Raw genomic sequence first — 72,089 nt, 5'->3', positions numbered from 1 at the left:
AAATCAATAAGAATTTGCAAAAGCAGCATGACTTTTTGTTGTGGAATTGAGAAGGGTGTGGGCCTCAAATAATTAAATCATTGAGTCAAAAAGTTCCTGTTACTTGGAGGAAATTTCAAAACCAGCTAAGACTAAGAAATATAACCAAACTCTTTTAACTATAGTTTACTTAATTATGATTCATAGCTATATGTTAGAAGTAAGGAAGGTGCAAGCAAAATTTGAGAAAAAGAGAGAAGATCGGTAGATACAATTGATTTGTATATATGATCGATAATTCTATCACAAATATAATTTATTTGTATATATAAGAAAAAACTAACCACTAGATGAATGAGAGATAACAACTAAATTGGAAGAGGAATAAGTAAGGCGAGCAAGGCCTAGAAGAGAGAAGTACAATTCATTTGTATATCTGGTTAATAATTGTACAATTGCTACAATTGATTTGTATTGATAAATACAGTTGTATCAAAGACTATTATATTCAATTTGTGATTCAAATAAATACATCAAGTATTTTAACGAATACAATTTGTATCAATAAATACAATTATATTGCTATTGTAATTCGTAACAAATTGTATTTGTATATAGGTGCGTTTGTGGAAAAAATGGGTGTGCGAGTTTGGGGTGGGGCAGTGTGGGGGTGGGGTGGGGTGGGGGGGTTGAATCAAGGGCAGAGTTACACCTTAATGTGGTCAGATGAACAATTTTTTTTTTTGAAACTTTTTACAAGTATATATGTTAAATATTATTTTCGGATATTACTAATTGTTGAACATCTTTGATATAGTAAAGAAAGATAGTCTAGTGGTTAAACCTGTTCAAATTCACCAAGAAGCCTAGGTTCAAGGCTAGGCTTTAGGCATTCTATTTTTTTAAAAAAATAATTCCGTTCGTTAAGTTAAAAAAAAAAAACTAGGTTAAATTCTTTAATCTGTCAATTTATTAATTAAATGAGTTTTTCTGATCTACGCAAAAATACATGAAAAATAAATATGGAGTGGATAAACTATATATAAAAAATAGTTTTTAAATGTTCAAAATAACGAAATATATTGAGAAACATGATAGATTTTCCATTAATTTCTTTGACCAACCTTAGTCCCTTCATTTTTCTAGATCCATTATGGAGCAGTTTTTTGGTAGGGATGTTTAAGGTTTGGATAAAGTCAATTTTAAATTGAATATTAAAATTAAATTGATTTTGATTTTATTTAAATTTTAGTTTGGTTTGATTTTACATATTTTAAAATTGATAATATTTAATTTGATTTTGGTTTTGTTAAAAGAAAAGTAAAAGAAATAAGAGAACCGAATTAACAAATTATATATATATTTTATAACTATATATACATATTATATTTATTTTGGAGCAGTTTTTAATATTGATGCTTACGGTTTGGATAAAAATTAATCAAATTAAAAAATATAATTAAATCGATTTTATTCAGATTTAGTTTGATTTGGTTAGATTTTAAAAAAACAATAACAATCAGTTTGATTTTGATTTTGTTACAAAAAAAAATAGAAGAAATAACATAACCGAATCGACAAATTATATACATATATTTTATAACTATACTACATAATATATTGTTTTTATGAACAATTTTAAATATCCTCTATATTTTTTCACTCAAATTTAGTTATACTTTATTTATGAAAGCAAAAATGCTCGAGACGAGCAATTATCTTATTGGTTTCATGTATAGAATGACAATTCTTGATGGAACTATAAAATGTCAGTGAGTCTTAATTGATTAGGCCAAAATGGTGAATTTCGAAGTTTTATTTACAGTAAATTCAGTGGTCGAAAGTTCTATAACGTTAATTATTTTAACTATTTTACTTTTTGAATGAATTGTTGTCTTTTTTTCCTTTGAATTGTTAAAGAATGATAAAAGTTCCACATCGGTGGTTAATGAGACGGGTGGACTCGTTATAAGGTTTGGGCAATCCTCCTCCCTTTGAGCTAGCTTTTGGGGTGTAAGTGTTAGGACCGGAAAATAAGCAGGTGTAAATGCGAAAGCTAGCAAAGCAAAGACCACGAGTAAGAAGACAACGAGAAATATACCAAAAGACACAAAGGTTTAACGTGGTTCGGTCAATCGACCTACGTCCACAAAGGAGATGAGCAATCCACTATAAATATGAGAGTACAAAATACAGAGAGAAACAACCTCAACCAATTCACTCAGAATACATGGGAGGTTCACACAAGTGATAACACATCAAGCTTGTGACCCACAGATTCTCCCTCTAACCAAAACTCTCAAAGCCTTTAAGACTACATTGTGAATGCTGATTAAGCTAGAAGGAACATGCCTCTATTTATAGAGTCCTGAACCTTTTCCTACAAGAAAAGGATTAGTCAATCCAAAACCTTTTCCTACAAGAAAAACCTATTTATGGTAAGAAATTTAGGGAAAATAAAACCCAACAAATCTTCCCCTTGGCCTGAATTTCTGACAAAATAAATTTGTCCACCTTCTTGACTTAATCTTCAACAACTTGCTTCTCCTCTTCATAATCTCCTCTGCAAAATTTATGTCTCAACACAAAGAATCTCTCTGAAACAATTTCTCCAACAAAATCTTCATTACTGTCAAAAAGGTTGCAGCTAGAAATACACCCACCAAGATGAACACCTCTATCTAACCTGGTTAAATCATCGATTATCGAACCACTAAACCTGACTCCATCATTGAATCTGGCTCTGATACCACTTGTTAGGACCGGAAAATAAGCAGGTGTAAATGCGAAAGCTAGCAAAGCAAAGACCACGAGTAAGAAGACAACGAGAAATATACCAAAAGACACAAAAGTTTAACGTGGTTCGGTCAATCGACCTACGTCCACAAAGGAGATGAGCAATCTACTATAAATATGAGAGTACAAAATACAGAGAGAAACAACTTCAACTAATTCACTCAGAATACATGGGAGGTTCACACAAGTGATAACATATCAAGCTTGTGACCCACATATTCTCCCTCTAACCAAAACTCTCAAAGCCTTTAAGACTACATTGTGAATGCTGATTAAGCTAGAAGGAACATGCCTCTATTTATAGAGTCCTGAACCTTTTCCTACAAGAAAAGGATTAGTCAATCCAAAACTTTTTCCTACAAGGAAGACCTATTTATGGTAAGAAATTTAGGGCAAATAAAACCCAACAGTAAGTTAGGCCTAAGACCTATTTCACATGGTATTAGAGCAGGGTCTATCTCACCCGATGTTGGGACTCCCGAAATCAAAATTGCCCACGCACCAGATGATAAGCATTGGGCGTGAGGTGGGGTGTTAAAGAATGACAAAAGTTCCACATCGGTGGTTAATGAGATGGGTGGACTCGTTATAAGGTTTGGGCAATCCTCCTCCCTTTGAGTTAGCTTTTGGGGTGTGAGTTAGGCCTAAGACCTATTTCACATGAATGAATGACTTTTATTTTTGTATATGATTAACAATAGAATAGAGCTGAACTGAAAGCAATAACACTCACACCGCTTAATGTATATTTAGTTTGGTTTAATTTTACTAATTTAAAAACTGATTAAATTAATTTGTACGATCTAAACCGATCCATGAATACCCTTAATTTTTAATAATGTCGTATTATATTTTTTAATCAACCCACTCCACGACGAAAATTTTGTTTATATTAACCAATTGAACTGGCCAGCGGAGATAAACGCATTATAAGGGAATGGAATCTTTCAAACACATGAGATATAAGGTACTATACAGAATATTCTGTATATCCTAAAAGTATCGATGACTTTAATTAATTAAAATATATAATTAAGTACTGTTTAAAGTTGAATTAAATTGAATAATTAGGAAATTAACAAGTAAAAGGACAATTACAGGAAGACCAAATTGCTCTAATATAAAATTCCTCAATGTGTGGAATGACAAGTCAAAACCCTAGATGGTTTCTCAAAGAATAAGGTGAACACTGTACCAGTTTGTATAATTTTTTTAATATTTAAGCCTGACATTATAATTATATTAGTTAAGATATTAATCTTATATTAATTAATTGATTAATCAATAGTGCTTTGTCGCTAATCTCATTGAGAAACATAAGTATGTCTTTTCTTTTGATCTGGCATGATTTATAAACGAATCTTTAAGCTATAATTGATTAATAGTTCCGACAACCTTGGATAACTTGAATACTCATCAAACTTATTAAATAAATAAGGTTAAACATGTCATTTTCTTATTGTCAACCCATAATTTGTTAACGCGTAATTAAATATTTTTTGAGATATAGCCAAATGTTGAAAGATGAAAAAGCCAACTACGTTAATGAAATATGTGTAGAGTATAATATAGGTAGCCTGACGAAAAAGAACAAATAGAAATAAGAGGGAAAAAAGTCTCAAAAATATTTTAACTTTGATCAAAATTGTTGTTACGATATTAAATTTTATGGAGGACCTTTCTAGCCTTGTACTGTTTAATAGTGTATTTTGAAGGTATATATGTGTCACATGGACATATTACTATTTATAATAATAATAATGTAATATTTATGATGTACACGTGTAGTGCACGAGTAAAAGGTACTTTTCAAAGTTTTGTATTATTACAACAATTTTGATCAAAATTTGAATATATCTCAGATTTTATCTCAAATAAGTATCAGGTCTAAATGATTGGTCAATCCCCAAAGCTAGTTTATGAGAAGATGTCTAATACACACCAAAATGATAAATGCGCTTTCCGCCACACCCTCACCCCTTATATTAGATTTGTCGAACAACGTAATATGAAAGTCTAACATCAAATAAATTAACATTAAGAATTAAGATATGTCTAACTTTAATAACGATAAAAAACATAAATTTTATATTCAACTCAACCTCAAACACTATGCTCATACCATGAGTATATACTTTGTTATATATTTTGATTTTTCCTACAAAATATTGAAGCACAAAATTACCTATTATTAATTTATTTATTTTAATTTTTCCTACAAAATATTGAAGCACAAAATTACCTACTATTAATTTATTTATTTTTTATGTATGATTAGACTCTGACGTCTTATGTAAAAAGAGGTAAAAAATTGTTGTCCAATGGAGAGCAACTATATACTATATTAAAACTTGAAGGTGGATTTAATTAATCAGTTATTTGTCTTCAAATGTTAGTAGTTAGTAGCCTCCAAGATAGAAGAATTTTGTCCAACGCTAGGTGAAGTAACTAGGAAAATTTAGTACAATTAGAAACCACATATTGATTTGAGAAAATTGTTATGATGAATAAGAATTTTTCCCAAGACATTTGACTGAACTCACCCGAAAAAAAAAAGTAGAGGAAAACAACAGCAACAAGTTTCATAGTGCTACTCAATTAAAGTACAATGTTTGTTGAAAGTTGACAAGATGTTCAAACTCTATACCTCTCAGAAAGTGAGTCAAAGGCAACATAATTTTAATTTATAATACTCACAAAGAAACAAATAAAATTTTAGTTATGTCATTTCATGTATTGCTATGGAGGAGTCCTATTTTATTTATAGGTTGAGTACATACATAGCACTCTAAAATTTATCGCATATTTTATTTAGACACTTGAATTAAGTTATATTTTAATTAATTACCTTAATTCCTAATAAAGTATTTTAATTTCAATTCAATTTTTTTCTTTTGTGTAATCTCATTCGCCTATTAGGTGGTTAAGTTACTCCATAAAATTTGTTATCTCTTTTATCATACAGCGGCTTCAATAAATCAGAAAAAAATCATACATTTCCTATTTGAGATTAATACATGTAATTAAAGTTAGATGTCATATATATTTTGTGTTGTAACACATAGATTCAAACATGCACAAAAGTTCTTCTGAAATTTGAACTGAAAGTGTATGATATTAAACCACTTTATTAGAAATTGATATATTCAATTTGAATATCTAATTCAAATTTAAAACTATATATTAAACCTATTTTATATATACTTACAATTCTTGGAATAGCTTGGAGGAATTTTCTTGCATCCTCTCTCAAGTTCTGAATTTTGAAATGTCAAAACAACATAAACCTTTGTCAGCATCTAAAATATATTAAGGGCATCCAAATATTGTTTCATATTTGGATGAAGAGGATTTTTTAAAAAAAATTTTTTTGAAAAATAAATAAATTGCTATTGGAATTTTTTATTTTTCATTTATGATATTAAATTTAAAATATGTAAAATCATTTTATTTAATATTATTATTTTAATATGTCTGGTGAAATATTTTTAAATAAATAAATAAATATATATATATATATATATATATATATATATATATATATATATATATATATAATAAATTAAGAAAATAAGTTAACTTAAAGAAAGTAATTTGTAAAATGAATAGGCGACCAAACGCCTAAGTAATGTACGCTTTTGTAGCTATTGATGAATGGATCTGGCAGAAAGGCAACAAGAGGACCCCACCATTACGAGTCGGCATTTTCAGATGTCACAATAATATTCTACAAAGACACCATGTGGTTGCTTCGTATATACATTTACTTCATTTTCATTACGTTTATACAAATTCAAATTATATTTAAATTATATATTATAAAATTTGTTTCTTTTTTATTAATTTATATTAAAATTCAAATTAAATTTAAATTATGTATTGTACAATATATTTGGACTGATATTCTCAATAAGGCCAAATACATACGCAGGTTCCTAAAGTTGTTCGCGTTTTTCCCCCCAAGTACCTTAACTAACCAAGATTCCTATTAAATCCTTTAACCCCCTATAATTTGATCCTTTTAAATATTCTTGGCTGATGTGGAGCCAAACGTGATCTCGCGTCCTTTAAGCGCGTGCAGACTCTTTAAAAGCGCAGATGTGGATCTTGAACCACCCACTAACGATCTTCTTCCCCCTTTTAACCCTAATTTCTCCCATTCTTCCATTATTTCTCCTCTTTTGTTTCTCTTCATCATTATTTATCTTCTTTACCTCATTATATTATATCTCTTTTTCATTAATTTTTTCTTAATCATCAAGTTTCAATGTCGAATTTATCTTCTTCATCGATTTCTTCTTCTTCAACTGCGAAGGTACTATGTCAACTCGAAAATCGCGAATGAACTCCAAAATCGTCTGCAATCTTCGATGATTCCTTCAACAAAACACTCAAAATCACTTTAAAATCTAAGAATTTCAGTTGTAAAAGTCATTGAAAGGGAGAGATTTTTAGGATTTTCTCGTTTAGACACGGGTTAAAAGTGATTTGGGGGGAAATTGATTTTTAGGTTTGATGACTTAATATGTGGCACTGACGTGTAAATGGGTTGGAGTGTATTGGTCAAAATTTCCACGTGGGGAAGGTTCATCTCACGCGCCTAATTACCAAAAATAATTTATTGAAATTTGGCTCCACAACAGCCAAGAATATTTAAAAGGATCAAATTGTAGGGGGTTAAAGGATTTAATAGGAATCTTGATTAGTTGAGGTACCTAGGGGAAAAGCACGAACAACTTTAGGGACCTGCATATGTATTTGTCCCTCTCAATAATTTTTTTTTATATTTATAATTTGAACTTGAAATTTATAATTACGAGTAAAATTGTGAAATAATAGGATCAGTACACCACAAATCTATTTTACTTCACTTCCATGAAATATATCACTATTTGTATGTATTTTGCACATAATATAATTTACATTTGAGCTCTGATTTAGAGTGTCTTCGTGAATTCGACACTTCAACTAAAATATGAATATTGATATTTAAGTTTTAATTATTGTTAAATATGTATTTTTAGCGGTAATTGTCACTTTTTATGTATGTGCCTAAAGTCTTTAGCGATATTGATTTTAATAACACTTATCTAAAGTTGATAAAGATTTTAATGTTCTTTATTAATGTCAGTATTTAATGTCATTAAAAGTTATTTTTATTATAGCGTGAGTGTCTATTATACATGAGGGCTAATTAAAAGGTTACATATCTTTGAAACCAATATTTTAAAATCATCAGGAGATATATGATACTATCACGTCAATTACTTTTTGTTTATTTTGTTTAAATTTATGTCCAATGCTTATATAGAATTTGCAGGTAAATTATATATATCCATGTACTCAACTTTATTAATAATGTTAATATTGTGTAATAAAAGTTGAACTTTATTAATAATGTTAATATTGTGTAACAAAAGTTTGTATTGGGTGCGATAATTAAAGTTGCTTTTGTAACACTTTGAAAATTTCTAAGTTAAGATCTGAACCATTCTTTATTGGTGTATAAGGTCGTATCAAGTGATTTTTTAATTGTTCTTAGGTGTTAAGGTCAATTCTTCAATGTGAGAATGAATTTTGATATAAATTAAGGTCACAAGCGTCCCTAGCACAAACTTAAGTTGAAAGCTCCCATATTGATTAAGTTTTGATATAAAATTTCACTTAGGTCAACTTTAAACGATCATATCTTTCAACACATATAATGAATTATGTTTCCCATGACCTATCAAATTAATTGTCTATAAATCATCTTTCCGATGTCAACAAGCTTGCCCTGGTTCAAGTTTGAAGTAAAAACAGTACAAGAAAAAGGGTGCATTACCTAGGGATTTTCCTAGAGATTAGTATGAAAATTTGCAGGAAGATAATTTTCCTGGGGATTTTCCTAAAGATTAGTATGAAAATTTGCAGGAAGATAATTTTCCTAGGGATTTTCATACTAAACCACACGAAAATTCCCATGTAATTCACATTTTTCTTGTAGTGATATAAAATAATACCCACTTTCGTGAAATCATGTCAGAAAGTCGAAATTCTACAGATGACAACTACATACAGTGGAATGTTCCACGAACCCTAGAGCTATCCGTGAAGAATTGTTGCAATTTTTTTCAGCAACTTCCTGATTTTTAACTTTATTTTAAGTCATTTTTAATGTTTAATTAACTGAGTATATCATTCAACTAACTAGTTTTTCTTTCAAAATCATTAATCTAAACATTCAAGTATCTAGAATTCTCTCAAACTCACCTAGGGTTCAAGAACCCTAAAACTTTCATATTAAAAATTTAATACAAAGGGAAGTTTTCCATCCAAGACTTTCTTAAGTTCCTTCACTCTAAGACATCATAAAAGAGTTTCTTCTCGATTTCAGATCAAGCCCAAGATTTCAAGTTTAAAGATTTCCTCCGAGAAAGCTAATGTTCTGCTTGTCTCCACCAAAGTTTCTAGTCTACAAGCTTCATAATCAGGTATGTAAGGCTATTCATAATGTTAGACCAGATTTTTCTCACGACCTACAACTCAATTTGGTAAATAGCAAACTGAATCTAGGATTTTGCCCTTAATTTTACTATGAGATTGTGATACTTTATGCATTGAATTGTTGAATTGTTATTCATGATTGTAGTTCCACATTAACCCTATACATTGAGTTTTATTACAAGTATTTTGAGCCAGTAATCTTTTTTACATAGATTTTGAAAACTAAAGCGAGTTTAAGAGAAAAGTTTAAAGCATTATTTTCAAAAAAAGAGTTTAAGGCAACTTAAATGGTTTCAAATGTATCATATTTACATTGAAAAAGAAAGCACCATTTTTATAGAAGTATAAAGAGTTTTCAAATAGATAGTACAACTTCAATTACCTCTTAAAGAGGCCTTTCTAGAAATTATCTCAATCCAGAGAATACTTTTAAATGAGCACACATTTATATTTTAGGATTAGTATTGATTTCCGATTTAAGTAAGGGTTAAGATAACTCGAACTTCATAACCTACGCTGCCAACATAGATAGGATCGCACTGCAAGACGAGCGACTCCTTGCCTCAAGAAGGTTTTTTAGTAGATACATTAGTTTAGTTGCGTTCTATATTCTGGCAAGGTATAGGGAGGCATTGGCAAGTGGGTAAGACATTGTATCAACACGAGACTCATAGCTAGTGATGGTTGTCGGTTAGAGAAATAGCGCACACACACATGCACACACACTTTTCAATTTAGTTTTTGCTATATTGCATCCTTACAGTAAGAGCTTAAATGATTTTTCGTCATGACATATAATATATTTTTAGTTAAGTTACCTTTAGACTTTTAGTTAAGTTATTTATTATTCAGTTATATTACATACTCAATCATTCAATGTACTGATATCATTCGATCTTATTTTTTTATGATGCACATTCAGGTACTTAGGATCTTTAACATAGTTCTGTTGAGATCACTTCATCCGCTCATCACCTTTTAGTAAGGCCTCCTTGCGTCTGGAGGACTCCAGTTTTTATGAGTTGTTGGTAGTAGCATTTTGAGGTATCGTGGGTCTTTTCCCAACACTCATCTTACATAGTAGATGTTTTATAGATAAACAATTTCGGAGAATCTTTCGGTTTCAAAGGTTTTATTTGAAACCTATGTTTCATACTTAGTATATTCAGAGAGTTTTGAGATTCAGTAAATTATCGTTAAACGTTTCTTTCGGTTTGATACGTGTGTATGCTTGAGTTAGTCTTCCAGTTGTAGTTATCTAGGATGATTGTTCGCTTTGGGACCAGCAATGATTTTTAAGTGCCGAGCACGTCTAGGATGTAGGCTCGATAAAGATACCCTTCACAATTATGATGAGAAAAATATTAAAAAGATTTTGAGGGGCAATGATCTTTAACCATGCTCATGCATGCATTAAAACCCTCACATCACTAATACTAGAAATCCATCGTATTAGCAATACACACCTTAATACACAATAGAGTATATAACTAATAATAACATGAAAAAATGTACCAAACAAAGTATTACTGATAACAGAGTTAATACATTCATTATTTTTACTAATACACTCTACCAAACGATCCCTAAGTCTTTGTTTTATATAAATTTAATTGCTAAACTGAATATAACGAGTTAAACTAAGACACATGTATTTGACCTCATACAAATTCAACTGTATTATTTTCTAGATAGTCGAGTTAAATGTATATCCTGAATCCGACTCAATCAAATCAATTGATTAGTTAAAGCAACACCATTATTGAACACAAGCTATTTGAAAGCGATGGGAAAATATTTTAAACTAAAATGAGAAAGTCCAATTGGCCACCTTATTACAAACAATAGTTGGAAAACCAAGTTTGACTAGAATATATATATATATATATATATATATATATATATTTTACAGACGTCTCTCTACCATTTGACAACACAGTAGATACAAAATTAATAATGTCTCAACAAAACATAGGTGGTGCAAGCTCTTCAAACGATGAAGGAGCAGCAGGTAGCAGTAGGGAACAAGACCGTTTGTTGCCTATAGCTAACGTTGGTCGCATAATGAAAAATATTCTTCCACCAAATGCAAAAATATCAAAAGAAGCAAAAGAAACAATGCAAGAATGTGTGTCTGAGTTTATTGGATTTGTGACTGGTGAAGCATCGGATAAGTGTAGAAAAGAGCGTCGGAAGACGGTCAACGGCGACGACATTTGTTGGGCTTTAGGAACATTAGGGTTTGATGATTATAGCGGAGCTTTGAAGAGATATTTACATAGATATAGAGAGAGTGAAGGTGAAAAAGTTAATCAAGAACAAGCAGGAGGAGGAGCATCAGGATCTAATCAACCAAGAAATTTGCTTGATTAATTATATATATTAGGGTTTTTATTTTCAATTATCCATTTTTACTATTCAATACAATAATCCATCATTTTCAAAGTTAATTTGATTTCTCTTTTCTTCATTTTTCTAACAAGTTTAATTTCTTTTTGTAAGATCAATTTTTCTTTTTTGGGTATGGGTTCGATTGATATTATCTAGCTCTTTACAAAAAAAAAACTTGGTTTTATGATTTTTTATAAGAGATCTTTGTATTTAAATAAAAGAGATCTGGAAAAGTTATTTTCTTCTATTCAAATTGTAAGAGCGCAAGAGATCTGAATTCCTCCTCAAGTATGCCAGGTTAGTAGATTGAACTGTGTATTTGGTATGTGGAAAATACTTTTTAGGAAATTACTTTTAATTTTTCTGGTGGTCAAATATCCAAAAATATTTTACATTAAAAGGAGAAAAATGATTTTCTTCCCTTATATTCCCCCCAATTAATAATCTATATAAATGTTTTCTAAGTTTACAAAGTGTTTGATAACGAAAATATTTTCCTTCCTATCAAACACATCTATATTACTGGTTTTATTTTGTCTCGAGTTAATTCTTTTAATTTCCATGAAAATTTTCTACTCTTATATGTTATTACAATTGTTGATGAGAACTAATTTGGTCCTTGATTTAAGCTAACTTTCCCTTTCTCTTCCTTCTTGTACTGTTTGGTTTGTAGTAGGAATTAGGAAAGTGAAAGAATACAAGAGAAAAAGATTAAATCTAGTGTTTTGATATATTCACATTTCTTTTCATTTCTATCAAAATTAATCAGCATGTTATTTTCAATATTATAATGAGTCCACATATATATATCTAGATTTAATTCAATCACATAAATTATTTATCTAGGAACTTGAAAGGTCATTTTCCAAAAATACGTGAAGGAGTAGTTAAGTATGATCCTCCAAATTTGATATATAGTTGAAGATATTGGAACTTGGTTAATATTAGACTTAGATACAGATATATGAGATAGAAAGTTTAGTTAAATGAGATGTGGACCCATAGTTAGTGACTCATATACTAGTTGGAGAATTAATATATATATATATATATATATTAACATTTATGATCATGTCCTTTAAATGGATCCAAAGAAAAGAAGTTTGTATATGAGTGTGCATTTGATTTTTCGATTTTCGTTGTTATTGAAAGTCATCAAACATTGTATGTACACCAAAGTTAGCCAAACAGAACCTTATTTGCATCTTTGTAACAGTGTTGAATGGTGGAATCTACCCATAAAATTTAAAATATAATGCTTAAAAGTAAATTAATTATAGATGTCCAGCATAAAATACAAATTAAATTGTAGTGAAAGACAATAACTAAAAAGGACAAATTAAGGTGATTAACTCTAACTTAATTCTAAACCTAAATATTATACTATATATATAGTTTTGTTTTTTTCAATTTTTATTTTTTAAAATTCATAACTAAACCAACAACCAAACAAAATAAATTATTAACTCAACATAACCATAAAAACAATCCAAATTAAAATTTAATCTGATTTGATTTTTTGATTTAATTCAAATAATACAAACTCGTAAAAGTTAGATATATGTTAAGACTTCACTCATGTAGATCATAGGGTTATTAGGGTTTCCCAAATTTTATGCATTTTGGTCATGACCATTATACTATTCAACATTTTTTAATTGGAGATTGAATCAATTCTCAAGGGATTTACTCAAGGTAAATATGATGTTGATTGGAACATGAAGGAGACAAGAAGGTGGCAGACGAGCAAGTCTAGGAGTGAAAGACCAATGATAAGAGAGATAATGTTTTGTAGGAAGAGAAAGTTGGTCATTATCCTATGTATATCCAACTATGAAATAGCTAGCTAGCTACTTAGCCTACAATTGTCTCGTGAGATTTATAGAGGTGAGTTCACTTTTTGAACTATTATATATTGTCCTTTGGAATTATTCAGTTGGTTCGGAGAATGATATCCAAATGGATGATTTAATGCCTTTTGAATAAAGCATATCGCATAAGACTTATCTTATATGATTTATATATCAGTGTAATTTGTAGATGATTACACAATAAAAAAATTTATCCAATTCGTATAAAATGTTCAAAACAGAATGCTCACTCAAATTATAGACATGTTTTTTTTTTATAAAAAAAGTGGCATGAATGATGAGTGGTACTAATATTGAAACTTTTATAAATTTTCACTAGTGAAACTGTAGTTATCTGTTTCATAGTAATTTTACCAACTTTAAGAGCTCAAATTTGTAATGCGCGAAGTTGAGGTACTAAGTTGGCATAAGGATGCTTTTCTAATGTTTGGGTGTTAAAAGTGTGAATGAAAAATGAAGAGTTATGACTTTCTGAAAGAGTTGCGACTTTCATGAAAGATTATGACCTTTCGAAAGATGTGGCTTTTTGAAAGGTTTGTGACCTTTACTGTTAGACACAATAGAACATTTTTACACTATGCTTCGTTTTTAAAAGTTGAGGGATTTCCTTTCATTGGTGTTGAAATTTTCTTTTCTAGACTATTTCTACTACTACTATTAAGTGTAGTATTCAAAGTGTATTTTACTATCGTTGAGTGGTTTGCTGACAACGTGAATTTAAATATTGATACATCGGTGAGTAAGATTATTCTATCCTAGGAGGACATATTCCGTTAACCTGAATACTTGAGAGGAATAATTTTCTTAAGGAGACACTGTGCATTCAATGGACTCAATTTTCTTTCTTTGAGAAAAATATTTTTATATTGTTTCTAATCAGTTTTGATTCTATTTTCTCTACTAGTCTTAATTTTCTAGTTTTGAAAATACTCTTTAAACTTTGTTGTTTCATACCAACTTCTTCAAAGTTTTGTTCTAAGTATCTCAAGAATACAAAATGAACAACAATCTTAAGCAAATTACGTACAATACTATTGGTATTTCTTGTATTCTACTGATTGAGGAAAACAAATCATGGAGGTAAAAGACTAATGCACTACTTTTCTAGAATTCGGTTCTTTGTTTAGCAAGATCAAAGTGAGAATGTACCGGAAACATTGGTGTATTTCGGTTAATTAAAGATTACAACAGGTAACCTTCTTATTATTTATCTAAGGAGTAAAATAGGTTTTAAAGGGTGACAATTTTGATATTTATCATGTGTGTCTTTGAAAAAAGTTCTGCAAATCGTACTTTAATTCACTAGTTTGCAGAATGAGATATGCATATTTTGGTTTGATAAAATAGTATGTCAAAATGTTATAGTTGGAAGATTATTTGTAAATAAAAACGTGTGATAATATAAGAATATGTTTATTCTGTTTGGAGAAAAAAAATCTTTCGTAGTTTTGTGCTCCTTGTGAATTTGATTGTGTCTGATTGTTGTAGACTAAAATTTTTTGTAATTTTCTACTCTAAATAAATTGGACTATGTAATTAGTTTAAAGAATATGAAAACTTTACCTAATAAGTTAGAATTGTACTTTTGGTTTTCTACAAACTTCATAGTTACAAAGAAACAAATTGTACAAAAATATTATCCTTATTGTTAGTATTCTAAATATTGAGTGCAATATCTAACTGTGATAAAAAATAAACAATGACTTAAAGTATGTGATTTTTGATCTGGAATAGGTGCTTCTAGGAATGAACTTTGATAAAATAAAAAGATTGTCAAACAGAATTACAACACTATAATTCTTTCGTAGAATAATATGTCCAAAAGAGGTTTCATACTGTCAATGACATTTCGATAGTCTGAAAAAAAATGTGCAAAAACTATTTTCAAATACTTGAAAAATATTTTTGAGATCATATTTAAAATTTGGAGGGTTCTTTGCCTCTGACAAAGATAAAATTAGACTTAGTGTCTAATTTAAATTTGGAGCACAATATATAAAATTCGATGATACTTTTGTACTATGTTAGACCCACAAAATTCTTAGAGTATGTATGATATTGTGGTCGTTGAGTTTCTCGTTTTACTAGTACTAGCCTGAAACTACCAAATTATATGTTTACTTGTTCAAAATGATTGTGTTCTTTTATAAAAAAGTATCACTTGAAATGTTGTGATTTTTCATGAAAAGATACATCTATTAAATACAACTATGAATATTGGTGAATAGTTAAATATCATGTTATGTAATTTTAATTATATTGTCATTGTTGCACCCGATGAAACTTTGTTTATGGATAGTTCTATTACAATCAAATTGAAAATTATGAAAAGGCCCTTTTGAAAAGGACATTTGATAATTTTGATTAGTCTAAAAAATGTTTGTATCACACAAAATTGTAAGAAATAGGAACAAATATTTGTGAGAAAAAGCTACCTCGCGGAGAGCTTTTCAAACTCAATATTTTTATTTGTTCTTACTTGCTTGAGTCAAACTGTTTGTGATATGAACACTTGGGACATGTCAATTACAAAAGTTTGTAAGAAAAATTGGTCAACTTAGAAGTTTCGTCTAACTTTAAGTGCAATAAACAAAAATGTCAAGTTTGTGTGAAATCTAAGTATGCTGGGCATTCTTATAAATCTGTTAAGAAGAATTTTAATCTGGTAGAATTGAATTACACTGACAATTGTGATATGAATTTAACACCATCTCGTGGTGAAAAAAATATCTCGTAACTTTAGTTGACAATTGCATTAGAAACGACTATGTCTATTTGCTGAATGGTAAGGATGAAACAATAGAAACGTCTAGACAATATAATATTGAAGTTGAAAATTAGTTGAGAAAAAGATAAGAAGTGATAGGGATGGAGAGTATAAATCTCATTTTGCAGAGATATGTTTGAAAAGTGAAATTACCCATCAAACTGCTGCCCTATTCACTTCAATCTAATGAGGGAAAAAATCGAACTTTGAAGGAAATGATGGTTGCATTACTTATAAGTTTAAGTTTATCACAAAATTTGTGTGGAGCAACTATCCTTACTGCAAAAGGGAACAACAAAAAGTTATTTTTTCATAAATAAAGCAATAGAAAGTTTTGTTAGTTCAGGGCACAATCTATGCTATATGAGAAATGAAAAGGAAGGAAATCTAACTTGAAATATTTCAAAGTATAGGGTGTCTAGCCAAAGTCTAAGTTCCTATTCTTAAAAGGATTAAAATAGGACCTAAGACTGTGGACCGTAAAATTAGAGTTAAGTAGTCTAGTGAAAGGTTTAAACCTTCTTGTAAAGAACAAAATGAGAATATAGTTGATAAAGAGATTCAGAGGCATAGTAAATGTCAAATGACATCTACTTCCTTTGAATATGATTTTGTAACATTTCTTGTGTCTTTTGTAGACTCATCTTTTAGGACAAGTGGTTTCAATAGTGAGATTTGTTCAATCTTGAGCAATCCTATTGGGAGTTGGTTGATCTTTCTCCAGAAAATAAATTTTTGGGTTTAAAGTGAATCATAAAAAGGAATATAAAAGTCGATGAAATTGTTGATAAATATAAAGCAAGACAAAAACAATGTCTTCATCTTTTCGATACATACTCACCAGTAAGTAGAATTACATTCCTTTGATGTTAATTGTGTTAGTTGGGGTATATGACCTCCAAATTCATCGAATGAATATGAAAACAACTCTTAAATGGAGAATTGGAGAATTTTTTTTTACATAGAACAGTCTGAGTGTTTTGTGATTCCTTGTTACATAGAAAAGTGTGTTAACTTGTTACATTATGAACTAAAACAAACACCCAAACAATGACATAAGAAATTTGACCAACTATATTGATAAATAAATTTAAGAATGGCGGAAGTGATAAATGTGTTCACATTAAAATCACAAGGTCATGTTTGTTTGTATATTGGTGATATTTTGATCATCAATAGAGACACTAATAACATAAATGCTAATATAACCGTAAGAACCATAAGCGGTAAAAGGTAATTATGTAACATATGACTGTCTAGGTATACACCAAAGCTCGACGGTTCAAAGGTATCGCATCTACCAATTGACCGAGTATATCCAACATATGTTCACTATACAAAGTCCAAAGGGAAACCTACTTATTATCAAGATGCAATTAATTCTTGCTTGTTAAGTACTCATACTTGTTTCTTTCCTTGTCTTGGAGTCATTCCCCATTCATGCGGGGTATTGTTAGATTTTGAAAGGTGTGAATGGAAAATGAAGAGTTGTGACTTTTATGAAGAGTTGTAACTTTTATGAAATGTTGCGGCTTTTATGAAGAGTAGTGACTTTTATAAAAAAAATTACGACTTTGATGAAAAGTTCTGACTTTTATGAAAAGTTCTTACTTTTATATTATGAAAGGTTGTGACTTTTCCGAAAGTGACTTTTCCAAAGGTTTATGACCTTTCCAGCATGGCACAATCAGATCTTTTCACACCAACCTTTGTTTTCTATAAATTGAGTGATTTCCTCTCATTTTAGTTGAACAGAATTTTTCTGGACTTCTTCTTCTACTACTAAGTCTAGTATTCAAAGTATACTTAACTGTTGTTGGAGTGGTTCGCTGACACCGTTGTTTTAGATACACCGGTGAGTAAAATCGTTCTATCCTAGGAGAATATATTATGTTAACCTTGAGTACTTGAGGGGAATAATTTCTTTAAGGGTACACTGTGCATTCAATGGACTCAATTTTCTTTCTTTGAGAAAAATATTTTTATATTGTTTCTAATTAGTTTCTGATTCTTTTTTCCTACTAGTCTTAATTTTCTAGTTTTGAAAATACTTTAAACTTTATTCATCATGATCTAATTCACCATTATGTCACCATCTTTTTATCTGTCGCCTCTCAACCAGACTCGGTAAAAAAACAATCTTTATTAACTTTTATTGAACCACCTTTCATCATTACCCATCTCAAACACTCTTGATACATTTGTCGCATTTCAAAATCTTATTAACAATTAAAGAAGACCTACAACCTCAATCATCAACTTTGTATTATCACAATCTATTGAATTCATCAATAATGTCTCAGTATTTACATGAATAAAAGCAGAAGTCAATCGTATAATGTAATCGAAAACATATAATATCACTCTAATCTTCTACTTATTTTTCCTTTGTTCAATGTCATGTGCACAATCGAAAGGCTGGAGTTTCATTGCATTTCGGAACTTGTGTTGGGCTCAAAAACATGCTCAAGTCAATAATTATTAGGATTGTCATAACAGTTGGAGTCATCTAAATTAGAAGTGTATTCCTTAGCCTTTGAATTTAATGTTAGGACGAGATTATGATGGGATAAATTATGAATTCGTGTTACGATAAGATAATGATGAGATTAGTTATGATGGGATATGTTATTGAGTGTTTGGTTTGTTATTCAAAATAATAAATTTATAGAACAAATTATTTATTTATAAATATGTCCTTTATGAATGTAAAATGTGATGTAACGAAAGAGTTGAAAGAAACATTTTTGTCATTTACTTATTTTATCTCGGGATAAGTTATCTAGAGATTACTATACCACCCAAGGGAATGGATAACTTATCCGATACTAATTATTTATTCTGAGATAAGTTATAGTTATCTCGAACTTGCCAACCAAACAATAAATTAAATGGTACTATAATTTAATCTCAGAACTATTTGGTATTATCCTTCACGCAATACTACCCTTACTATTTTGATTATGTTCTCTCGATACATTTACTGATTTTTACATATGTTTGCACATATCTAAAGATTAGACCAATAAACTAATTCTTTGCCTTTAATTTTATTTAGAATTATTTGTGTGAAATAACACTATTTATTAATAAATTCAATAGCGTGTTACAGATCTTCTATAGGAATTTCAGAATCAAGGATGAAGAAAATTTATAGCTTGAACTTCCAAATGTGTTTAAAACTAGTTAAGTTTAAGAGTGTGTGGGGTATGAAGCTGGAAAATATTTTTTCAATTTTCTCACATTTGGTTAGTTTAAATATTTTACAAATTAATTTATTTTTTTCAAATTTAACAAAAAAAGTTTAGGGAAAACATTTTCTTCCAATCTCAAATTACATTATTTTTTCTTACCCTCTCTTCATAAAAAAAAATCAATTTATTTTGTCCCGGCTCCCTAACCCCAACCAGCCCCTCCCCTGAACCAAAAAAAAATAAAATTGACAACTCAAATTTTATTTTAGATATATAATTCAAATTTTAAATTTTGTTTTTCTTACCCCGGCTATCCCTAACCCCTCCCCCCTACAACAAAAATTTTAAAGTATTTTTTTTTGGCCTAATATTTTACTTTTTCTTGTAAAATATAAATATAATTGTACAATGGGTTTAAATAAAAGACCCATTTCAGATTTTTTAAATTGATCCAATTATCGAAATCTGATTGTTTTTATGTTTTTATCAAATCAAATATAGTTCAAGGCTTTTATTAGGTTCTTAATATGTTGTCCAAGATTTCAGTTTTTAGCAAACCTCAAAATACAAGGCATATACATTTATGAGAAAATTGTGTAGAATAGTACTTTTTCTGTTTCATATGTTATTTCTTTTACTTTACATTTACATTAAAAAATAAAGTAACTATTTTATCTTTATTTAATATTTTCTCAAGTCAATTTTGTTAATAAATGACAAGATTAATAACTATTCTATCAAGAATATAATAGGTAAATATGATAATTTATGCATAAATTTTATAAAATGACAAGTATTGTGGTTTAATATTTGTAGAAACTGATGACATATAAAATGGGATGGATACTTGACCTTAATTAATTGTCCATTTTGACAAATCAAGAAAGGACAGTATTTTTTATCTATTATACTTCCAATTAAATGACTAATTATTTTGAAAAATGTAAAACTTTTCATCCACTTCATAATTAATTAGAGTAAAATGGTAAATTCATTATGTTATTAATTATTTTCTTAATATGTGTACCAAATTCAAAAGTGCACAAATAAAAAAGGACGGAGGGAGTAAAACATATTAAATGCTATAGCTATTATTTAGATAAACTTTAATTCGTAGCTATAGTTTTACTCAATCTTTCTATTCGCTTGATCGGTTTTAATCCTGATCAAAAATTGTATAATTTGGTTCCTTATTGTATAAATTTAGAATTCTGTATATACTTACCCCAATTATTTGTGTACGCTTTATGAAAAATCTATAAGAATTACCCTGTTTGTATATTGGCAAGCGAAATATATTCAAATGAAGTTGTAAAAGATTCCTAAATGTATAAGGGCATGTTTGGAAGGACACCCTGGTAAATGGATTTGGTGTAATTACATTGTCTGTCCTGTTTGGTTGGACAATGTAATTACTTGGTCTACAAGTAATTGGTGTATTGGCAGAGGATAATTACACTCTCCAATTCACAGGCAGAGGTTGTGAATTGTTGCTGTAATTACCAGCTGATTACTTCTTCATTATTTTTTTAATTCAATTTTTATTCTTTTTGTTTTTTTTAAAAAAAATTTTCACTTCTATCATTTTAAGTTTTATTTTTATTTTTATTATTTTAAAAATTCTAGAAATTTATTTTATAATTTATAATATTATATTTCATTTTCTGCTTGTTCTCAACCTTACTTCACGTGATTCTATGCAATTTTTTTGTATCTATTTATTTATGTCATGCTTATTTTCTCATTAGCATAATTTTATTTGTATTCTAATTTTTAAATTACAATAGAAATTATTGTTAAATACGGTTATAGATTTATGTTTTTTCCAAAAAAATAAAAATAAATCATATTTATGTATGCTTTGTTGAAATTTGCTATAAGAGTACTATGTTAATTTTTTTGTTTTGAATTTATAACTTATGTTGTATATTTAGTTTCATTTGTTTTAGTAATATTGAATTCACATTGCAAGTTATTTTTTAATTAGACTTGGTAAATTATCTTTTTGTCGAATAATTAATAATTTATGACAGATTATTTGTATATTAATCTTTTTTTTAAAATTATACATGCATTTCACGATGTTCATAAAAACTTCATACTTTTAGTTTTTATGATCAATTCAATTGAAACATATTGATTTCAGAAAATATAAATCAATAATTTTTCATAATATTAATTAAGAACATATGTTTATTAAGTAATATGTTTTAAAAAAAACATCTATCTTAAATATTTAACTTAATATTATTTATAAAAAAAAATTTATTTGTCTAGTATATATACTAAATAGTTAATCTTTATTTTTAAAATTTAATATAATTTTATGATTGCAATTGTGCATCCAAACACAACATGTGTAATTACATTGTGGCATCCAAACAATATAGGTGTAATTACAATGTAATTACACTGTGACAACCAAATCGGTCAGTGTAATTACTAGGTTGGTAATTACACCAATTTCAATTACTAGGTGGCTTTACAAACAAACCCTAAATACAAAATTGACTTATCATATCTCAAATATACAAATATGCAAAAATATACAACCACATCTTTCATAGTTAAGAAAGTAGCGAAGTCAAAAATATATATAAAAAACTAGGTGTTAATAATGAGATTCGGGTCCTGGTTGTTATTCTTCTCTCTTTGGCCTATTAATGTTCTTTCGTTTCTCTTTATGTTCTTTTAGATACAAATCAATACATAAGCTGTAGTTTAGAGCATAACATTTGGCATATGAGGTCATTAAACTGTGATGTTCATACCTTAAATGAGTCAAAATCTCAAACTCATCAAGAACACATGGAGAATTGAGTTAAATTTTTCCTAACCAGTTTTGATGAAATTGAATTGATAATTGGAGATCTTTTGGGACCCGATAGATAAATGAAATACATTTGTAAATTCTCATATACATAATCAAAGACCAAATGTAATGGGGGGAAAGGGAAGCTTGAAGCTTGAACACTAGATTTCTACCTTGAGTTTGAGAGAATTTGGAGAGGATGAATGTGCATGAAGATTGGGGATTTAAGGAAATGAGAGGGTTTCGGTAGATTTAGAACTAGAAAATCAACTATGTGGGTAGTTATAGATCCAAAACGACATAGAATATGGGTTAATTAGATAAGAAAAGACCAAATCACCCTTCCTTAAAATTGCCAGAGATTTATGGTCCGTAGAAATTTCTATGACCGTACCGGTCAATTGTAGAATCAACTTCAAAAACTCAAAAATTCAATCATTTCCCACGAGGTCTTTCTACGGCCCGTCATTCCATCTATAGTTCGTAGTCCTCGCAGAACATAAGTTCATGTTTCAAATTTTACTAAGTCTAGTTTACTTCTATGAAACCTTCCTAAGGCCCGTAGAATCAACTACGATCTGTCAAATCTTTTCATATGTCTGAGTTATTAAATCAAATTTCTGAATAATTTATACAGGAGACTCTACGACTCGTCAAACTTCCTGTGACTCGTCTCGTCAAGTCATAGGTGAAACTTCAGAAACATGAAATATCCAAAACTCAACTCAACTTCTACTATTGCATTTGTACGGACCGTTGGACATCCTACAATTCATAGATTGAACTCGTAGTTCACCACTTTAGTGAAATTTTCTTCACTTCTCTTTTTTCAATGACTTTCCAAATTTTGAGGTATTGTTATACTTTCTCTTTGTAATTGTGAAATTTGACTTTTTCTTGATCTATAACAATAACATATATAATAATATAATTACTAAATAATGGCCAGTTGAAATTTTACAAAATCCTAAACCCCAAGCCATTCTCATGATCATCCTACCCAAATCACGAGTTTTCTACTATTAATTCTAGTCAAAATTATTACTAAGTCAACCATCATTGACTCTAAGGTCCAAGAATTGGATTACTATATTAGGGGAGTAGTGAACTTACGTTCATAGAAGAATTTGATGAAAACCCAGCAAAAAATGCTATAGGTCGATGTTCTTCCTGAAAATGAGTTTGCAAAATAATGACGATGATTCTTTTCGCATAAATTCACGTCATATCTCGGTTCAACCTGTTATAGTGGTTCAATCCGTTATTGCGGCTCAACCATAACGGAACCACCCGTTATAGTGGGAATCAATTTCCTCTAAAGCGGCATGGCATCGTTAAAGTAGATTGTATGGGATAGAATAATTTTAAAATTCTCTTCAAAAGTCCCCACTTCACAACTCACCTTCGAATTTTAATGTTCTAAACTAACCCCTTCACAAAAGTTCTATATCGGGAGTTCCACTTACCCGAATTTATTTCCGAAAATTCCTATGAATTTCTTAATGCCATAGATAATAGAAATTCTATTAAAGAAGGCATTACTTAAAGCTATAGTGCAAGGTTCATTATGTAAATAATTGTAATTAAGAGGACTATACATCAAAGAAGTTGTTAAAGTAGTTAGAAGTTTGTTAGAAGTAGTTAGAATAAATTCAGTCTTTTTATTCTTGTATATAAATGGTTGAATGTACAGATTAGATATACTTTTGGAAATACACAAAGATATACAAGTTTTCCTCCTCTAAACTGTTTCTTCTTCTCTGTTCTTTACTGTTCTTCTCTGTTTCTCTTCTTCCATTTCTTCTCTACGTAGCTTCATGCTCATGCATGACTAACATGCCTCAGATGCAAGAAGTTTAACGAATTCCAATTCAAGCTAAGAAATTTTGACCAATCTATGCTCGAACTTTTCAAGATCGCACCTTGCTCACAATTGTTTGAGATTAGTCTAACCTAAAATTTTCAAACCATTATTCCAAGAGTATGTTTTCCTGCCCAATGTATGCCAGCCAAGACTTAGCCGTATTGACTAGAGGAGATTGTTACAAGAAAATCAGATCGATTGAAATCTACCATTAACTTTGACAGTTAAACTTTTTATGAGTGATTCTTCGAAAATAACATTCATGTAAAAGAAAAAATCAGGCGACTAGGATTGATTTGTGTGATAATTAAGAGATTAAATAAAAGATTTTGAAAGAGGATAAATGTTAGAGATGGTGGCGTACTATTTATTTGTATGGACATCCACATCATTCACATTTCCAATGTGTCATGCATATATATTTTAAAAGTGTACGTGACAGTTGTAGAAAAACATTATGAGGATACATAATACAAAGTAATAGTTTGTGTTCACTAGCTCGAGAGGTAGGGGAGTTCTTTTTTTTTCCTTCCAGAAAGTAACCTTGCATTTTATTCATCTTCTAACAAAAAGTTACAATTGGTCTGAGGGAGATTACATCCAGTGACTTATTACTCCCTATGAGAAATGATCGTAATAACTATCCTATTTGAGATGAAGAGAATACAAAAGTTGGCATATAAATTTGGTTTTTGTAACCAAATGTGCCAGAACATCAAAAAACAACTAAAACTGTCAGTATTCACAACGGCCTCATGGAGGGTCCCAAACCAGTTCGTTACTCTTCTTCTTCATGGTTCTAAAGTTAGTCATTTCGCACCTATCCATGCTCATTAGACCTTTTACTCTAGTTGGTAAATCTACAAATGATTCGTAGGTCTTGTTGTTACCGTTGTCATAGCCAAGAGATGCTAGTAGGTCCGCAACTTTGTTTGCCTCTCTGTAGCAATGACTTAAGATGAAACCAGTAGTGCCTTTCAATTCTTTCACTTTATCATGAATTCTCCATGGTGTGAAGTTGATATCATTCACATAATCCACCAGTAACTTTGTTTTGAATATAGTGTACAGTAAAATTTGTTATAATGTATAGTGAAGTTAGTTAGCACAGTAGAGTTAGTTAACAGTGTGAAGTTAGTTAGTCAGTCAATTAGTTTGTTTAGTAGATGCTTCCAGATTTTGTCAATTAGATCTTGTATATAAGTATCACAATGTGACACTTATTAGAGAGTAGTTTTCAATGAAAGTTCCTTCTTCTTCTTCTCTCTCGATCCAATCTCTCTGCGTATAAGTTTGACCTCCATTAATGAAGGAACAGAGCAAATTAGTAGATGTATGTTGCTGATTTTATCATAGTATCAGAGTTGTAAAATTGGTTGTGTTTTCCTCCATTTTTATTTACTCCTTGAGTTATTTTCCGATGTAATTGTGAATCTCTGTTGTTGTTGAATTTGCGCAATTCTCTGTTGTTGTTTGAATTTCGCAATATCATCTTTGCTGCTGAGTTCTCTGGTTTATTGCACAAATTGAATTTTTATTTTGTAATTGAATAACTTTGCGAACAAATCGAACATCATGGTTGATCTCCAAGCTGATTCTGCTTCTAGTTCGTCCACAGTTCGAATGGATTTTTCCAGTCCTTTTTACTTGCATCCTTCAGAGAGTGCAGGTTCCTCTCTTTTGCCTGCGGTTTTCGATGGCATTGGGTATAGATCTTGGAGAAGGGTTTTTCTTAGATCCCTTTCAGTCAAGAGTAAAACAGGGTTCATTAATGGAACAATCGTGCGACTTACTAATACTGATCCTGATTTCATGCAATGGGAGAGATGTGATGACATGGTCACCTCTTAGATTTTGAATTCCATTTCCCCAGAATTGCTTGATAGCTTACAGTATTTGAACAATTCCAAGGAACTTTTGGCAGAATTGGAAGAGAGATACGATCAAACAAATGGTTGTAAGATGTATCAGTTGCAAAAAGAGATCAATGATCTTGTCCAAGGCACTGTGGACATTACTGGATATTACACAAAGATGAAGAAGTTGTGGGAGGAAATGAGCACCATCGATGTTAGTTCTCAGTGCACTTGTGTGTGTGTTTGTGGTGGTAAGACCAAAATGCACAAAGCTGAACAAGACAGGAGACTCATACATTTTTAATGGGATTAAATGAACACAACTGTTAGAGGCAATATTCTCATGATCAATATACTTCCTAGCATCGCTCAAGCTTTTGCCATCTTGTCCCAAAAGGAAAAACAAAGAGAAGTGAGACCTCACAATCATACAGACTTAGATTCTACCTCACTGAATGCCTATGGCCAGACCAACAATAATGCAGAATGTAAAGGGTTCAGAACTAACTACAATTCATCTAGAGATAATGGAACTAGTTCTGCAAATACAAACACAAATGTTATGATTAGGGGCAACTCCAGTACTGGCAGGTCATCTTTGTTTTGTGATTACTGCAAGATATCACGCACACAAAGGATAGATGTTACAAGCTTCATGGGTATCCATCCAATTCAATGGTTCAAAAGGGAAAAGGCACAGGTTCTACATCACATGTGTGTGCATCTGATATGAATGTGCATTAGGCTAAGGATGGACCTGAATTAAAGAGGCAAATGCCATTGAACCTATCCAAAGAACAATATAAACAATTGCTTAACCATTTAAGGACTCTGCAAGTTAAAATGGGAGCTTCTGACTCAGACAACTCATACATAATGTTGAATGGAGCTGTGAATCTGGCAGGTATACTTGCTTGTTACTCCTCTATTACTGATGTTGGTGATCTTTCTTGTAAATGTGTAAAATTGAATGTTGACTCTTGGATCATAGACACAGGAGCATCACACCACATGACCTACAATAAAATCAACCTCACAAACATTAGATCACTTCCATATCCACTCTTAGAGCCTGTTTGGCTCAGCTTAAAAGCTAGTCAAACTGACTTAAAAGCTGGTTTTTGACTTATTTAGCTGTTTGGCAATACTCAAAATAACTTATTTTAAGTTAAAAAAAACTTATTTTAAGCCAAAAGTTAAAAGCTGGGGTAGGGGTGCTTTTTTTTTAGCTTATAAGCTGTTTTAAGTTGACCACATTTTTATCTTTTTGCTCTTAATATTTTTATACAATCTCCAAATTACCCATATAACCCTAACATTTCTTTCTTCCATTTTTCCCTTTTCACGTTTGACATAACAACTTCAGCACTTTTATCCAAACACATAACTGCTTATTTTAAAAATAAGTTTCAGCACTTTTAAAAGTACTTTTTTAAAGCTGCTTTTATTAAGCCCATCCAAACGGGCCCTTAATTTCATCACCTAATGGTTATAAGGTCAAAGTGATTGAAATTGGTGATGTTTTATTAAGTCCAGCACTGACTCTGAACAAAGTATTGTTTGTTCCTAGTTTCAAGTTTAATCTGATCTTTGTTAATTGTTTATCACTACAACTCAATGGCATAGTCACTTTTAACAAATCTTCTTGCTTATTGAAGGGCCCTTCTTTGGAGAGCCCTCTAGAACTTGGTAGAGCCAAGAACTGTCTGTACTTTCTCTGTCACAAGTGTCACAACTTCTCTACATCTTCTGCTCAAAACAATTCACATGTTCCTTGTCATCATGTTCCTTCTGTAACCAATGTTCATAGGAAGAAAAATACTAATGTGTGCACCACATCTTTTGTAAAAAGTCCTTCTTTCATAAAGAAATTTCCACTACTGTTAACTCCCATTCTTGTGTTACTGATTCTTGTCCCTCATTTGTTAATACTTCCAACCATACTCATGGTAGTGAACTATTGTGGCATGCTAGATTAGGACATGTTCCTTTTGTAAAAATGAAAAACATCTCAACTATACCTATAAATTTTTCAAATAAACAGCCTTTTACTTGCACCATATGTCCTATGGCTAGGCAAACTAGGATGCCATTTCCAGAGAGTACCACTACTACCACTAAAGTGTTTGAGTTACTACACATTGACTTATGGGGACCATACCATATTCCTACTCATGATGGTTACCGTTATTTTCTCATTATGGTAGATGACAACAACAGATCCACTTGGACACAATTATTAAGATGTAAAAGTAGTGCTCTTAAAACCATCAAAGCCTTCATAACCCTCGGACAAACTCAGTTCCAAACCAAGTTAAAAATTATAAGAACTGACAATGGTATGGAGTTCACTTCAGCTGAAGCCACTTGTTTTTTTTTAAAATTCCATAGGCATCATACACCAGAAAACTTGTCCTTATACACCTCAACAAAATGGGGTAGTGGAAAGGAAACATAAGTACCTTCTTGAAACATCAAGAGCTTTTTTGTTCCAGTCAAAGCTACCCATGAGTTACTGGGAGGATTGTGTGTTGACTGTCACATACCTCATAATTAGATTACCCTCTCAACTCCTTCATAAAAAATCTCCATATGAACTACTATACCACAAACAACCCACATATTCTTATCTTAAGAGTTTTGGTTGTCTTTGTTTTCCCACTACCTTGAAGACTATTGACTATCCTTTCAACACAAAAGGTAACAAGGTTCTGAATTTAGTAATAAAAAGGGTCATATATCTAGAGATGTCATCTTTCATTAAAATGTATTTCCATTTGTCATTACTCCTGTTGGCTCTAGTTTTAATTTTATCTTATAGATGTTGATTCATCCCACTGATTTAACTTGCATGCATGGGAAAACAAACACTTTTGTTAATGATGATTTGCTGGATAATTTCACACCACAAGATATCACTAATGACCTGGTACCTATCAATACCAACTTGACTACAACACCACCTGAAGGCACACATGAACCTACAACACAACACACCTTGCCTGATCCTAATATCTCTACAAAGACTAATGCTTTGCCAATAGTTAGAAAAACCACTAGGACAACTCATACTCGTAATTACCTCAAAGATTACAACTACACCTTGCCTAACCTGCACTCCCTTACATCTTTTATATCCCACGACGATCGTGTTGGTTTCAGTAGTTTCTGTTATGATAGTCAGCAATTGGTGAAAACCATTTCACATGAATGTGAACCTAATTCATTTGAGGAGGCAATGTTGCATCCTGCTTGGCAACAGGCCATGACACAGTAGTTTAAAGCTTTGTATGCAAATGACACTTGGGAAATGGTCACATGACCAGAAGGAAAGAAAGTTATTGGTTGCAAGTGGGTGTACAAAATCAAACATAAAGCTGATGGAGTGTGGAGAGGTTTAAGGCTAGATTGGTAGTGAAAGGTTACACACAGCAGGCTGGAATTGATTACACTGAGACGTTTTCACCTATGGTTAAAATGACCACTGTTAGAGTCTTGATTTCTTTGGCTGTAAAGAAAGGTTGGGACCTATACCAATTAGATGTCAACAATGCATTCTTGCATGTTGATTTAAATGCGGAAGTGTACATGACACCTCCACAATGTCTTGTTGTGGTTTGTGACAACATGGTGTGAAAATTAAAAAAAGATCCTTATATGAATTGAAGCAAGCCAGCCGTCAGTGGTATGATAAGTTGGCACACAATCTTTGTTCTAAAGGATATCAACATTCAGATACTCACTATTCACTATTCTATAAAAGGAAAGGTTGTTCTTTGGTTTTTGTTGCTATATATGTGGATGACATTATTATGACAAAGACTGATATTGATGAGATCAACTCTTTAAAGGTCTTCCTCAATGATTAGTTCAAGATAAAAGATTTGGGTAAACTACACTACTTTTTGGGACTGAAAATCTTATACAGGCATGATAATGTCCTTATTTCACAAAGAAAATTTACTTCTGATCTCTTGAAAGAATTTGATGTATTGGACTACAAGGCCACCACATCACCACTTGATTACTCTGAGAAGTTGAAATCTACTGATGGCAAGCTCTTATCTAATCCTACTCACTCTAGACAGTTGGTTGGCAAACTAAACTTCCTTACCAACACCAGAATGGACTTAGCCTACAGTGTACAACACTTGAGTCAATTTATGCAAACACCTAGAGCCACATTTGAGAGCAACTTATCACGAATTAAGATACTTAAAACAAGACCCTACAATGGAATTTTCATTTCAAACAAACCTGATCTCACTATTAGTGCTTTTTGTGATTCAGACTGGGTTGTATGCCCTGATTCAAGGAAGTCTGTAAGTGGTTATTTTTAGTGCTTATGGGTGATAGCCCTATCAGTTGGAAGTTTAAGAAACAAGCCACAATATCCTTGTCTTTTACTGAAGCTGAATACAGAGTTGTAAGACAAGTTGTGGGAGAACTAGTGTGGCTTGAAAGGCTACTTGATGAATTGACTTTCAAATGCTCCTTACCAATACATGTTCACTGTGACAGCCAAGCAGCAGTCCATATTGCCAAGAATCCAATTTTTCATGAAGGAACAAAGCATATAGAAATCGACTGTCATTTTGTTAGAACTAAAATCCAACAAGGTTTGATCACACTCCAATCCATCCCCATTGATTTACAGTTGGCAGATATCTTTACCAGGCTTTAACTGGGGTTAAACATGCTACTCTACTACACAAGTTGTCTATAATTACCTCACCTCCAACTTGAGGGGGGGGAGGTGTTGAGAATATAGTGTACAGTAAAGTTTGTTATAGTGTATAATGAAGTTAGTTAGTACAGTAGAGTTAGTTAACAGTGTGAAATCAGTTAGTCAGTTAATTAGTTTGCTTAGTAGATGCTTCCAGATTTTATCAATTAGATCTTGTATATAAGTATCACAATGTAACACTTATTAGAGAGTAGTTTTCAATGAAAGTTCCTTCTTCTTCTTCTCTCTTGATCAAATCTCTCAGTGTATAAGCTTGACCTCCATTAATGGAGGAACAGAGCAAATTAGTAGATGTATGCTGCTGGATTTATCAAACTTTGAGTCACTTTCCGCTAAAATATAATCATATTCATTCCTCACGCACCATTCAACTGCAAACAACAATGCTTTAGCCTCTGCCTAGTTGTTGATACACTGACCAAGGTTCAGCGAGTAAGAAAAAATAAGATTACCACAATGATCTCTGGTCATTCCACCTCTTCCACAGTAGCCCTCCTTAAAGCTTCCATCGAAATTGATCTTCACAAAACTGTTAGAGTGATTCAACTACTTGACTTAAATAATTTTTTTGTGTAGATGTTGCTTGTTAACAAGTGACAGATTGAGTCCCAGGTAGGGTCAAGCTTAATTATCTCAAAGTGTCCTTTGAGAATCAGGACCAGGCTAGTAGAAATATTGTTAATAGTTTTACTTGTGTTGTAGATCTCCTTGTCGTATTTGACTCCACATCTTGTTGTCCACACCTCCCACAAGGTGATAGCATGAAGGCATTTCATAACCTGTCCAGAACTGGGTTCTTATTTTTCCAAGTCCACCAAAACTTGATTATCATTCTAATGGGGATATTATCTAACATGATCCCCAGTGAACCACAAAGAGATGACCAAATCGTTTTTGCAAATTCCCCAGAGGCACTGAAGTGGTCCACATCTTCCTCCTGAGGTGATTTACAACATCATTTTAAGAGCATGTTTTACAAGTTGAAATCAAGAATGCAACTAAAAATTGGACAGTGATTGCACACAAAAATTCAACTAGTAATCGAGTGTTTCTCCAACTAGTTAAAATAACTTTCCATGTACTGAAAAGGGTGCCAATGAAAATTTTCATGACAGAGAGAAAAGACAAGATATTAGTAATGCCTCAAGAGACCTATTATGCTCAAATAGCTTCGATGTTTTATCGAAGACTACTGAAAATTAAGTAAACTTCAGAGAGAATGACAACAATTTGATCCGAGAAAAGCAGGTCTTACCGCCTACTTTGAATAGAAAATTAAGTCCACAAGCTTCCGTATTTGTGCCTAAATGGGTGATTGCAAAGAAGAATGAGTCAAGGTCTTAGTTTCAAATACATTTGATTTGGGGGAGGATTCTCTTGATGAAGATGAGGAAGCCAATATTCTTAATTTAGACGAGGATTCTCTTGATGAAGATGAGGAAGATATGATGGACATATACTTTGATGGAGTGGCTAGAGAAAGAGATATATCGTTTAGGCAACAAAGAAGTGGAAGCAATAAAAGCAATAAAGAAGACACATGGAAGGCAACATAGTTGAGACGGTAAAATGACTGTGGAGTTTGTTCTAAGGAACCTATCGATACGACAGGCAAAACAGAACCATTTGACAGTATCAATAGGTTCAACAAGATCCAATAAATCCATAAAAAAAATATGAACTATCAAGTGTTATTGGATAGATTTGATTAAGAAGAAGACAAGAGAAAAATACTTCAAATTAATTTTGATGGACAATCAATCTTTTTAATTCATGTGTTTGTAATAAAAAGTTTGAGGTTGATAACTCAACTTTCTTTTTGATTGGTACATTTTTACATTTTTTAAGCACCCTCATTTGTAATATCACCATGGAGTGTATTACAAAATTTATGGTAATTAGACAATACTTAGTTCTCTCTAGCTCTTATTTTCTTTCATGCTTGTTAGGTAGTAGATATTAGGTACTTCATTAGGATAAGTAAGTTAAGGTCTAGCCCCCCTTGCTTGTACTTATCCACAGTGATAATTTTTATGTTTAATGAGAGGATATTAATTAGACACTGTCTAGTGATAAATTTGTAAAAAAAAAAAAAAACCTATATCATATATTATTATAAGAGGGAACCAAAAAAGTTAAAAGTTGAATTACGATTTTACCCTTATTATAAATTAAAATATTATAAAGATATTAACTATTTAAATTAAATATAAAATTATATTATTTTAATCAAAATGTTAATGACTTTTCCACTTCTTTAGAATAATTTTTAATTAAAATATCTAATTTAATTTATTTTCTTGAAATTATTTAAAATATTATTTTTTTGTTTAATATTTATTTCGGGATTCAATGAATTTTGATTATCAAAGTTGAATTACTTTTTTGTCTTTTAATTAATAAAAATATTTAATAAATAAAAATAACTAATCTAATTAGTAGTAGTATTTAAATTGTTACACAAGCTAATTAAATAGGAGTAATATTTTAATTATCACTCAAATTACAACAACCTATATTCAATGTTTTGGAATTGCTAGCTTTTCATCTTCCTAAAATTGTCCTATATTCAATATTTTAATTTTGTTTCAACTTCCTGAAATTATGAAACATTAATGTGAAGTTCATGAATCTGTCAAGCCCTTAGTATGGTTTATCTTTTATCCTTAGTATAGTTTATCCCATTAATTTAAATTTGTTATCTCTTTTAATTTTCATCCGTTAGAAAACTTTTCATGTACTCTATTAAGTTTTATCACAATAGCATTTTTAAAAAATATATAGGATGCAGTTTCAATTGATTTGCACAGTAATTTTGATAAGTGTATTACTATTCAAATTATATCATACAATTGAAAACTTGATATTCTTATAGCCGATTGCATATTTGAGGCAACAATGTCAAAGAACCATTTCGTGGTAGTTTACCTATCAGGTGATGTTGATTAATTAGTTAAAATTGTTGTGTCTTTATTTTGTTATTTTTAAATTTATCTTACATTTTAATATATGTAAGTGCATGTATTACTATAGAAAAAAAATGTTATATATGATATTATATACTTGAGGTTTAATTAAAAAAAATTGAAGTAATTAGTTTAATGTGGTGTTGCAATGCATGAAAAATACTAATTTTAATAGTTTGTCATGTTACATTCGATATATATATATATATATATATATATATATATATATATATATATATATATATATATATATATATATATATATATACACACACACACACACTATTTTACTAATTATTTATGTTAAATTCAAAAAAGAAATGACTTACAAGTTTAAATCAGACAAAAAGTAATCTTCCTTTTAAATTCATATAAGTCATATTATTTTCTTAAAAAAAATTACTTAACGTAAAATATACGTGCGTTGCACGTATTCGAGAACTAGTATATTAAATATGGCAAGCATCAGTGATGAAGACTGTAAGAACGAAGTTGTCATGCATGTGAAAAAGAGGGATCATGTTTTGTCAAGAAAATCCAACCAAAAGGAGAGATTTATTAGGGTTTTGCCCTGATTTTCTTAATTTTATGAAGTTTATTTTTTCGTTAAAAAAAAGTCAAAGTATTAGCATAAATGCTTGATTTTTTTCTAAATCTTCCTTCCATACTTCGTTTATTTTTCCTTAGAGGAAAAGTTTGGAGATCTATAAATTGAAGATCCGTATTCTCATAGCATTACACAATAGCTTTCACAATGTAGACGTTTAAGAATTCTCTCAAATAGTTTTAATATTTTTCTCCTATATTAGTTTTCATATAATAATATTATGGTTTTAGTATAAACTTTTTCATCTAATTTATCGTCATATGATTTGCAAATCATAAGCTTCCGCATGACGCCCTAATCACCTTCAGAACCGAACACCATTAAGACCCATAGATGGTACAACGGCCAAGAAAGCTCCTTCTCTCTATTAAGAATCGATACCCTATGTGCGGGTTTATATCTTTTTTAATTAAGGACGAAGTAGTCTGCATTTTTATTAGTGACGGAGCCAAAAATTTTATCACGCATGTCTAAGAATAATGATGTGTGATTGTTTAAATAAAATTAAAAAATATTGTGATATTTGAATTCGAACCAAAAACTCCATTCAAATGGACAATAATTGTCATTGAGCCAAAGACATAACATTTAAAAAGTGTGTCAAACTTTATATATATATCCTTTAAATATAAAATTTAACGTGGTGATTGTGGCTACGCCACTGCACCTCATTGCCATCTCTATTGGGGACAAATATTGTGATTTTCCCACCTGTCATTTTGTTGACTTGGCCAAAAAGTTAATAAATCTTCCAAGTTGACTTTGACATTGAATAATAACTGTGACAAGTTGTTGAATAATATACACTCTTTTTGGCGTAGTGGCTCCACTGCCATTAAGTCCACAAAACTGCAAATGTAGTGATTAAGATCAAAGTTGGAACCTTCTCTGAACTTTCCCACTATATTAAAATTTCAAAATTGGAATCTTCTATGAAAGTCTTCACATTTTTCATGAACTATAAGTTGTGCAATAGCAAAGCACTTCATAATTATTTTGCTCATCATCAATCAATATCATAATATATCTTAACTAGAGTAAGCATGAGTAATTTGAAGCCCACATTGAGTTTTGAACAAGGATGGCCTATATTGCAAGAGGAAGCTATCAACAAAGTTATCCTCCTTGTTGAAGAAGGCCACACTTCCAACCAATTCACTTCTGAAGAGTATATGCATTTATACACGTATCCTATTTTCATTCTTTTACTATACTATCCTCTGATTCAGAATTTAAAGTTTATATAGTATTTTAAATTTAAACAAAATTTTATATTGCATAGTATCTTAAAGTTTTATTGTGGGGGCTATTCCTCTCTTAACCAAACCAGAGGTCTCTTATTCGAGTCTGGATATGGAAAAACTCTTGGTAGGGAGCGTTTTCCCTGAATGGGGCCCTATAAGCGCTAATCTAGATTAGTGAGATCCAATGCAGCAACTGGATACCGAATGAAAAACCAAAAAGAAAAACTATATCTAATTGTATTTTGCTATTCCTATCAATTTGGACTTGTATTTCCTAATTGTATTATCCAGAACAGTGTATAACATGTGTGACAACAATCCAGCTGGCCCTGAAGCTCAAAAACTGTATCAGAAGTATAAGAAATCAATAGAAGACTATGTCTCCACAAAGGCAAGTTGAAATTACATACATGATTGTTACTTTTTTTCCTTTTTTTTTTTGGTTTTCTTGATATGATCATCGATGTTACAGGTAGTTCCATCTATTCAGGGGAAGAAAGACGATGTCTTGCTGCACGAACTTGTTAAGAGGTGGAATAATCACAAAATCATAACCAGGTGGCTTTTCAGATTCTTTCATTACCTTGACAGACACTTAGTGCCTAGAAGGAACCTCCCTTCTCTTCAAGAAACTAGCCATTTGACTTTCTATGAATTGGTTAGTTACGAGTACTTATCCATCGATATGTTGGATCAATTAGAACAATAATTTCTGTGTTTTCGTGGATTTTAATAAATTGTTGTAGGTCTATGGTGAAATGAATGATGGAGTGAGAGATGTTGTCATATCTTTGGTAGGTTTTAAAAAAATCTAATTACCTTAACTGGATCTTTGAATTTTGGTGTCTATTTTAATTTATAATAAGCTACTGTGACTGTTAAAATTAGTTAATTATTGCTCATTGCACATGGCTACTTGTGTTACCAATAAGTTGAATTTTAGCAACTTACATTTGGCTAATGTGATTAAGCCTGTATTCTTGTTCATTTATGTTCACTAGTCCTAGTCAATTTGAATGATCTAGCCATCTAGATCGCCTTTTTCTCGTTTTATTGGTTCTTTCCATACTTCTTTGAAATAGACTAGTATATCAACTCTGTACTTCCATAATCAGGGGTAGAGCGTTGAGCCGAGAGTGTTCAAATGAACCCCTTTCAGCTGAAAATAAGCTATTTGTACATGGTTAATATAAGTTTTATGTATATAAAAGTAGAAAGTTGGACCTCCTTCTGCTTCTTTGTGAGTTTACTTCTTCATATTGAAAATTTTGGCTCCGCCACTGTCCATAGCCAGAAATGCATTTCTCCTTTTCTAGAACGTCGGCTTGATTTCATATTTCTCTGGCTTCCTGAGGCCATATTGGACAGTTCTGTTTTTCTCTGTTTAATCAGTTCTATGTATTATATTTTACACTTTAGTTTCTGTTTTACTTACTTGTTACCATGATTCAGATTAATAGAGAACGCGAAGGAGAGCAAATAGATCAGGCCTTAGTGAAGAACATTTTGGATATATATGTAGATATAGGTGGAGACACCATGAAGTATTACGAGAAAGATTTTGAAGAATCGATGATGAAAGATTCTGCTGTATTCTATTCTAAGAAAGCCTCATATTGGATTGCAAGCAAATCTTATGAGGAGTACATGCTGAAGGTTAATTCTATTTAGCTTGCTTTGCATATTGAATAAACTAAGTAGTTCTATAACAATACCAAATGTCGATGAAATTCAGGCCGAGGAATGCTTGAATGACGAGGAAAGGAGGGTTCAAAGTTATTTGAAAGACGGTAGCAAACATAAGTTATTGGAGGTTTGTAATAGGCTGCATCGTTGTATTCTTTACATTCTGATGCATATTGCAGAGTTAGTATATGTTGTTTTAGACTATCTTTGACACAGTGGTAGACCTAGAATTTTCACGTTCAAGTAGGAACTGAACTCGAGTTGCTTGGACAAAATGAACCCTCTTCATAACTAGGCTAAGCATCACTCTTGTGCTAAATGGAGTCAAAATTTAATATACACCTATAAAATTTCAAAAACTGATTAAATGTACACATATATACTGTGTTATTTTTCAACGAATGGGTTCATATGAACCCACTTGACCCACTGTAGGTCCGCCCCTGCTTTGACGTATCTATAAATGCAATTTTTATCAGCCATCTAATTGAACAAATGATCATGATATATTCTTACAAGTGATGAAGAACTCACTCTAAATGCAGGTAGTAAAATATGAGTTACTTGCTGTACATGCAAGCAAACTAGAAGAGAAGAAACAAATCAATCTTGGAGCTGCTTAAAAAATGAAAGTTTCTTGATGAAGAGGTTGTGCCTTTATGTGATTTGAGTGTGACTACTATTTAATAAGTCCTAAATATTCATTTTCACCTAAACAAGTTGCTGTACTTTATTTGCTTTTGCTCTTTCAATCCTTTATATAGATGTCTTGGGGATAGTGAATGCATTTTAAACTTTAATTGATATAGAAGAAGTGTTTTAGTTTGGTTGTGTCCTAAAGTTACGGTGTAAAGAATTTTTTTTTTACTTTTATAGTCTTAGGGCCCGTTTGGATGGGCTTAATAAAAGCAGCTTTAAAAAAGTATTTTTAAAAGTGCTGAAACTTATTTTTAAAATAAACAGTTATGCGTTTAGATAAAAGTGCTGAAGTTGTTATGTCAAACGTGAAAAGGGAAAAATGGAAGAAAGAAATGTTAGGGTTATATGGGTAATTTGGAGATTGTATAAAAATATTAAGAGCAAAAAGATAAAAATGTGGTCAACTTAAAACAGTTTATAAGCTAAAAAAAAAAAACACCCCTACCCCAGCTTTTAACTTTTGGCTTAAAATAAGTTTTTTTTTTTAACTTAAAATAAGTTATTTTGAGTATTGCCAAAGAGTCTATTTGGCTCAGCTTAAAAGCTGGTTTTTGACTTATTTAGTTGTTTGACAATACTCAAAATAACTTATTTTAAGTTTAAAAAAAAACTTATTTTAAGCCAAAAGTTAAAAGGTGGGGTAGGGGTGTTTTTTTTTTTTAGCATATAGGCTGTTTTAAGTTGACCACATTTTTACCTTTTTGCCCTTAATATTTTTATACAATCTCCAAATTACTCACATAACCCTAACATCTTTTTCTTCCATTTTTTCCTTTTCACGTGTGGATGATAGACAATTACTATTACTAATGAATGAAAATAAAATAAATCTTAAATCTTTTAAGTGAACTATTCAAATTATATATTATAAAAATGTAAAAATAAGTTGCACATATAACTTAAATAAAAAATTATATTCCTCTTATAAATAATTTGTGATAATAAAGAAATATGTGAATGATAGACAATTATTATTACCTATGAATGAAACTAAAATAAAATCTTAAATCGCTCTTTGATCTATTATATATCTTTAAAATCTATAAATAAGTTTATATTCCTCTTATAATTAATTTGTGATGATAAAGAAATATGTGAATGATAGCAAAATATAATTAATTATGGCTGTAAAATATAAATTAATTAACTTTTATTATGTTAACAGCTTTTAAGGGTATTTCAGATATTTTGATTTAAAAAACTGTTTATCAGCACTTGTTTGCCAAACACATCAACAACTTTTTTTTAACTTCAGCACTTTTATCCAAACGCATAACTACTTATGTTAAAAATAAGTTTTAGCACTTTCAAAAATACTTTTTTAAAGCTGCTTTTATTAAGCCCATCCAAACGGGCCCTTAGACTATATAAAATATATCAAATATATTATTCCAATATTTGTAGTCTTAAAACATGTCATGTTATTCCTACATAAAGTGTCGTTAAGGCATCTCTAACCCAATTATCTTTTTTAATCTCCAAATATAGAGATCTCTATTTTTTTAAACTATCAACTCCAATTCAATTTTTAATTTTACTCTCTAAAAATGAATCTTTTTCTCTCTCTTTAATTAATATTATATTATTATTTCTATTTCATTCTTATTTTCTTATTTCATAATATAAATCTTTTATTATTTTTTTCAAATAATTATTTTATATAATTTTTAATGTGGTATAAAATTATATTTTATTCTGAACTTTTAAATAACATAAATTGCAAGAAAATATAATGTAATACATAAATAAAAGTGACATGTAATTACATAAATGCTCAATTTTCAAAATTATTACGTCGCTCCCATAAATGCTCTATTAATGCATTACAAAATTGAAAATGAGCATTTTTGTACTTAATTTTTTTTATGTCTAGCTAAACACTGTTCAAATCGGAGATTTTCATCTACCACCATTTCTATGATTGGAGTTGGAGCCTTTACGGCATCTTGAATTGGTGCATTGAGATCACGTTCATCCTCAATTATCATATTGTGCAGTATAATACATGTAGTCATTATATCATGTAGCACTTCTTTTCTCCAAAGACGTTACGGTCCTGCGATAATTGCAAAACTCCGAATGCACGTTCAACATCTTTTCAGCACGATTCTTGTTTCATCGCAAAATATTTCCTCTTTTGGGAATGAGGATCACAAATAGTTTGAACACTTTTAGACCATTCAGGATTATAACATCGACTAAGTAATAATCCATATTGTATTCTTTTCATTGAATAACATAATGGGTGGGAGACGCAACACCACTAGCAAGATGCGAAAATAAATGTGATGACTCTAAAACATTAATATTGTTATTGGTGTCAGGCAAATCAAAATAAGCATGTGTATTTCATGTATTGTATTGTATTCTTATCTTGTATTTAAATTATTATGTTATGCATTGCATTGTTATCTTGTGTTTGAATTATCATATCATGTATTGTATTTTTAAATTAAATTTTTCATCTCGCCATTTAAATTTTGTGGATTCTCTATAATGAAAATTAATAATAAAATAAAATTTTATTATTGATGAAAATTAGAGAAAAATACTATTAATTTGCATTAAAGTAGTATTGTAGTCACTTAAATTTTATTAAATATAAATTTGTAAAGTTATTCGGATTATATTAAATTAATGAATATATTAGTCCAAATAAATATTATAGATTAATATAATCAATTTAATATTTATATTCAATAAATATGAATTTAATTAAAACCCGCTCCATAAAGCTCATATGTCATGTCACCTAAATCTGATTGGCCGAAGGGAGTCCTTTTCCAATCACAACTCCTCTATTCTAAAACTATAAATAGGGGTCTCATAATTCAAAAAAGATGACCAAGAATTCTAAACAAGAAGCCAAACAAAAGCTTGTATATCAAATGCCATAAATTTCTCTACAAGTTCAAGAATTCAAGTGTTAAAGTCCAGAATTCAAGGAGTAAAAATCAAGTTCGAGAATGATCAAGATCAAGACCACCAGATTCAAGATCAAGCTCCAAGCCCTTTCATTCAACTAGAAAGTCAAGATCAAGATAAAGTTCAAGTCAAGATCAAGATCAAGTTCAAGAACGATCAAGATCAAGGCCACCGGATTCAAGATCAAGCTCCAAACCCTTGAATTCAACTAGAAAGTCAAGATCAAGATAAAGTTAAAGTTCAAGTTCAAGAAGGATCAAGATCAAGACCACCGAATTCATGATCAAGCTCCAAGCCCTTGAATTCAAGTAAAAAGTCAAGATCAAGATAAAGTTCAAGTCAAAATCAAGTGCAAGATCAAGTTATAGTCCAAGCCAAGTCCAAGTTCAAGTTCAATCCAAGATAGAGATCAAGATCAAGATAAATCTCAAGTTCATGATTAAGCTTTAATCCCTTGAATTTATATTTGAAAATGTGAATTTAGAGGAATCATATAGATTGTAACACTCGCACTTGAAATAATAAATCGATTGTTGCTATAATCTTCCATTCTAGATTATTGTTTTCTTGACGCGAATTTTACTGTCTACAAATTGTGGCACGCCTAGTGGAAAAATCTCTACCTCTCTTCTCAACTTTTCAAGCATCAAAGAATAGCAAAATGTGTTCCACTATAGAAGAACAACTAGCAAGCTTAACTAAAGCAATTGAAGGTCTGACAAAGTGCGCATAAGAACAAGATGCTAAACTTTCCAAGTTAACAAATAAGATAGATAACATGATTGAAACAAGATCAAGTCAATCACCTCTACAGCTTTCTAAAATCCAAGACGAATGAGAGTCTTGCGTAAAGCAAACAAAGATCAAAGAGATTTATATCTCAACTGAAGGTTTGATTTCAATTGATCAATTAAAGAACTTTATCATAGAGGCTATCAAAAAAAAATCTGAGTCTTCATTCAGATCTTCTTCCATATATGCAAATCCATATTCACAAAGGATTGATAACTTGAAAATGTCTAAGCGCTATCAACCTCCTAAGTTTTAACAATTTGATGACAAAGAAAATCTCAAACAACATATAGCGCACTTTATTGAGACTTGCAATACTGCTAGGACGTATGGTGATTATCTTGTTAAAGAGTTCGTTTGATCTCTTAGAGAAAATGTCTTTGATTGGTACACATATCTTGAGCCTAATTCTATAGATAGCTGGGAGCGATTAGAGAAAGAGTTCCTCAATCGTTTCTATAGCACGAGTCATGTCGTTAGTATGATGGAACTTACAAAGGCTCGTCAAGGTGAATATGAGTTAATTGTTGACTTTATCAATCGCAGGAGAAATATGAGCCTCAACTGCAAAGATCGCCTTGGTGAAATTTCCAGCATTCAAATGTGCATCCAAGCTATGAATTGGGATATTCACTATATGTTGCAAGGATTAAAGCCCAATACAATCAAATAGTTGGCAACTCGTGCACATGACATGGAATCAAACATTACTCTAAGAAAAGATCAACAATTTCCTGTGTATATGGACCACATGAAGATGAAGATATAGAAGAACTTCAAAGAGGGGGAAAGTCTGCATTTGAAGATGACTTTGAAGAGTCAATGTATATCTAGACGCTCCTTAATGCATGGCTTAAACTGCAAGTTACAATGCTCCTTGAAACACGAGCTTAAATTGTATGTCATTTAAATCTCCTTGAAACACGAGCTTAAATTGTATGTCATTTAAATCTTCAAGTTGAAATGCTACTTAAAACACGAGCTTAAATTGTATGTCACTTAAATCTTTAAGTTTGAGTTAAATCTTCAAGTAAAATTCTCCTTGAAATACGAGCTTAAATTGTATGTCACTTAAAATTTTTAAGTTTTAGCTAAATCTTCAAGTTAAAATGTTTCTTGATACACGAGCCTACACTGTATATAATAAAACTATTTAAATTTGAGCTAAATCTTCAAGTTAAAATGCTCCTTAAGGTACGATCCTAAACTGCATTTCATGACTCCTGGCCTGCAAGAGTATAAACTGTGTACGACACTACAAAAAAATCACTCACTTCTCCATAATTACGTTGTGACTTGATCCTCTTCATTGTGGTATGTACATAGGCACTTAGAACCATATTCTAAGTTCAGTTGCATGAGTCTCAAAAAATCAAATGTTCCCACTTGGTTTGTTACATGACTTAAAGTTATTAGTAATCTTTAATAAAACTAGACTTGCACCAAATGTGGTGACTCAATAGGGGTAAACCCTCATAAATAAAATTGTTTCAAGATGAAGTCTTAAAAATCTCCAAGTATACAAGTAAAGTCTTCAAATTCTTCAAGCCTAGTTTTTAAAAGATAAAATATTTCGACATGACTTGAAGAAGAAGGGCATTTGTAGTCACTCAAAATTTATTAAATATAAACTTATAAAGTCGTTCAAATTATATTAAATTAATGAATATATTAGTCCAAATAAATATTACAATTAAAATAATTGATTTAATATTTAAATTCAATAAATATGAATTTAATTAAAGTCTGCTCCATAAAGCCCATATGTCTTGTCACTTAAATCTGATTGGCCGAAGGGAGTCCTATTCCAATCGCAACTCCTCTATTCTAAAACTATAAATAGGGGTCTCATAATTCAGAAAAGAGAACCAAGAATTCTAAACAAAGAAACTAGAAAAAGCTCGTGGATTAAAAGCCATAAATTTCTCTACAAGTTTAAGAATTCAAGTGTTCAAGTTCAAAATTTGAAGAACTCAAGATCAAGTTCAAGACCACCGGATTCAAGATCAAGATCCAAGCCCTTGAACAACTTGAAAGTCAAGATCAAGATAAAGTTCAAGTCAAGATCAAGTCCAAGTCTAAGTTCAAGTTTAAGTCCAAGTTCAAGTCCAAGATCAAGATCAAGTCCAAGTCCAAGTCCAAGTCCAAGTTCAAGTCCAAGATCAAGATTAAGATAGATATCAATATCAAGATAATTCCCAAGTTCAAGATCAAGCTTTAAATTTCTTGAATTTATATTTGAAAAGGCGATTCAGAGGAATCATAGAGATTGTAACACTCACATTTGAAATAATAAATCGATTGTTGCTATAATCTCCCATTCTTGATTATTATTTTCTCGACGCGAATTTTACTGTCTACAAATTCTGGCACGCCCAGTGAGAAAATCTCTACCTCTCATCTCAACTTTTCAAGCATCAAAGAATATCAAAATGTCTTCTACTATAGAAGAATAACTAGCAAGCTTAACTGAAGCAATTGAAGGCATGCCAAAGTTCGAATACGAACAAGATGCTAAACTTTCCAAACTAACAAATAAGATGGATAACATGATTGAAAGAAGATCAAGTCACTCATCTCTGAAGCTTACTAAAATTCAAGACGGAGGAGAGTCATGCGCAAACAAACAAAGATCAAAGAGATTCATATCTCAGCTGAAGGTTTGATTTCAATTGATCAATTACAGAACTTTATCATAGAGGCTATCGAAGACAAATCTGAGTCTTCATCCAAATCTTCTCCAATATATGCAAATCCATATACACAAAGGATGGATAACTTGAAAATGTCTGAGGATTATCAATCTCCAAAACTTCAACAATTTGATGGCAAAGAAAATCCCAAACAACATATAGCACACTTTATTGAGACTTGCAATACTGCTGAGACGTATGGTGATTATCTTGTTAAACAATTTGATCGATCTCTCAGAAACAATACCTTTTTTAAAGAGGGTGAAAGTCGAGAAAAATATTTTTTTTCCTTTATAACAATAATGAAAGATTAACCCTTCAATTCTATTTTCTATGTATTATTTAAACTCAAAATACTAATTTTATGATTTTCTTTTATAACTATATATGCTCTTCAGCAATTTTGCATTTTGGAAGTCGGTGTTCGTCTGTTATTTAAAATTAAAAATTGACGGATGATCATGTTTCAAAACTTTCAAAATCTCTCTCTCTCTATATATATATATAGAGAGAGAGAGACATTCGATATTTAGATCTCATTTAGTTGTTAAATCGTAAATTAAAAGACTAATACATTACTAATAATAATCCATATATTATTTACCAAAAATAAGTAAATTTCCATAACTAGTTACACCATACCACTAAGGCACAAAGAATGAAGGTCTAAGAAACATATGCGTTTAAAATTACTTAAATATTTTAAAATTTCTCATTTAATATAAAAATTCTGTTATTATAGGTTGTTCCGTAAATTTCAATCTTTTAATGACAATATATACTTATTAAACATTTAGGAAAAAGGTACATTTTCCTTAAAGAATGTCTAAGAGTTTACTAATTAATTCTTTATATCACCCAAAGAAGTAGTATTTCGAGGTTGTCCATCAAACTTGCGTATTTATCTTCTACATCTATTATCTTTTGTTCTTCCACTTCAATAACGTGTATTGTTAATATAAACTTTTTGTCCGTGTAAGTTTTATCTAAAGAAAAAATATTAAGGGGTCTTTAGTACAAAGATCAATAATGTAGAGATTAGTAATGTAGAGATTACTTTTATCAAGTGTTTGGTTCATTGTTTCTTATCTAATTTTGTGTATGGTTTAAAACTCTACAAAAAAATTCTTTTCAATTATACCCTTGAGTTATAATGTGATTATCTATTTAATGTAATTGAGTCAATGTAGATAATTGACGAACAATATTATTTTTTATAGCATTTAACTTGCTAGGAGAATAAAAATTTTTATTGTCATGCTCACTATTTTCTCACTTACATTATTTGAGAGTAAATAATTATCATTTCAATAAATTGGAGTTAATATCTCAGAAGTCACGCAACTATAATAATTTATAGAGAAAATTTATTGAACTTTATTTTGTATCAATAATTTTTTAAAAAATTCTTTATCATAATTTTTTTTTTTAAAATAGCAAAATAAATTACATTGTTTTTATACTCGAGATGTTATATATATATATATATATATATATATATATATATATATATATATATATATACATATTCTCTTGTTTTAGGCTACTTGTGTAATGTATAATGGACTTCCGTCAAGAGGCAATATCTGACTTATGAATTTGTTTTTAAATTCATACATAAAATTAACATATTAGTTAATATAAATATTAACTATAAAATCAAGAAATAAACAAAATGATTAAAAAGATTTGAGGGGTACGTTTGTCTTTACCTAGGTTAGTCCCATGGTATTAGAATTAATACCACCAAAAGGAAGATATTAGTTATATACCCTCTAATACCATGTAGAGTGTATAACTAATCCATGAATTGATTATACATAGACCCAAAATTCCTACCAAATATAGTATTAAATAATATCATATATAATATTTGGACTATTTTAATGCTCCCTACCAAACGACCCCTAAGTGTAAAAAAGACAAACATTAACGGTTTTTTAAGTTATGATTACATTTTAATGACATAATACATAAACATGTCATTTAACTTGACATCAATCAATATCTATGCCTTTCAACTTTTGATATGCACAAGTAAGCATTTAAATTTGTATAAAATTGAACAAGTAAACACATATGTCTTATATGACAACAATGTACAAAGAAAGTCATGTAGGTCGTGAATTGCCACGTACAATATCATGTAGAACGTCATGTAGGTCGTGAATTGCCACGTACAATATCATGTAGAACGTCATGTAGGTCGTGAATTGCCACGTACAATATCATGTAGAACACACACATCAAGTTGTTTAGCTTTATACTTGTTTAATATCTAAATTATGCACACTTAAAGTTAATAGACATAAATGTTAGCTACAGTCAAATTAAAGAAAATATTTATGATAACCATCGTATGTAAAGCCTATTTTGGTGTACACCATTAAATACATATATATTTTTCTACTTTTAGATATTTTACTTAAAATATGTGCCTAATTTGATGGCAAATTTGATGATGATTATTTTTTTGTAATATTTTATTTTATACCTAGTATATTTCTTATAACAATATTATTAGATAATATTTGAGTATGATTATTAAATAGGAATAATTTTATTAACAAAATGTACGACTATAATGAATGAAATTTTTTTATTCTACTTAGTAATTAAGAAAGAAATTATTATTCCAAAACTATTTATTTATTATCTAAAAAAAACACTATTGAGGTGAGATGTCATAAGAATAGGGATTCGAGAGTGGGATGGTCAAGTAGTGAAATGTTTGAATTAGTAAAGAGGAGATTATATAATTGAAATGTCATTTATATAACTCATTTTTCTACATTCATTTGAAAACTCATTTTCCTAAAAATTTCTTCCAAATATTTTGACCAATCAAATATATAAAAAAAAAAAGAAGAAAGAAAAGTGTACTAAAAAATGCATAAAATCCAAAAATAATATCAGATACAATAAAATATCAAGAAATTATCGCGGTAAAAATGAAAATTGTTAGAAGTATGAGGGGTTTTCGAGGAAAGAAGAAAAAACACATAAAAGGGAAAATAGTGATTCACATCTCACCGATTCTCTTCTTCTCATCATGGCTCCTGGCAGCTCCGTCTTGTGCCCTCGTTGGGTCTAGATTCTCGATCACCATTTTGGAAAATTCATTCGCTCTCCGGTGACATAATAGGTAAGTTTTCCGGTTAAATTGTGAGCTCAGATTCGATGTATACCGTTCATACGTATACCTATGATGCATAGTTGATGACGTGATTTTGGTCTAATTGCTTCGGATTGATCCTGTTGTTGATTCTGTTTCCAGTGATTATTGAAATTGTTCTATTTTGTTGTGGTTGATTTTGCGATCTTCAAAAAGCTGTGATTGATGGACTAGTTTTATGTTGTTCTTTTATTTCAATTGTTGATTCTGAGCATGAGTGTTTTGTCCTTTTGAAGTTAGGTATAGTGGAGGTTTAGTGGTCGTCACTTGTAGGGTTTGAGTTTAATTTTGGGATAATTCTTTGTTTTACAACTGAAGACATTCATGTAAACTAGAAATTCAATACGAACAACTGATTCCAGAACTTTGTTTTATTTCATTAACTTCCTGAAACTACAGAATTTTCAGCCATGTTGCTCTGACTCTTCAAAAAATTTTGTTTTGGATCCTCCAAAATGGTGTATTTTTGAAGGATCCGAGCAACTTAGCTTCACACTGAACCAATAAAAAAAACCATTACCTTTTCCAATTAGGCACCTGTAACTGCGGTAATTCGGAATATTTCCAGTTAGTGAACTTTGATTCGCTCCTTTATCATCGGATTCTATTCTTGTGCTCCTTTATCTTTTCTCCTCTTTGTATCACTTGAATTTGAGCCTCCAATATGTATACTGTTTCCTGTTCTTGATTTTTAGTCATATTCTACTACCCTTTCTATAGCGAGAGCCAGAGATGGCTCAAGGTACTTGTGCAATTCTTAGTATGCATCGCTCCTTCACAGCCCCCCGCTTTGAAGCCTTGAAACCCAAGTACTCTGGTCCATATTTCTAGGATAAACCCAAGTTTGTAGCCTGTCCAACATCAGATTTTGGTATTTAGTAAGAGCATTCTTTTTGTCATTTGTTTGTTTATTCTTAACAGTAGAGGCAAGTAATGTGATTTGATTTTCTGACTGGCTTAAAAAATTGCTTAATTTTCAAAAGAATTATCATTCTCGAAAAAAAAATTGCTTAATTTTCTTTCTAGCTTTTGTTGAGTTTAGTTGGTGATGTTATTTAGTTTGGTAACAGGGCCACAGGTGCTTAGAATTTGTGTAGGGTTGCATTCTGTGAAAGTGTGAAGATACTGAAATCACAATGAACCAACGAAGCACAATCGATCTGGAACATGGATGGGACTTCATGCAAAGGGGCATTACAAAGCTGAAGAACATTCTAGAAGGGCTGCCTGAGCCTCAATTCAGCTCAGAGGACTATATGATGCTATATACGTATCCTTTTGGACTACCTCACTGTTAGGCATGTCGATAACTTTGATTTGATTCACCTTTTGTTTCCTTAACTCTACTATCAGGACAATTTACAACATGTGTACTCAAAAGCCCCCACATGATTATTCTCAACAGCTGTATGACAAATATCGTGAAGCTTTTGAAGAATATATCACAACAACGGTAAGGGTAGCTGCACTTTACATTCACATTTCACTTAAATTGAAATAAACAAGGTACTCCAATAAAACAAGAAAAATAAGAATCGAAGAAGTACTATTCTTAATTTTTCTTTGATGTTTGTTATATCCATGTACCATTCTTGATTGTTTGCTCTCTTTGTATCATTCTGGAATCGTTGGAACTTAAAAAAAAAACTATTTCTTTAATAAAAGAAAAGGAAAATCATTAGTCTGCTGAGCCCTTTGGTGCTCTTTTATTTTTCAATTTTAGTCATGTAACGAAGAGGGCTTAGTATGGGTAGTTTCCTTGGTGCCCTCTGTGATTCTATTTTGTGCCCTTAATGATTTTATTTAATAAGGATCCTTGTGCAAGTATCAACAGTTTTTGGGGATCTGAATGTAGTTCAGGCATTGCTTTCCCAAGAGACGATATATCTTCAGTTTTATTCCCACTATTATATGATTCAAATTTAGAAAGGATGCTCTTGCTGCTTCTTCATCCCATAGAATATTAAGAAATGGATACGGGGAAAGTGGATAGAAGTTTCAAAACACAGCTAAATTACATGGATTTTTTGTATGTTATTTTAGACATGCAATTTTGCTTAGGAGTTTAAAATGATTAAAACTCAAATTTTGCTTAAAGTTTGTTTACCTAATTCTTGTTTCTCCAAATAATTTTACCTTCTCTAAATTTCACATTACAATTCAATTTCAAAATAGGTATTGCCTTCTTTGAGAGAAAAACATGACGAGTTTATGTTGCGAGAGTTGGTAAAAAGGTGGTCAAATCATAAAGTCATGGTCAGATGGTTGTCAAGATTCTTCCATTACCTTGACCGGTATTTCATTGCCCGGAGATCTCTGCCGGGGCTTAATGAAGTTGGACTAACTTGCTTCCGCGATCAGGTAATTTACAGTTCTCCTTCTCTTTTCTCTTTTCATCAAAAAATTTGTTTGTATGATCATCCATTAAAACATTTCCACCTGATCCCTTGGTTAAAGCACTGAGTGCAGCTCATCGCTTCTATATTGTTTTTTTAAATTCTGTTTTCTGGGTTTTGCCTCTTCTAGAACTTGGTTTTCAGTTTGACAGTATACTAGCTCAACTGCTGTCACATTCTTTTACGAAAATGATAGTCCCTCCATCCCAATTATGGGAAGGTGTTTGACTGGGCACGGAGTTCAAGGGAAAAGAAAGAATTTTGAAACTTGTGGTATGAAGTAAGCTATAAAAACTTTAGTAAAACAAGAAGTTTTAAGTTAAATTGTTAGTAATATGTAATATGGAAAGATGTCCCTTCTAACAAAGAAAGAGTATCACATATATTGGGACAGAAGTAATATCTTACTGCGACTATTTTCTATTTTAGGTCTACCAAGAGTTGAATGGAAAAGTCAGGGATGCTGTTATATCTCTGGTACCCCTTCTGTCTTGCTTTGAGTTCTCTCTACCATTTTTTTTCCATTTGATTGAGCAATAACATTCCTCTAACCAGATTGATCAAGAGCGTGAGGGAGAGCAAATTGACAGAGCTCTACTTAAGAATGTGCTTGATATATTTGTCGAAATTGGAATGGGGTTAATGGATTATTATGAGAATGATTTTGAAGCTGCAATGCTCAAGGACACAGCGGCTTATTATTCTCGCAAAGCTTCTAATTGGATCCTCGAAGATTCATGTCCGGATTATATGCTGAAAGTTAGTATACTGCGTATGCAACCCCTTAATTCTGCCATTCTTTCGCTGTTGCTTCTTCTGTCTGTCCTTTTTCTGGTTAACGTCTGCATGTTAAGCTTCACAATCATGTCAATGTTCCTTTAGGCCGAGGAGTGCTTGAAACGGGAGAAGGATAGGGTCTCTCATTATCTCCATTCAAGCAGCGAGACGAAGTTGCTTGAGGTTCATTCTAGCTCTTGAATCTTTATTCTTTACTGGAACTTTAGCCTTTAAAATGGAGGATATTGCTATCAGTTTTTATTGTTCACATCTTTTTTCTGGATCTAGCCTGTCAACTTTTAATTAGCTGCAACTTTACTATCACCTTTCTGCAGAAAGTGCAACATGAGTTGTTGTCTGTGTATGCCACTCAACTTCTTGAGAAGGAGCACTCTGGATGCCATGCGTTACTGAGAGATGATAAGGTAGTTAACAGCATCTTAATGACCATGTTTCTGATTATTTTTTTTTGTAATAATTGACACAATCATGATTATTTTATTAGGTTGAAGATTTATCAAGGATGTATAGGCTCTTTTCTAAGATTTCTCGAGGCTTAGACCCTGTGGCCAATATTTTTAAGCAGGTTTGTGATCTCATGACTCATATTCTCGATTGTATGCCTATAAGTTACTTCATGTATCCTTCTTTTTAATCTGAATGCAGCATGTTACTGCTGAAGGTACAGCTTTGGTAAAACAGGCTGAAGATGCTGCTAGCAATAAAAAGGTTTGTATAATCTATCCTTTTTCAAATTCTTTGGTCTTGAGAAATTTGGTTCTTCCTTATTTGGCATTTATACACATTGAGTTGACCTGGAACCAGTCAAACTAGAAGTTTTTGCTATTTAAATGGGCAAAGTTACTTGTGTTCAAGTGTCTGATCAACTTAATTTCATATTTTAACACAACATTTATGTCATCAATTGTTATGAATCTTTAGAGAAGGATCAATTCAAAGGGTGATACATAAATTCAGCTCGTTAAAGGGAGGCTGAAAACTTAGAGTTCATTAAAAATAGAACTCCAATCTCTACAACTCTTCAAAGGGAGACTGAAACCTTAGAGTTTAATGGAAAAGAGAACTCTAATCTTTTGCTTTTTGCTTAAATATGACATACTGATTTATTCATCAAAAGCCCCTTAAATAGGAGTCTTATTACATCCATAGGAAGTCTAATTCTTATGGAAGTAACCTAAATCCTATTCCAAACTATTAACTATAGTTTAACTTAATCCCTATGAAACTACGAAACGTAAACCCCATTCTAGAAGAATAAATGAAGTTACTCAACTTATAAATAAATAATAATTTAAATCCAAAAAATATAATTAAAACTTAAATTAATTATTTCCTCACATCCAGAACATCAACACTTTAAGTTCAAAAGCTATCTACTCTAGCACCCTAGTCTTGAAATCTACAAAATAGCCCCTACCACCAAAATTTTAGAATATACAAACTAACCACTTTCTACAAATATTTTATATCCCTATTTAGAAATTAAAAAAAATAATGACAAGATCCATTTCTTTCCCTCCAAAACCTCTTCTCTTGCCAATTTTTTGTCGTTCAGCTCGATTTCCGGCCAAAAATTAGAACTTTTCTCTGCCACATGAAGAAAATCTCCTCAAGATCAGCCATTGTAGTTCCCCATTGTTGTAGAAGCTCGAGATATTTTATCCACTATAGAAGAAGCTCGTTTTTCCGGCAGCCTCATTACAGTGGTTTTCCAGCTCTTATGTTATATTTCACCATTTCAGTAGCTTATCTGACCTGTAAGAGATCTATCCCGGTGGTTCTCTTTTTTCTAGTATTTCACAATCATCAAGCAGTGTGCAATAGCATTGATCATTACTTGTTTATTATGTCGTTTGCTGAATATAGTGGTGATTATGGTAGTGAATGGGAGGAGACGTCAAAATGTTGGAAGTGGAACTCTATGAGTAAGGTGACAGTGTCCATTGTCCTGTGTCGCTATGTACCATATGACGCATGGTTGACGGAATAATTGAATGCAGGGAATTAAATTGTGAGAGTAGCAACTTGATCATTAGTTCTTTGATGAATGCTTAGGGAAAAATTCATCCATCTTTCATAACAAATGATAAGCAGGGGCAGGGGTGTGCTTGCTTGATGTTGACCCTGATGGTTCTAGACTAGTTTTCAGGGTTAAAGTTGTTGAGAGGCATGAAGAAGAAGGTTCAACACTATTAGGTGTTGGTGGGGGTATTGTCCCTAGAAAATGCTTGATATAAATATCAAAGAAAGGGAAAATCCATTCATTAGAAAGCTCATGCTGCTACACAATACATCAAGTAAAAAGTGATTGTAAACTCTGTGAAAAAAGTAATTGACAACAAGTTCAAGGACCTTTCTATTAAAACAGCAGTTCCTTGAAAAGGGGAGATGACTGCTAGAATATGTTGTGTATGACATATTAAGTTGTCAGTTTGTGAGACTAGCCATTTTGTTGCTGATCAGAGCATCTTGCTATTTTATTTTATTATGGTTTCCCACTCGGTGTTCAGTACCTGCATTGTGGCTGTGTAAATCCGGACTCGCGCCGAGATGTCTCACACCGGGGGTAAAGCACTCCATCATAAATACGACTACCTAACTAAGGGAACTCAAACCGGAAAACTGATTAAGGAGTACTTACTACTCTACACAACCCTTGTTCGTAGCATATTGCTATTCTGCTTATTTTAATTTCCAGTTTGTGCTTTTAATGAGTGTTGTTCAATGATTTCTTGTTATCATATCTTCTCTTTTGTATCAAAAGCATGAAGTCACAAAGTTTGACTTCATCTTGGTGATTGTTTTGTTTCATTTACTTTATTTGTTCTTCGGTACATGGTCATTCATAATTTGGTGGTTGGAAATGTTACTTCAAAAGATGGTAAAAGTTTCTTTAAAGCAGAACCCCCCACCGAATTCTGTACTTATCTTAAAGTAAGAGCATGAGCAGTTCCTTAGGGAACCAACAAGTTCTTTTTGTCGCATTTCCTTCTTTTATGTTATTTTAATTTTTCACCTTTTGCTTGTTAGAACAATGTCAAAATTCATTCATCTCATCATTTTGGGGATGATTCTCTAAAAGATGAGACTGATATTTCATTGTGAATGCATTTAATATAATTGCTCAATGTCTTGCATTCTTTCTGATCAACTAGTGTTCTTCAACAGGCAGAGAAGAGAGATGTGGTTGGTTTGCAGGAACAGGTAATCCCTTAATAGATTTGTTATCTGACCCTTGAATATGTTTTCGGCGATGAACTTACTTCTGAATTTTCAGGTTTTTGTTCGGAAAGTGATTGAACTTCATGATAAATATTTGGCTTATGTGAATAACTGTTTCCAAAACCACACACTTTTTCACAAGGTATGTGTTGGAGCGAAGGATAGTTGTCTAATTTAATTGTTCTACTCTGTGCATTAGGGTAAAAGTAAATTGCTAATATCTATCCCCTTCGTCATTTTCTAGGCGCTTAAAGAAGCTTTTGAGCTTTTCTGCAACAAGGGTGTTGCTGGTAGCTCAAGCGCTGAACTTCTTGCCACCTTCTGTGACAACATTCTCAAAAAAGGAGGGAGTGAGAAATTGAGTGATGAAGCTATTGAAGAAACGTTGGAAAAGGTGAGCTCTAGCTCTATAGATCCCCTTCCCTCTTTCCTGTAGAGCATTTGCTTTTTCTTCGTACTACTGGAGCTGGAGAAAGCTGATAATAGATCTCTCTTGCAGGTGGTAAAGCTACTAGCTTATATTAGTGATAAGGACTTGTTTGCAGAATTCTATAGGTAGAGTTACCTCTACTGTGTATCTCAATCACTACTTGAATAGTAGCTTCTTCCCGTTACAAGTTTATGACTTCCTCTTTTTTTTTTCAGGAAAAAGCTAGCCCGGCGGTTGTTATTTGATAAGAGTGCCAATGATGAACATGAAAGAAGTATCCTAACAAAGTTGAAGCAGCAGTGTGGGGGGCAGTTCACATCAAAGATGGAGGGAATGGTAAGCTATCTAGGTCAATTATGCTGAATTTGAGACTATGTTCTTTGGTGTCATTCTTCTTCTCTTTCTGTAGGTCACAGATTTGACATTGGCAAGGGAAAATCAAGCCAGCTTCGAGGAGTATTTGAGCAATAATCCAATAGCAAATCCAGGAATTGACTTGACGGTGACTGTCTTGACTACTGGCTTCTGGCCTAGCTACAAGTCTTTTGATCTCAACCTCCCAGCAGAAATGGTAAATCATATCAATATTTTAATTGGCATTACGCAGTTGATTTCATCTTTGTTTTGATCCTTATTCCTCTTGCTGAAGTTCTTCTCTTAGGCAAACAATGATGCATGTTATTTTGCTTGAATCGTTTTTCTTCACAAACGTCCTGTCATTGATTCATTTTATGCTGTGCATTGTCAGGTTAGGTGCGTTGAAGTATTTAAGGAGTTCTATCAAACAAAAACAAAGCACAGGAAACTTACGTGGATATACTCTTTGGGAACTTGCAACATAAATGGAAAATTTGAGCCAAAAACTATTGAGCTCGTTGTCACTACTTATCAGGTTGATTGTTGGCTTACTTTTTGAAATCAGATCGGCAAATATTTCTATTACGTTATCAATGAGAAAAACGAGGTTGAAACTTCTTCCTTTTCGTAGGCTTCTGCTCTGCTGCTCTTTAATGCATCAGATAGATTGAGTTATCAGGAAATCATGACGCAATTAAACCTATCAGATGATGATGTTGTTCGGCTTCTTCATTCCCTTTCATGTGCGAAGTACAAGATACTCAACAAGGAGCCAAGCACCAAAACAATTTCTCCGACTGATGTCTTTGAGTTCAACTCAAAGTTCACTGACAAAATGAGGAGGATCAAGGTACAATTAATGATGAGAGTAAAGTTTAGCCTTTTTACTATGCATTGTTGCACTACATTACTAACACTTTGAGGATATTGTTGTAATGGGTAATGCAGATACCTCTCCCTCCTGTTGATGAGAAGAAAAAGGTAATTGAAGACGTTGACAAGGATAGGCGGTATGCTATAGATGCTTCAATTGTGCGTATTATGAAGAGCCGTAAAGTATTGGGCTACCAGCAACTAGTCATGGAGTGCGTTGAGCAGTTGGGGCGCATGTTCAAGGTATCCTTTGTGATGAACTTCTACTTCCCAATTTTAATGTTAGTTATTCAAGTTCAACTGAGCTAATTAGTTTGTTTCAAATACTCCATAGCCTGATGTCAAAGCTATCAAGAAGAGAATCGAAGATTTGATAACTAGAGATTACCTAGAGAGGGACAAAGATAATCCAAACCTGTTCAAGTACTTGGCATGATTATTGCAGATCATAGTGAATGAGTGATGTTTATATGAACTTTTGCAATCGACATAGGAGGAGAAACATGCTACCCGAGATGAAGACATATTTCTGTAACTCCTCCTACCTCCCTGGACCTTGGATTGCCTTGCACCAGGAGCTTGAAACATTTTGTACAAATGGTTAAGATCTCAGGAAAAAGTAGAATTGCCTCTCAGATACTTGAGATGCGATTGCCTTAACTTCTTCCAATCCTATATGGCCCTTTAGCTTGCTCTACTATGTGTTTTGTCGGCTACCTGTTCGAGTTCAAGTAAATGTAATATTCTACTCAACAGCATCTTATAATACATTCTCTACAACCCTACTTCCTTGGTTCTTTGTAGATTGTGATTTGGACCTTGGTGGTCTTGATGGGGCTTTCTTTCAACCTTGTTTAAGTTTATTGGATTTGGACCTTCATGAATGGTCCTTATGCTTTCTTTCAAACTTTGTGGACGTGGAGAACTGGTAGCTTCGCGATGGCATTCAGGCCAGAATCCAGATTATGTAGTTTTGTAGATTGGAAGATACCAGCTCGATATAATAACACACTTGAAGTTACTAAAATATGCTAATTTAAATTTTTGCAGCTAGCTAGTATTAGGAATTATGAGAAATATCATAGGTTACATAACCTGGATAAGTTTGTTCTGGTCTCTAGACACCAATCTTCCTTGAGCCTAGCGCCAAATTTTTAGGCTCGTCAAAATTCATGATATCGGTGGTAAACTTTTTGCCCTAGTATCCGTAATTTCTTTACCCTTTAAGTAAGCATTTACATGAGAGAAGAAGACATCTCATCTTCACTAATAAAATATAATTTTATTTCTTAGTTTTCGGATATGGAAAAGATCCTGAATCTTGTCAATTTCATATTCTAGTTCTTATGGGCATAGCAAAAAATGTGAAGCGGATTAAGAAGAAAAGTAGAAAAAAGTTCTTCCCTATATAATATGAATTCACTTGATCTACTTTCGTTTTTAGTTCATTTAAAAAAGAATGAAAGTTTCCTTTTTCAACAATTTTTATTTCAACTTTCCATGTGACATGTTTAAGGCCATAAAATTTAAAGGTCTAATGTGTGTATTGTGGCTAATTAAGTGCTTAGTCATGTTGAATTCACCAACATAAAAATTAGCGTCAATTTTAAAGTTAAAAGTGTTCAACAGCTTGTTGGTAGTTGTTGCCTATCAATACTAGGTTTGTTTTGATTACTTCTTAAATTTTAGCGTATTATTAAAATCAATATTATATAATGTTTAAAAATCTTATTTTATGTGATAACCAAATTCATTACGATTGCATCTTTACCTCATCTTTTCCTCTCTTATTCTGTGTATATTTTTTATTTAATGATTTTATTTTATTATTTATTCTATCTTATTTATAATAATGCTATCTCGTATCTTATATATCTTTGTTGATGTGAGGCATTAATGGTGTCAAATGAGCGGATTGGATATAAATTGAAGACAGTAAAATGAGTTGAAACAGAAATTAGGCTGGGTCCTAAATTTTCCAAGTTTACATTGCTTAAAAATGAATTGGATATTGATCCTCTCAATTTGTCCCGCTTAATCTCGATAATTTTAATATAGGAAATTATCAAACTAGTCATAATTCCTAATTTAATTAGTAAAAAACATCTACACTTTAAAATAATTATTGAAAATGTCAAAATATCAATATTTTAGAAAATAATTAGTATTCAAATTTTATTTCTCAAAACAGTCATCTACCTCCATTATCCATTTACATTTCTTGCGATGCTTTATACCATTGAATTTATTTTTCATCTTTTAGTTTTTAATTTTTTTCTCTTTCATCAACTTTTCAGTTTTAACCATTCCTATCATTCACTTTTTTTTCTTTCATCAAAATTTCACCTTTATTCTCTTCCTTGTTGAAGAAGAATTAATTATTCAAAATTGTAAAAATTTGTTCAGATCTAATCAATTAATCAAGAAATCTCTCAATTGATAAAGGTATTTTTGAATTCATCATTTATTTTGCGAGATTTGGTTTTCAAAATCACACATTATGTTGAATTTTTGGATTGTATGAACTGAGGATTTTCCGTCATTTTTTTTAATTTTATGTGAGTTTGTTAACTTACTCATCAAATATTTATGTATTTCAGATTTTTAGTATTTAAAATAATTTTTGTCAAACTTTTTTTATGATTTGTTTTTATATTTCAAATTTAGTGGAATGCACATTAACATTTAGGTATTGAGTTATTTCGCAAAAGTATTTGAAAGTATTTTGAATGTTCTGTAGTTTGTAGTCAAATTTATGTTTACAAAGTGATAATCTATATACAAACCTGTATTTTGATTATTTAAAATTGTGGATAAATACAAAATCAAAAACAAACTAATTGGTATAAACATATAATGAGCAAAATAAAATACAAAACTATTTGACTGACGCAAATTAGAATGAATACACATATAATTAATACATAAATAAATTGTATTTTGGCTATTTATTATAGTTGAGACTGAATACGAAATCAAAATATAAATACAAAACTTTATGATATACATTAGGACGAATACGAAATCAAATCTAAATACAAATTTTATGGTATACATTAGGACGAATACGAATCAAAGCTAAATACAAAATATTTGGTATACAAAGTGATATTGAAAATAAGCAAAATAAAATACATACGCAAATGCAAGATGGATGAATACCTATTTCATGAATACATGAGTATTGTATTTCAAATACTGAAAAATTTCTTAAAAGGAGATACATAAACTTCATAACCTTAACATGATAGCCAAATAACTTCATAAAATTTCAGACATTTTTAAAGATAAATTATAATTTCATAATGTAAAAATATGCCTTAGTAGAAAAAATTGCTTCAAAAAAATTGAATATTAAAATTTTAGAACAATGATGACAGCCGTGTTTTTTAAAACATGCATGGTGAAAAAGAAGAAAGAGATGAAAGTTAGTGTATTTTGATAAATTGTCTATTAGTTCTTTATTTTTAAATTTTTGTAACTATAAGACTTTTAAGCAATTTTTTCTTTTTAATATTTTTCTCTCTCCTTAATTTCTCCTTTCTGTTTTTAGCAATTGTTTTTTTTTTTGACATTTTTACTAAATTTTAAAAGTATTGACAATTAATCCTATTAAATGTCAAAATATGTTATTTAAGTTTTATCCACAATCTGAGTTTCAACAAAAGATCTTTTTTTAAAAAAAAAAAAAGAAGAAGAAGAAGAAGAAGTTACAAATAGACAGAAAAATTCTAAAAGATATAAAATAATAGTAACGCATACCTTCAATATAGGAATATACATTACATCAATGCAAATAAAAAGTCTTTAAAATTGAATATTGAATTGAGTTTAATTAAGAATTTTCTTAAAATATATTATAACTTGAATAGATTGCGATTTGACCCAATTCAAATTATCCTACACTTAACCCTTAAAATTCTAAATGAATCAAGCAAATTAACTATAATTGAACTTATTTTTAATACCCTTATACGGCATGACTTTAAAAAAAAATTAATTCAAACATTATGCTCATCAAAATATACGTACAATACGATACAATAAGTTATGAACCATATGACAACCGTTGAAACAAGCTTTACATGTGATAAATTTCACACCCCAAAATGAAATGAAACATGGCAAGGTACCAGATATCTGTCAACTTACTCGAAGCACATTGATGTATCACAATTCATTAAATTACAAACGATACACTACGTGACTGATGATTGCTCGAATAAACAATTTTTGTAGTGGATATTAATGATGGGTTGGTAGTTTAATGGTAGTTGGATGATGCTTATATAAAAGTTATACACATATTATTTTTACGATATATAAAATCTATATATATGCTACATACATTTTGTTGTATAGTGTATATACAGATATCATACATAAAATAGTGTTGTTGGTTGAATTAGATGGTGTTTATTGTTGGAAATTCAAGTTGGAGCTTTAGGTATATATTTTCTTTGTGAATTATTCGGTGATTGCATCCCGATCATATATTTAAGTATATAATGTTTAATTATTGTATATTTGATACATACTTAATGAATATAAACTGAAAATACAATAAATATGCATATTATATGCAATGATGATAGAGGCGAAAAGTATATATCATTGATGATGGGTTGGTAGTTTAATGATAGTTGGATGATGCTTGTATAGAAGTTATACATATACTATCTTTACGATGTATAAAATCTGTATATATGCTATATACATTTTGTTATATAGTGTATATACATATATCATACATAAAGTACTGTTATTAGTTGAATTAGATGGTGTTTATTGTTGGAAATTGAAGTTGGAGCCTTAGGTATACGTTTTATTGTGAATTAATAGGTGATTGCATCCCGATCACATACTTAAGAATATAATGTATAATTATTGTATATTTGATGCGTACATAATGAATATAAACTGAAAATACAATAAATATGCATATTATATGCAATGATGGTAGACGCGAAAAGTACATATCATTGATTATGGGTTGGTAGTTTAATGGTAGTTGGATGATGCTTGTATAGAAGTTCTACATATACTATCTTTACGATGTATAAAATCTATGTATATGTTATATACATTTTGTTATATACTATATATACAGATATCATACATAAAATAGTGTTGTTGGTTAAATTAGATGGTGTTTATTGTTGGAAATTGAAGTTGGAGCTTTAGGTATATGTTTTCTTGTGAATTAATAGGTGATTGCATCCCGATCATATATTTAAGTATGTAATGTATAATTATTGTATATTTGATGCGTACTTAATGAATATAAACTGAAAATACAATAAATATGCATATTATATGCAACGATGGTAGAGGAAAAAAGTACATATCATTGATGATGGGTTGGTAGTTTAATGGTAGTAGGATGATGCTTGTATAAAAGTTATACATATACTATTTTTACGATGAGTAAACTCTATATATATATGCTATATACATTTTGTTATATAGTGTACATACAGATATCATACATAAAATAGTGTTGTTGGTTGAATTAGATGGTTTTTATTATTGGAAATTGAAGTTGGAGCTTTAGGTGTACGTTTTCTTGTGAATTAATAGGTGATTGCATCCCGATCACATATTTAAGAATATAATGTATAATTATTGTATATTTGATGCGTACTTAATGAATATAAACTAAAAATACAATATATATGCATATTATATGCAATGATGGTAGACGCGAAAAGTACATATCATTGATGATGGATTGGTAGTTTAATGGTAGTTGGATGATGCTTGTATAGAAGTTATACATATACTATTTTTACGATGTATAAAATCTGTATATATGCTATATACATTTTGTTATATAGTGTATATACAAATATCATACATAAAATAGTGTTGTTGGTTAAATTAGATGGTGTTTATTGTTGAAAATTGAAGTTGGAGCTTTAGATATTTGTTTTCTTGTGAATTAATAGGTGATTGTATCCCGATCATATATTTAAGTATATAATGTATAATTATTGTATATTTGATGCGTACTTAATGAATATAAACTGAAAATACAATAAATATGCATATTATATGCAACGATGGTAGAGGTAAAAAGTACATATCATTGATGACGGGTTGGTAGTTTAATGGTAGTAGGATTATGCTTGTATAAAAGATATACATATGCTATCTTTACGATGAGTAAAATCTATATATATATGCTATATACATTTTGTTATACAGTGTATATGCAGATATCATACATAAAATAGTGTTGTTGGTTGAATTAGATGGTGTTTATTTTTGGAAAATGAAGTTGGAGCTTTAGGTATACATTTTCTTGTGAATTAATAGGTGATTGCATCCCGGTCATGTATTTAAGTATACAATGTATAATTATTGTATGTTTGATGCGTACTTAATGAATATAAACTAAAAATACAATAAATATGCATATTATATGCAACGATGGTAGAGATAAAAAGTACATATCATTGATGATGGGTTAGTATTTTAATAATAGTTGGATGATGCTTGTAAAAAAGTTATACATATACTATCTTTACTACGTATAAAATCTGTATATATGCTATATACATTTTGTTATATAATGTATATTCAGATATCATACATAAAATAGTGTTGTTGGTTGAATTAGATGGTGTTTATTGTTGGAAATTGAAGTTGAAGGCTAAGGTATACGTTTTCTTGTGAATTAATAGGTGATTGCATCCCGATCATATATTTAAGTATATAATGAATAATTATTGTATATTTGATGCGTACTTTATGAATATAAAATGAAAATACAATAAATATGCATATTATATTCAATGATGGTAGAGGCGAAAAGTACATATCATTGATGATAGTTTGGTAGTTTAATGGTAGTTGGACGATGCTTATATAAAAGTTATACATATACTATCTTTACGATGTATAAAATATGTATATATGCTATATACATTTTGTTATATAGTGTATATACAGATATCATACATAAAATAGTGTTGTTGGTTGAATTAGATGGTGTTTATTGTTGGAAATTGAAGTTGGAGCCTTATACGTTTTCTTGTGAAGTAATAGGTGATTGCATCCCGATCATATATTTAAGTATATAATGTATAATTATTGTATATTTGATGTGTACTTAATGAATATAAACTGAAAATACACTAAGTAAGCATATTAAATGAAACGATGGTAAAGACAAAAAGTACATATCATTGATGACGGGTTGGTAGTTTAATGGTAGTTGGATGATGCTTGTATAAAAGTTATACATATACTATCTTTACGATGTATAAAATCTGTATATATGCTATATACATTTTTTTATATAGTGTATATTTAGATATCATGCATAAAATAGTGTTGTTGGTTGAATTATTTGGTGTTTATTGTTGGAAATTTAAGTTGGAGCCTTAGGTATACGTTTTCTTGTGAATTAATAGGTGATTGCATCCCGATCATATATTTAAGTATATAATGTATAATTATTGTATATTTGATGCGTACTTAATGAATATAAACTGAAAATACAATAAATAGGCATATTATATGCAATGACCATAGAGGCAAAAAGTTCATATCATTGATGATGGTTTGGTAGTTTAATGGTAGTTGGATGATGCTTATATAAAAGTTATACATAGAATATCTTTACGATGTATAAAATCTGTATATATGCTATTTACATTTGGTTATATAGTGTATATTCAGATATCATACATAAAATAGTGTTGTTGGTTGAATTAGATGGTGTTTATTGTTGGAAATTGAAGTTGGAGCTTTAAGTATACGTTTTCTTGTGAATTAATAGGTGATTGCATCCCGATCATATATTTAAGTATATAATGTATAATTATTGTATATTTGATGCGTACTTAATGAATATAAACTGAAAACACAATAAATATGCATATTATATGCAATGATGGTAGAGGCAAAAAGTACATATCATTGATGATGGTTTGGTAGTTTAATGGCAGTTGGATGATGCTTATATAAAAGTTATACATATAATATCTTTACGGTGTATAAAATTGTTATATATGCTATATACATTTTGTTATATAGTGTACATACAGATATCATACATAAAATAATGTTGTTGGTTGTATTAGATGGTGCTTATTGTTGTAAATTGAATTTGGAGCTTTAGGTATATGTTTTCTTGTTAATTAATAGGTGATTGCATCCCGATCATATATTTAAGTATATAATGTATATTTATTGTATATTTGATGTGTACTTAATGAATATAAACTTAAAATGCAATAAATATGCATATTATATGCAATGATGGTACAGGCGAAAAGTACATATCATTGATGATGGTTTGGTAGTTTAATGGTAGTTGGATTATGCTTGTATAAAAGTTTTACATAAACTATCTTTAGGATGTATAAAATCTGTATATATCCTATATACATTTGTTATATACTATATATACAGATATCATACATAAAATAGTGTTGTTGGTTAAATTAGATGGTTTTTATTGTTGGAAATTGAAGTTGGAGCTTTAGGTATATGTTTTCTTGTGAATTAGTAGGTGATTGCAACCCGATAATATATTTAAATATATAATGTATAATTATTGTATATTTGATGCGCACTTAATGAATATAAACTGAAAATACAAAAAATATGCATATTATATGCAACGATGGTAGAGGCAAAAAGTACATATCATTGATGATGGGTTGGTAGTTTAATGGTTGTAGAATGATGCTTGTATAAAAGTTATACATATACTATCTTTACGATGAGTAAAATCTATATATATATATATATATATATATATATATATATATATATATATATATATATATATATATATATATATATATACACGCTATGTACATTTTGTTAGATAGTGTATATTCAGATATCATACATAAAATAGTGTTGTTGGTTGAATTAGATGGTGTTTATTGTTGGAAATTGAAGTTGGAGCTTTAGGCATACGTTTTCTTGTGAATTAATAGGTGATTGCATCCCGATCATATATTTAAGTATATAATGTATAACTATTGTATATTTGATTCGTACTTAATTAATATAAATGGAAAATACAATAAATATGCATATTATATGCAATGATGGTAGAGGCGAAAAGTAGATATCATTGATGACGGATTGATAGTTTAATGGTAGTTGTATGATGCTTGTATAAAAGTTATACATACACTATCTTTACGATGTATAAAATTTGTATATATGCTATATAGATTTTGTTATACAGTGTATATACAGATATCATACATAAAATAGTGTTGTTGGTTGAATTAGTTGGTGTTTATTGTTGGAAATTGATGTTGGAGCTTTAGGTAGTCAGCTTCTTGTGAATCAGTAGGTGATTGCATCCTGATAATTTATGATGTATAATTATTGTATATTTGATGCGTACTTAGTGAATATAAACTAAAAATACAATAAATGTGCATATTATATGCAATGATTGTAGACGCAAAAAGTACATATCATTGATGATGGGTTGGTAGTTTATGATGCTTGTATAAAAGTTATACATATACTATCATTACGATGTATAATATCTGTATAAATGCTATATACATTTTGTTGTATAGTGTATATTCAGATATCATACATAAAATAGTGTTGTTGGTTGAATTAGATGGTGTTTATTGTTGGAAATTGAAGTTGGAGCCTTAGGTATACGTTTTCTTGTGAATTAATAGGTGATTGTATCCCGATGATATATTTAAGTATATAATGTATAATTGTTGTACATTTGATGTGTACCCAATGAATATAAACTGAAAATACAATAAATATGCATATTATATGCAATGATGCTAGAGGCGAAAAGTACATATCATTGATTATGTGTTGGTAGTTTAATGGTAATTGGATGATTTTTGTATTAAAGTTATACCTATACTATCTTTACGATGTATAAAATCTGTATATATGCTATATACATTTTGTTACATAGTGTATATACAGATATCATACATAAAATAGTATTGTTGGTTGAATTGGTTGGTGTTTATTGGAGCTTTAGGTATACGTTTTCTTGTGAATTAATAGGTGATTGCATCCCGATCATATATTTAAGTATATAATGTATACTTATTGTATATTTAATGCATATTTAATGAATATAAATTGAAAATACAATAAATATGCATATTATATGCAATGATGGTAGAGGTGAAACGTACATATCAAGTGTATATGTTGAATAAAAATATAAAATTAATATGGTATATTTTATAATAATACATTTTTCTGTGAGAGCCTTTTCTTTGAAAACAAACCAGACCAGTTCTTTATCATTTGGAGTTAGAACAACACTTGATATAACTGGCTTATATATTTTACACTTTCTTTTAATTATCTTATTTATTTAGGTTTGATTAGTTAATTATTTTAAGGGAAAAGATATAAAATCCTCTTTAAAGTTGTTCCGAAAAGTCAGTTATACGCTTAGATATCACAGTGACCTATTACACACTTGTACCATTCAAAAATGAATTTTCTAACCCCTAAAATTTACATGGCAAAAAATAAAACAAAAATAAAAAATAGACGCATCAGTTTGGCAAAAAAGTAAAAAAAAAAGAGTAATACTCCTCTTTTCTACCCCAACCCCCATACCTCTTCTTCTTCGCACCCCACCCATTTTCTTCTTCTCCTTCATTCTTTATTTTATCACACTTTTTTAAATCACAATATAAAAGCACAATTTTTTAATTCGCAATTAGCTTAACTTCCATAGATTTGTTAGAGAATAATTGTATTTCATCTAGACTAATATCAGTTGATTGTTATTTTTTTCATTTTTCATACTTTATTAAAGAAATTTTGGTTGTAATCAATTTTTGGGTTTAGTGGTGATAGAAACTTTATGGGTTAAGTGGTGATGGATGGTGGGTGGCAAAAATTAATATAGGTAATCGAATTGATAAACGTGGTGGTGATATTTGGTGTTGGGTGACAAAGAAGAAGAAGAAGAATTGAAGGCGATAGTGGTGGTGAAGAACTAATCAATAGTGAAGGTGGGTTCGGATATGATTTTCCGATGAAATGAGAATTGAAAATGGGTGAGATTTAGTGATGAAGAAGATATAATTATTAAAGAAACAAAATGATTAATTTGAAATTAATTAGTGTAAAATATAGTTAATAAAAGAAAAGTTAATTAATAAATAAAATAAAATAAAATAAAAATAAATATAATTTATGGTATGGCGCTGACATAGCGCTGATGTGACAACGAGTGTAATACACCACATATGTGAGAGTGGTGTTACACATTCCAGGTTGGTATTAAAAGCACTTTTGAATAGTATAGGTGTGTGTAATAGGTCATGATGATAATTTAAGTGTGTAACTGACTTTTCGATACAATTTTAAAAAAAAATTTATGTCTTTTTCCTATTTTAAATAGATCTTAAAAGGATATCCTATATGTATTCTGTTTTAAACGAAGTTCAATATTAATCAACTTTTAGGTGTTCTTTATTTTAATTAACCTAGCACTGAATATGCTTAGATTTTGGCTATCACAAACTTATCTAATTATTACACAGTCTTGTGTGTAATTCTATTTAGTTAAAATTACGTAATAAAACAAATTTATGTTATCTAATTACTCATCATAGCTATAGTTTTCTATAATTACAACTCGCGACTAATATTATACATTAATTACGTGAGCTATTTTCGAAATTGTTAATCATGTTTGTATATATATAATTCACCAGAATATACAAATACATATGTATAATATACAATTATTTAACCTATATACATATAAAATTCACCTCTCTCCCACTCTCTTCCCTCCCTCGCTCACCTCTCTCCTCTCTCACCCAATCTCGCTCGCTTCTCTCCTCCGTCTCTCAATCTCGCTTGCCCTATATACAAATGTATATTTATAATATACAATTATATACCCAGCCCAGAATTAATCGTGTACTCAAATTTTAATATTGTCACGACCTAGATCGTTGTGAGTGACACACATACTAAATCACCCGGTGGAAGAATAAAACTAATAACCCAAACTAAACCCAACATATCAGTTATAAAGTAAGTTAATTATACAAAGAAGTAAAAATAATTAAGATAACAAAAAAAAATCTTTAATCCTATAAACTCAACCCAACAATAAAAATAATTGTGTGAAAACAAACTCCTAAACGAAAGAAAGTTATAGTACTCAAACATAGATGATCAATAACAAGGATGAAACTTCAAAATTAAAACATAAGTCTAATAGTCTAAAGTGTCTAAGCCTGAAAAGATGGACAAAAGATAATAGAAGAATCCATGACATCCTGAAAGAGTATCTCACCCTTATCTTCAAAGTCAAGTGTCTCTTAACTGAGGTTTCAAATCAGTCGCAGGAAGATGCCTTGTACTCTAGCAAGAAAAGTGTCATGCCCCGAGCCTACACCCTGGACATGGCTGGCACTCGAAGATCATTGTTGGTCCCAAGCGAACACTTGATCTGACTTACTTACTCAGCGGAAGTTTTAAATCATTAATACAAGGATCAAAATTCACTTCCTCAACTTTTAAAAATATAACTTAGAACATTTTTTTAAGATAAAACATTCAAATTAGAAAACATCGCAACTCAAGTCTTAACACATAATAAATAACAATTTAAAGACAATTGGCTGCTAATTGTCTTTTATGAAGCCTCTAATAACTGAGATAGATGTCAATACAAACTCTCGATCATTCTAACAACTGAAAACTGCTGAAGTAAATGAAAATGGAGCTCTCCGTAAAAAAGGAGGCTCATCAACAGACTCTGAGTGCTCAACTTGATCAATGATGCGCTGGATGCTAATTCTGTTACCTGCGTATGCTTCATAAGATGATGCAGGCCAACTAAAATCAGTACATCGAATATACACGTATACGACGCGTATGCGAGTTGGAATGCTAAATATAACATATGCTTGAAAAAAATCTGAAAGAAACACTTATCTTGGCTCTTTTCAACTCATGAATAACTTAACTCAAAATAAAGCAAAGAAACACATGCAATATATGGAAAACTTTATAAAACAATAAAATCAACTTCAGTCGTTAAAGAAATGCAATAAGAAACTCAACTTTAATCATATAATAAACTAATATAGTTTTTGTGGGAGTTTTTTAACTGACAACCACCACTGTGAGCCTATGTGGTGATACAAAGTCTTGTCCACGCTGCCAGAACTGTCCTATACTTCACTGTCATATAAAACACTTAACTTAGTGATCCACTAGTCTATGCTAAAAGTATCTTAAGGATTCATCTAAAAAGTATGATCCTTTACTACCCATGATGGCTACATGGTTTATGCAGACGTGAGTTATCTGAACTCAAGCTCATCCCCATATCGGTGCTTAATATTACTCTCAGAATATACTTTAATTAGATCATACATTTATAAAAACAAAATTCTTTCTTTCGATTGAGATAATAACTCAAAAACTTAGTTTAAAATCTCTTTTGAAAATATTAATTTTCTATGTACTAAAAAACTTTGTACAAATGCTCTTTTGGAAATCAAAGTTTCCTCTTCACTAAAAAACTAGCACAAAAGGCTTTTTTAAAAATCTCAGTTTATTTTCTTGTTTAAATGTGAAAACATTTAATCTTTGGAGATACATATTCCCGATATACTCTTCTGAAGAAATGACTTCAATCTTTACTCGTAACTCAACTCAAAACTTAAGTCTTAAAACAAAGTTAAAACATTTGTAAAAGACTTTTGAAAACTTTATGAACTTCTCTTTACTTGACTCTTAACTTCTCTCGACTTGACTCTTAACTTTTCTTGAATTGAATTATGGATTCAAGAATTGTGATTTGTGATCGGAAAGATCTCATGAAGTTTAGAAATGATTTTAGATAGTTAATCATGAAAAAAGATCAAGAAATCACTGTCTGGATACTAGTTCACAATGCGGAGTATATTTAAATTTTGGTCGTGAAAATACTTTTTGAGGAAGAACAGTCTGTGACTGCTCCGCGATGCGAGGTACTTTTCTCAAATATGAGGAGCAGGTTCGCAACCCGACCCCACTGCCCAAATTCGCCCAACTTTTTTTTTTTTTGCTTTCCAGTCTCAATTCACCTAAACTCGACTATTCTTCTTAATTTCCTTTAGATTCTGATACCCAATATATACCCATGAACCTAACTCTAAATAACTCAAAAACCTGTCATAAAGATCTCAGAAACTTCTCAATTCAGCCCAATTCAAGAATGGAGAACAAATTCAAGAACACTATTCAAGATTCATTAACTTTTAACTTTTTAGAACAAACTTGCTGAAATAAACATGTTTGGCGCATAGATGAACGAACCTAACACTATGACAGACTCACACATATCTTTAGGGATCAACCTTTGTTGAAATCCATGGAGTGGTAGAAAGCGAAATTGGGATGAATTTGATATCTTGTCTTATATTATATCGAATTTGCTCTTTTTGTCTTTTTGTGCCATCTTCAGAAGCTACACCTTCAAGAACGACGACTTTCCTCTTTCTCCTATTTTCTCCTCTTGCGTTATTTCTCCAAATTGCCTAAATTGAACCTATTCAATTTTGAACTTTAATTAATTCACCAAAACGAATTAAAATAACAAGGCATGGAAAAGACCAAAACACCCTTTAAAAATCAGGACTTTCCTTATTCAAACAACCCAACTTCCAAAAGGCATATCTCACTCATACAAACTCAGAATCACGCAAACTCAAAAGTGTTGGAAAGATTATTCCAGGATCTTTCTTATGATATATAGAAACACGCCTAACTCATACTAGTTTAGAAGTTATGGTTATTTGAAGTTGATCAAAAACTCAAACTTTACTTAACCAATTTTCTAGATTTTATTATTTCCAAAAATTGACTCTTTCTAGTTGTGGGATGTTACAATATCTTCATTTGGGAATATTTATCCTCAAATGAGATTCCTCATACTAGGCTAAGGATGTAAGTTCCAACATTTATCTCAAACACCTAACAAGCAATGCAATTACAATATTCCAACTCAAAATAAAGACTAATAAATAGATTAGTACCTTAATTGGGAACTTCTCTAAATTCCAAGAGATGTGGGTATCTCTTGTTCATATCCTCTGCAGCTTCCCACGTGGCTTTCTCAACAAACTTATTTCTCTATAGAACTTTGACTGATGCCACTTCCTTGGTCCTCAACTTGCGAACTTGACAATTTAGAATCTTACAAGATACTCCTCATAAGATAAGTTATCCTTGATGCCAATATATTCGGTTGGTATGATAAGTGAAGGATTTCTCATGCACTTTTTCAAAATTGAGATGTGAAATACCAGATAAATCGTTGCTAACTCTTGTGGTATCTCTAACTCATAAGCTACACTCTAAATCCTCTTGGATATTCTGTAAAGGCCAATCTACCGAGGACTTAGATCCCCCCTTCTTAGAAAACCCCATAAAACCCTTCATGGGTGAAGCTTTAAAGTATACCCAATCATCTAGTTTAACTCTAAGTATCTTCTCCTAATATCAGTGTAGTATTTCTGATGACTTTACGATTTTTTAGCCTCTCTTGGATGATTTTCAAAACTCATGTGCAGTAATTGTGCACCCATATATGGTATAATCGAAATAGGGACTCCAAGAAGTCTTACTACCTATTGAATACATAACGTGTCTTAATCCTCTGCCGAATGGGTACTCTTTACCGGCAAAAGTGGGCTGATTTAGTCATTTCATCGACAATCACCCAAATAGAATCATGTTGTCTACGAGACCTTGGCAACCATGTGATGAAATCCATATTAATCATATTCCATTTCCATTCCGGAATCTCCATATTCTGAGCCCTACCACCGGGCCTTTAGTGTTCTACTTTAACTTGCAGGCGATTCGGACACTTAGCAATAAATTATGCAATACCCTTCTTCATACTACTCCACCAATAGACTTCTCTCAATCACAGTACATCATTGTGGAACTCGGATGGATAGAATATTTGAAGCTATAAACTTCCTCCATAATACTTTTTTGAAGTTCATCCACCCTTGCACATAACCCACCTTGATACCTTAATTCATTATCTCTCTCTTGTTCAAAAGTCATTACTTTTTGCTTATAAATATTTGCCTTCATTTCAAGCAAAATGGGAAATTGTTCTTGCTTCTCTTCTACTTATAACACTAATAATGATTCATCCCCATTCACCACCACCACTTCTGTGGAATCCATCAGTCCGACTCCCAATCGTGCAAGTCTATGCACATCTTTGGCTAGCCCTTTCATATCTTCCTCAATATGGGCGGTACGACCCATAGAAAACCTGCTCAAGGCATCATCAACAACATTAGCTCATATCATAATCCTTCAGTAATTTTAACCTCTTTCTTTGTCTGATATTAAGCTCTTTATGAGTAAACACATACTGAAGATTCTTCTGATCGGTGAACACATCCACATGTACACCTTAAAGGTAATGGCACCATATTTTCAAAGAA

At 30.8% G+C, this 72,089-nt stretch overlaps 3 protein-coding genes and 1 long non-coding RNA gene across 14 annotated transcripts; 3 read left to right on the top strand and 1 right to left on the bottom strand.

Moving 5' to 3' along the window:
* Positions 1–11,174: 11,174 nt before the first annotated feature.
* On the top strand, positions 11,175–11,872 carry LOC101249009 (nuclear transcription factor Y subunit B-5-like). Its single transcript, XM_019213216.3, has one exon. It carries the CDS (start codon positions 11,218–11,220, stop codon positions 11,632–11,634), a length of 417 nt encoding a protein of 138 aa, XP_019068761.1. The 5' UTR covers positions 11,175–11,217; the 3' UTR covers positions 11,635–11,872.
* A 13,517-nt stretch (positions 11,873–25,389) lies between these two features.
* On the bottom strand, positions 25,390–32,499 carry LOC104647519 (uncharacterized). The gene is made up of 3 exons (XR_741603.4): positions 32,019–32,499; positions 31,216–31,700; positions 25,390–27,032 (listed from the first exon to the last, which is right to left on the bottom strand). It is a non-coding gene; the product is annotated as an uncharacterized lncRNA (long non-coding RNA).
* Positions 32,500–35,239: 2,740 nt separating this feature from the next.
* Positions 35,240–38,106, top strand: LOC101249294 (cullin-1). 11 transcript variants are annotated; one of them, XM_010322948.4, is made up of 7 exons: positions 35,240–35,522; positions 35,872–35,971; positions 36,053–36,238; positions 36,327–36,374; positions 37,033–37,236; positions 37,316–37,393; positions 37,812–38,106. In XM_010322948.4, exons 1-7 carry the CDS (start codon positions 35,380–35,382, stop codon positions 37,887–37,889), a joined length of 837 nt encoding a protein of 278 aa, XP_010321250.1. In that variant the 5' UTR covers positions 35,240–35,379; the 3' UTR covers positions 37,890–38,106. The 11 variants fall into 11 exon arrangements, with proteins under 11 accessions (XP_010321250.1, XP_069154767.1, XP_069154771.1 ...); XM_069298666.1 differs by having other exon boundaries at positions 35,872–35,975; positions 36,057–36,238; XM_069298676.1 differs by having other exon boundaries at positions 35,330–35,522; positions 35,877–35,971.
* A 9,138-nt stretch (positions 38,107–47,244) lies between these two features.
* LOC101249757 (cullin-1) lies at positions 47,245–56,533 on the top strand. Its single transcript, XM_004229178.5, has 20 exons — positions 47,245–47,520; positions 48,621–48,820; positions 48,904–49,003; positions 49,726–49,911; positions 50,376–50,423; positions 50,502–50,705; positions 50,829–50,906; positions 51,059–51,148; positions 51,229–51,309; positions 51,390–51,452; positions 53,913–53,948; positions 54,022–54,108; positions 54,211–54,360; positions 54,466–54,521; positions 54,612–54,732; positions 54,806–54,967; positions 55,145–55,288; positions 55,385–55,603; positions 55,702–55,869; positions 55,961–56,533. The coding sequence occupies exons 2-20, from the start codon at positions 48,687–48,689 to the stop codon at positions 56,060–56,062; spliced, it is 2,229 nt and encodes a 742-aa protein (XP_004229226.1). The 5' UTR covers positions 47,245–47,520; positions 48,621–48,686; the 3' UTR covers positions 56,063–56,533.
* The last annotated feature ends 15,556 nt before the right edge of the window (positions 56,534–72,089 follow it).

The sequence above is a fragment of the Solanum lycopersicum genome, chromosome 1 (genome assembly GCF_036512215.1).
Source record: "Solanum lycopersicum chromosome 1, SLM_r2.1".
Classification (NCBI taxonomy): domain Eukaryota; kingdom Viridiplantae; phylum Streptophyta; class Magnoliopsida; order Solanales; family Solanaceae; genus Solanum; species Solanum lycopersicum.
This window is presented reverse-complemented; position numbering and strand designations above follow the sequence as displayed.

Excerpts from the sequence above, each read along its gene's own strand:
- LOC101249009 (XM_019213216.3), top strand. The coding sequence starts at position 11,218 with ATGTCTCAACAAAACATAGGTGGTGCAAGCTCTTCAAACGATGAAGGA.
- LOC101249294 (XM_026030597.2), top strand. The coding sequence starts at position 35,380 with ATGAGTAATTTGAAGCCCACATTGAGTTTTGAACAAGGATGGCCTATA. Across the intron at positions 35,523-35,871 it reads GAGTATATGCATTTATACAC|AACAGTGTATAACATGTGTG; the intron begins GTATCCTATTTT and ends TGTATTATCCAG. Across the intron at positions 35,972-36,052 it reads AAGACTATGTCTCCACAAAG|GTAGTTCCATCTATTCAGGG; the intron begins GCAAGTTGAAAT and ends TCGATGTTACAG.
- LOC101249757 (XM_004229178.5), top strand. The coding sequence starts at position 48,687 with ATGAACCAACGAAGCACAATCGATCTGGAACATGGATGGGACTTCATG. Across the intron at positions 51,149-51,228 it reads CGTTACTGAGAGATGATAAG|GTTGAAGATTTATCAAGGAT; the intron begins GTAGTTAACAGC and ends TTATTTTATTAG. Across the intron at positions 54,361-54,465 it reads TTGAAGAAACGTTGGAAAAG|GTGGTAAAGCTACTAGCTTA; the intron begins GTGAGCTCTAGC and ends TCTCTCTTGCAG.